The sequence below is a fragment of the Cryptomeria japonica genome, chromosome 6, assembly GCF_030272615.1.
Source record: "Cryptomeria japonica chromosome 6, Sugi_1.0, whole genome shotgun sequence".
Taxonomy (NCBI): Eukaryota; Viridiplantae; Streptophyta; class Pinopsida; order Cupressales; family Cupressaceae; genus Cryptomeria; species Cryptomeria japonica.
Window position 1 is genome coordinate 11,224,098 of NC_081410.1, and position 72,089 is coordinate 11,296,186.

The following is a 72,089-nucleotide window of genomic DNA, read 5'->3' on the forward strand; positions in this document are numbered from 1 at the left end:
TGAGAGGAGCTATTCTATCTATGACAGGGAGATGTTGGCCATAATGCATGCATTGGCCAAATTCCGATCATACTTAGTAGGTGGACGGTTTGTGATCAAAACTGATCACAATAGCATAAAATATTTCATGAGCCAGCGTGATCTTAATGACCGGCAACAGAAATGGGTTACTAAATTGCAGGCTTATGACTTTGACATAGAGTTTGTCAAAGGTAAGAAAAACATGGTGGCTGATGCCTTATCTCGGAGACCTCACTTATGTGCTCTGGCAGAGATTTCAGGAGATTGGAGAGATCAGATTATAGCAGAGTATGTCGGAGATGCTTGGGCTTCTGGATTGATTTCAGGTACTATGAGGTGATAGATGGATTGATTAGAGTTCAGGACAGGGTTTATTTGATTCTGTCATCACATTTGAGAGAGGTGATACTAAAGGCATTTCATGATGCACCCACAGCTGGGCATCCGGGGATCTTCAAGACCTACAGGCAGATCCGAGAGCGGTTCTCATGGAGAGGGCTCAAGGATGATGTTCAGAGGTATGTCAGGGAGTGTGCGGTTTGTCAACAGAATAAGGGAGAGCACACATTTCCTGCAAGTTTATTACAGCCCTTGCCCATTCCTGATAGGAAATGGGAAAGTATTTCGATGGACTTCATCACTGGGTTACCACGAGTGCAGGGAAGGGATTGCATCTATGTGGTGGTGGACTGCTTGACGAAGTTCGCTCACTTCTTTGCTATTCCGTCCATTTACACAGCAGCACAGGTGGCAGATCTTTTCTTTAGAGAGATATTCAGGTTACATGGGTTGCCCAGATTCATTGTCAGTGATCGGGATAGTAAGTTTATGAGTGTTTTTTGGCAGGAGTTGTTTAGGTTGTGTGGTACAGATCTTACACCTAGCACTAGTTATCATCCGCAGACAGATGGGCAAACAGAGATTGTAAATAAATGGGTGAAGGGATATTTGAGGAACTATGTAATTGCACAACAAAAAGCTTGGGTCAGGTGGTTGCATATGGGAGAGTATTGTTATAACACCACTTATCATATGTCCATCAGGATGACTCCTTTCATGGCACTCTATGGTTATGATGCACCTAGCTTCATGGATTTAGTTTTGGGGGACAGCAGAGTGCCCAAAGCCAAAAACTTATTGCAGGATAGTCAGGACATGCTGAAAGTGCTCAAGGAGAATATACAGCAGGCCCAGAATCAACAGAAATTGTACGCTGATCAGCACCGAATAGAGCGCAGTTTCGAGGTAGGGGATATGGTTTACTTGAGGCTACAACCATATAGACAGTCATCACTCAAGAAGAGCGGAGCTGAAAAGTTGAAGCCTAGATTTTATGGTCCCTACAGGGTGATTCGCAGAGTGGGCGAAGTCGCCTATGAGCTTGAGCTTCCAGAGGGCAGTCGGGTGCACAATGTATTTCATGTGTCTAGGCTTAAGAAAGCTATTGGTCAGAGTGTAGTACCTTCTGCAGATTTACCTCCTTTGGATGAGGAGGGGAAGCTCGTGTTAGTACCTGAGGCTATTCTGGACACCAGAGAGAGGAAACTCAGAAACAGGATAGTGAAGAAGTATTTGGTCAGATGGAGAGACCTGCCGGAGGAAGATGCTACATGGGAGAATGAGCAGGTGATACAGCAGGCTGGACTGAGATTGCTTGAGGACAAGCAATTTCAAGGGGGGCGGACTGTAATGTCCCCGCTCTAGCAGATTGACCAAGTATATGTGCGTTAGCCTAGCTCTACATGGTCCCAAGGGCTAACGAAGGGTTTAAAGGGATCCTGGAGTGTTTTGGCCTAGTCATTTCCAGTTTGGGCCAAAACAAAGTTGATTTACTTGGTTTCAGGCATACTTACTATTTTTAGTAAGTCAGGAGGACACAACGGGGGCTAGTTTTGGTGATTGGATTTGATACTCCTTGGCGAGAGCTTTCCGACGAGCTATCACTCACGCTATTCGGAGTCCGATTGCTAATATATTTTAATGCCTAAAGTTTTATTAAAGTAACATTTAATTTAATTGTAAAATATTAAAGTGTTACTTTAATATTTATTTTATGGAGATATGTGTAAATCAAAGGGGCAACCAAGGGAGACATAAGTGAATATTTTAATATGTTTTATATTGAACATGTTTTATCCCACATTGCTTGAGTGAGTTGGGTCGCCCCTTGGAGAAAGAATAAAAGGGAGCTTTTGTGGCTTCATTGGGTATGTGGAATGTGAGAAGAATTTGGTGTGTGAGTTGCAGATCCGTTCTTGGCATTAGAGGACGTCTATCTTCTCTTGTGACATTCTAGACGTCATTCCCTTGGGGTTTGGCCTTTGGAATCTTTTGCTATCAGCTTCATTTACAGGCAGATTGGGTGCTTTTTCAGCTACAAACAACAGCATTATTTGGTTGCATTTCCAGCTACAGGCCGCGACACTATTCATGCGGGTACTATTCACGTGACACTATTCACGCGGGTACTATTCACGCGACACTATTCACGCGGGTACTATTCACCTGGCACTATTCATGCGGCACTATTCATGCAGCACTATTCATGTTACTGTAGCAGCAGAATTAGAAACTTTGGTTGGAACATTATGTCAAAATGCTGGAGTATTTAGTGAGTTGAAAATAACCTGCTATGTATTTGTTTTTTGTTAATTCTGGAAATAATATTATAACAGCAGTAGTTCAATTTCTAGCTTGCCTATTATTGTAAATTCTTTTTAGTTCATGTTATGTGGTTTCATACCTGTGCAAAGACTTAAAAACAAAAAAAAACATTGAAACATTAAACGGAGGAATAAGGAGTTGGCTGCAAACTGTTTGACTAAATTCCTATTAGTAGTGGGGTTAGTTTTTGGGCATTCTAGGGTGTCCACTACATCTGTACAGCTGTAAAATGCGTACCAGGTGATTTGTCTCTATTACCGGTAAATTTGATGCATTAACCTTTCCATAGGCTCGCCTTGTATGCCCTGGAAGTAGGCCTTGACAGCATATCAAAATACATGTTCAGAGGTAAGGAACTGTCAAACAGTGACAAATTTATGAGAAAATTACATGCCTCAGTGCCAACGAGCTTTTTAATGCTAGAAAGTTAGAAACTATAAATAAGTAGCATATTCACAAGTACATAAGATGCACATAACTGTATATCTTTTAATTTCTCAACCTACTTTGACCTTCTTATTCCCACGATATCCAATGACTCACTAAACTACATATCAAAAATCCAAACATATGATTAATTATCTCAGTATTCTGCATAATTAATCATATCAGAGAAGCCTCGGTCCATTGCTGTTAGTACCACCACTGTCACAGTTGTACTTACCAACACAATCCATATCTGCATCTGATGCCAAAATAACTGTCACATCTCTTGGCAATCTCTGTGCAGACATGTCCAGGTGCATGCTCAAATGATGCTACATTTCCTTGATCTTATTCTTCTGTCCGGGAGGCCAGTAGAATTGAAGTTCTACTAAGACACTTCTTTTCTGAATGCATGGACTTTTCACAGTTGTAAGACCTTGTTTCTTTTCAATCTTTTGTTTACCATTTCCTGTCCTTTCTCTTGTGTTGCAAACTTTGCTACTTTGCATTATTCATCTTGTCCATTGATCTAACATTCTAGCATCACTAACCTTACTAATGTTTTAAAGGCCTTGTCATTTATTATTGCTATCATATTCTGGGGTTCTGAGGTTCCAGAATAAAGAGTATCAGGGCAGCACATCATTTTTTCAGATACACTTTACTTGGATATATGCTTATGCTACTAGCAATTTGAGTCATTCCTTTCCAAACAGGAGCTATCAAGTGCTATTTATTGTTCAAGAGCACATCCTGATTTGAGTAATATATGTCATAGAATCTCTACAAATGAAGTATTTGTGACACTTCTCATTTCTTGACATTAAAAGCAGTTCTACCTCATCTCATTGCTCATGTCGGCATCTGATGGAAGGTTCTTTTCTACTTAGTTAATCAAGGGTTGGGAGCAACCTAGTAATCAGATAGCCATTGATTCTCCAAGATATAGATAAGAATACTGCAAATAGAGCTATTGCAATACCCATAAAAGGAATATTTTTCCCATGCAGGAGCGACTTTACCAGATCCCGTGTTAAGTGATTTTAAATGCTTTCCTTGTTTGGTTCTTAGATTCCATGCTTTGTCACATCCTTTCTTCTTTTCCTCCTTTGTCTCCTTGGTTCCTTCCTTGCTTTATTCCGATCCTGGTTCCATTTGTTTTGTTTTCTTCACATCCTTGGTTTGGTTGGTTGTTTACAAGGCTCATTCCTTTGATTTGGTTGTCACCGGTTGATATATGGAAGATCCACACAGTTATCTCCTTGGTCCTAGAGTGAGGAACCTTCCACACCAGAGAGCTGTATACTGTATACAGAACCTTCATCATCAGATAGATTTACATTGAGTTTAGTCATAAGTCACATGAATAAATAACCAACGATATCACTTCAGTGGTCTCACAAACATATATAGAGAATAGCAAGTGGTACTGGTCACATAAGCTCTCTCAACTCTTAGGTGCTTGGCAGGTTTGACCAAAGAAAGGCCAAAGAAAGGAACGAATCTGGACTGCTCCAAACGCCTTTAATAGACTGTTCATACAATGTAGTTGGTATGATCTCTGTATTATCATTCTCACAAATTGCTGCCATCTGATCCCATAACTCTATTAGCATAATTAAGGAGTTTGATAGCTTTAATCTCTAAGTTGATTAGCTGCTTTTACATGTACATTGCACTCGTCAAGTTTGTTGTCTTGCACAATGTTGTCAACATTGGCCAAACCTGCATACATGGAATGACATATAGGCTGGCTGAAAGTCATCAATATTTCCTACTGCAGCTCCATACACTAAGATTATCCTCAATTTTGTTGTAACTTGAAGGCTATAATTTCTCTTATTAAGCTTATGGCAACAAGGCAGATTCAACTTCTGATAACATGCCATACTTTTGACTTATAAACAAAAACACATGTCATGTAAACGTACCCATTGTATACATCACACAACAAAGCATCTAAAGTATGGTATTTTTTTTAAAGAAAATCTTCACTTATTTACCCTTAAAAGAGTCCTCATATCCAGGTATTTAAACTATTTGAATTTCCTAACACAATAATATGGCCAACATTAAAAATTTAAACATGGGCTTGAAGTATAATAGTTTTTTTTATCAAATACACTCTTTTAGGCAGACACACTCTACAAATAACACCATGTATCATACCATATATTTAGAAATACCATGGAATGAAGTGGCCAAATTTATAACATAGTTACATAATTCTCTTTTTAACTCCACTATAGCATGTGATCAATGTAAAATAATATCATATATGCAAGGAGAGGCAGATTTTTTAATTACTTACAATTTGGGTTAATTAATATAATTCAATTACTTTTATCATCCACTTAAAACACTCCACCTTAAACACCAACCAAACTGAGAATGCTCAATGCCCTCTGATTTTCAGTTCAATGTTTACATTAATGGAACAATGACAACCTCCACATTCAGATTCTCACGCCAAGTTTCAATAACCTATATAACATATTTTCTATAGAAAATCTGTCATGATGATCAACTGGAAGATCTTACTTGTACAGGATTAATGTCCCACACTATTTGTAAACTTTTCCTTTGTAGTATTTGGTTTCAACTACTGAAAATGTCTTAGCGCTCTTCGGTCCACTGTTCCAGTAAGCTTCTTGTACAATAATTTTACGTTTCCATTCTTGGATACACAGCCTCAAAGTAAATGTTACAGTCTCACAGGGTTTGCCCTCATACATTGAAGACCATAGCTTTAAATCTGAGTTATTTGATCAGTTCATAACAATTTTCTGCCTTTGGAAAAAATATGCTGACCACATAGGAATTAAGTTTATGCATTGATTTTGTCTTTCCTCTTCCTCTATCTTATTATGCCAAGATATTGCTGGAAATGTGTTAGCAGCTATTTTCAATGGTATTGACTGGTGTTCTTTGAATGTGTCAATATATATTTTGTTGATAATCATCATAGCCAGAAAGGAAGAACTATAAACAAAAGGTTTGTAATTGTGATGTGTACATAAAGAAATCAGGGGTATTTCGTTCACTTCTATAGACAAAGGTCATTTGAATTCTTGAAAATATTATATGCAATAAGATGTGGAATACAGTTGTTGCGATATTAAAATCTGTTAGATATGATATATTGTTATTAATTGCAAGTAAATTGCTGGTTATACCAAAACCTTTTTTATAATAAAAAAGCAGTTGTACAACCTTTAATTACAAACAATAAACGTTATCTTTAATTATACATTGCACTTATTTGCTTACATATCTGTTGTATGTATTTTACAATGGATTTTTAACTAATGATTTCATGTTCTGAAGCTCATCTTCTTCTTCTGATATGTAATACATTGGCAATTTTGATTGCTCAAAACTTGCAGTTGGTTCAATTCACTTACTTCAGTGAGCAAGGCATATGGAACTTTGTGTCTTATGACTACAGCAGGTTATCATATGGGATTGGTTAATCCAAAGTTCCTTTATCTAGACTATGATCTAGTGGTAAAGCATCTACAGGTATGCATTCTCGTTATCCTTTGTAAATTTGTTTTATTTACCACTTTTTTCTTCTTACTCCTACTATCTATATTACTTTTTAGCTTTACGTTTTGAGATTCTTATTGGAAAGTAAGGCAGGTATAAAATTGTTTTCAAGATGCCCCTGTTTCTTGGAAAAAGAATTGATCATAAATTTAATAAGTAGTAAATTCATATTTTTTGGGGGGGCATTCATTATTTCCACGAATGCAGGATTTTCATTTTTAAGCAAGTCCCATACTGAATGGATTTTTTGTTATGTGGTTGTTGAGGGCTTAAATTCATTTATGTTTTTCAGTATTTTTCTTACTTTGTACCATTTGTCAGTCATATTATATAGTTGGTCATATGAATTTTCTGTAGTGCCCTAACTATAATAAATTCGGTAGGTAGGATAAATCATAATCATGTATCAGATGTTATTTGGATGTGTGGTTAGGCCATCTAGTGAAGTATTGTTGAGAAATTGCAGTGGAGAAGTGCCTCATCTTTATTGCAACATCTTCTGTTTTTGCTTCTGTTTTGTATCATTTTTAAATGTTGAGTTTCATTTTCAAAGAATGGACCCCTTTTTTATGTAGGATTTCATAGACCATGTACAAATTCTTTCAAATCACATTCACTGCCATAACCTTGAATACCCTCTTTAAAATCTGGCCGAGCTTATAGTTAAGCAAACAGATGTGTTAGACACTGTTCTATTGCTTGAGTGGCAACAGCTGTTTGTTAATCTAACACATGATTAATAAGAAAACATTGAGGCCTTATCAACCCTACACATAATGCTATATTTGCCACCCTAAGACCCTGCATTCAGAGAGCTGCCAACTTCACCTCCTCGCTGCATATTTCTGCTTACACTTTCTTCCTTTTGTTGAAATGGGATGCATGGGTAGATCTCTGACTTCTGAGCTGCCTTGCTCAGAATATTACCAGATAGTGGGGCAAAGAAAAACATGAGTTCAGCTGCAGCTTTCCTTTTCTGTGTGCAATTACCAGAGATTTAACCATTAATGCCAGGCCTGGTAGATGGATTTCCTTGTGAATACAGTGGCCATGCTTCATGGAAGAGTTCATCACTGTCACAGGGGAAAATACCACCAATGCTGCTGCCTGCTCTGCTCTTTTCTGGAAGCACTTGATCTATAAGCCATTCGTGAATGGCCTTTCCAGTCACCAAATTCTCTTGTTTAATGATAAAATCGGCAGCAATGATGCTCCTAGACAGAAATTGTCTGTAGTGCCTGTTGTGGGTGACTTTGTAGTTCAGCAAACAGATGTTTTAGATACTATTCTGTTGCTTGAGTGGCGACAACAATTTATTTTATAGCTTTATTGTAGCTAGTTATCTTACAAATGCATCTAATACATCAACCAATAAGCTATTCTACCAAGCATCTAACTCAAGATTAATGAGAAAACATTGAGGGCATATCAATTCTAAACATAATGTTATATTTGCCACCCCAAGAGAACCAGTCTTTGCAATACCATTGAACCTTGCACACAGATTGTTGTCAACTCCACTTCCTCCCTGTAAGAGTTGATCAACCCCACAAGAGCTAAAGATCACCTGCAACCAAAACAACCTTCCGCACGATAGAGAAACAATAGAAATGCTATGAAGCCAGAGTATACATTGGAGACATAAATGAAATTTGTGCAACATATAATGAGGAAACCCTTGTTATAAAGTCAAGGATGAAACCCTTAGACAATCTAAGATCATGACAAGTGTTGTAGTCCTATGATAAGAGATACAAAAAGTAAATGACCTAAGTAAGCTTAAGTATGTAAGTGAATATGACCTAATATGAAATTAGTTAGGTAATATACCATCTAACAACCCCCTTTTAGTGCAACTCAGAAAGAATGATAAAACATGCAAAGGGTGGGTCCTAACTACAAGGCCATGTGACGTACTCATGAACAAACAAATATCTGTCAAATAGAGTAAAGGAGAAGACCCATAGGAAAAAAATCCCTCTGAATAGATACAAGATGCAAACAAAAATGTACAATGGAGGAAAGGACTCAACTTGAACCCCCACAAACAATTTTTGTCACGAATATCCAATAGATGTTTCCCCCATAGGAGAGAAAGAGAGAGACTATGTAGGCCTCTTATAGTGTCTAGTCTTCTGTGGTGATGGTAGATGCTTGAGAAAGGATGACAATAAAGAACGTTGAACAAAATTTCAACCCAACAAAATAAAGTATAAATGCAGGATGTCCTCTCATGAAGGAAGAAAGATTATGATTTATGATGATGTCTTTGAACTTTGTATAAGTGTCACCATGTAAATATGAAAGTATGCCACAATCAAATCAGGTACAAACCCAGTCATTGAAGAAGGTGACAAACTAGGACCATGGTGCAAACCAATGAACAAGATCTAAAGACAATAATGGTTTAGCAACAACTATGATGGGATTGTCATCCAAGAGAAGATGGATTTCTTAAAGCATGTCCTCCATATCTACAAGATGGGACACACAATACAAACCTACAATATTTGTCAAGCAATCATCCTAATTTACCTGCTACAAAGAATCACTTGAAGCAACAAGTGATGGAATTATGTGCTCTCAATGCATATCATCCAATTATATTGGCCATCCTATGTTGATGTATCCACATAAGATTATTGAATATGAACACTAGAACATGTATCTCTTAACGCTGGAATCCATGAGGCCTCAACCTTAGGATAATGACTCAGTGATAAAGAAGATGAAACCTTTGAATTGAGGTTAGGAGTCACAGAAGCCAAAGAATAAATGGATGGCTCTATAAGAGGAGGAGCTTTAAGAGAAACCTCAATGTCATCACAACTATCAAAACTTGCCAAATAATCAAGATTCTCTTTTGTATCATCATCGTATGGTAGGTTATCACAATCATCAAGGGGCACAAGACTATCCATAATAGGATATTTGGGAATGGAGAATGATGTGGGTCTGCATAGATCTCCCAAATTCCAGTCTGAAAAATGCATAGACATTCAATATGTGAAATGATATCTGAGATCTCCGAAAAAGTGTCACCATCAAAGGTAGAACCAATCAATCCTTGGACATGATCATTCTTGATATCCCATGCCAGCTTCTAGTTAATATGTACCTTGTCTAGGGACAAGTCCATAGAGATGGGACAAGAGATGAAGCTGCTTGAGATGTTTCAAGATGGCATCTTTTGAAGACTTATGGTTCCCTTTATTTAGGGTAATTATAGAAGGATGAGTTGAAAAGCTGATGATTTTACAATGACAGACTCCTCATATATAGATTAGAGATCAAAACATGTGAAATTGGAACCCTTACAGCATAAAAATGACCTCATATTCTGCAAAATAACCAAATTACAAGTCAAAGTAGAAAAACTGATTTTAAATTGAAATAACAAGTGCTTGGGGCAAAATCAAGAAAAAACAAATAGATTGTTGCAAGGTACATGGAACCAAATTTCCAACCCCTATTTGTTTGCAAAAATCTGATACCGAATGCTCAAGTTATGCTTCTTGGAAAAAAATTCCTCCATGTTTTTTAAAAAGCACATAGTTACTATCAAGGCAAGGGTGGTACAGCTTGTTGGTATTAAGGCCTCTTAGGGTTGGTAATGTCTAGGGGCTCTATGCTTGGTAGGACCATGAGCTTCGGCCTCTCATGCGCAATAAAGAACCATTTGTTGACACAATAGTTGCAAACTTAGAGTTGGCAATAACTTGGCAGGCCCAAAATTTTTAAAAACTCTCCGACTTAGTGTAATGTCCCTACTTTGAAATATAATTTAATAGTAAATAATAATAAAATTAAAATACAAAAGAATAAATATAAAAAATAAAATTAAAATATAAAAGAGTATACTTAAATATAATGAAAATTTGATTAAAGTTAATGAAAGATCAAAAAGGCATGAAATGATAAGTTGCGACTCCCTCAAACGTGAGATATAAAAGGGAGAAGAGAAACTCATTTGAGGGGGGGAGAATTTGAAAAATGAGAAGTGCAGATCTGATTATGAAAGGTTGTGTCCCTTTCAAAGGGCAGAAATAATGAAGAGTTGCACTCTTTCAAAAGGTGTGAAAGGGTGTGTCTCTTGCCAAAGGGCAAGCATGATGAAGAGGTGTGACCTCTCCCTCACATTGAGAGATATAAAGGCATCCAATCACATCACCATGGATTAGATCAGAACTGTTATTAAGTTACAGACAGTAACATCTTTGACCTTGGAGGTATGCATGGGGATGAGCTGAGTATGTATGCTTAATATATGAAACCTGATTATGTTCTTATGCAGAATTAATAGTAATATTAATATGGACTGCAATATGTATGACAGCCATACTTAATTTCATATATATTCATAATGCATAATAAATTAGTATACTTATAGTCTACATCATGTTATTACTGTTAGTATTTAAGAAGATTGGAATGAGATGTTCCAAAGAGGGGCAGTCTAAATCCAAGCAATAGGTTAAGTCCCAAGATAGGGTGGGGATCAGCGACCCATAAGCCCCGATGGTGTAGACCCAAGATAGGTAAGGGCTTGGATCTGTAAACTTTGAGGGAACCTATTGTATTTGGTCTCTAAGCGCTTTGGTAACATACATGGACCCTTCTCCCTTAAAACTAAAGTAGTAGTAGGGTCTGATATCTATATTGAAAACTATGAACAATGAAATTAATCATCTAATGAGGAAAATAAATTAGAACTTGTTAATAACTAATTGAAGAATATCAATCAATTTTAGTATATTGAAATAGATCAAGTAGGGGACATTACACTCAGCAAAAACTTGGCTATAACTTGACAAATCTATCATACATTTGAAAAGATCTAATTTTTAAAAATTTTCTTCAAAAACACACATATATACTTGATTTGTATTCATTGAGCACTCCATATGCTTCAATAGTTTAAATCTTAAAATTTATTTAATGATGATTCATTATTGTAGGGTTGTTTTTGGGACTGACTAGCCTCAAACTAATGAGCCCATCCATTGTATCATAATCATGTCAACATGATTCAAGCTTACTATTTCTCTATAAGGCTAAGACACCTACTGTTGACCGTTATTTGATCAAGAACTGGTATTGGCAATGAGTAATTTGACTAGCCAATGCAGGTCAGGTTGCTTGAAACTCGACACCAACCAGGATCTAATTACCTATAGCTACATTGCTCTTCTCTAAACTCTTTTAAAATTTTAAATACTGGAATTTGAAAATAAAAAAAAGCACGGAAGTTTTTGACTAATCATGGGCTAATTGCTCACAGGTAGAAGGCTAAGAAAACCCTCTAATATTGCACTTCTTGTTTCATCATGTCCCACCGCGCCCTAGTTGCGTGCCATCATCTTTTCTTGTCCCTAAAACATGCAGAAAACCCTTAAAATTTTTTGCTTTTTGTCTAAAATCATTTTACATTGAACAGGGACAAGTTTTTCATGAGTGACAAGTAATAAACTGCAGGTTTTTGTGATTTTTCCATTAAAAATCACTGTGAGTTTTTGCATAACTCAGGGGTGAGTTTTTGATAAGTAATTGGCCACCTTTTTTTGACCTGCAAGTACTTGTGAGTTGTGAGTTCTGCGAGTGCTTGCAGAGTTTTTCAAGTTTGATTGACCTAGACCCGCAACCCCTGTGTGACCACCAATCAACCAATTTGAAATTCTACAATTGTATGGATGACAGTCGATGATATAGTTGAACATTCTCTGTGAAAATTTTAGGTTCAATAGCTGTGCAACAATGGTAGATGATGTCTGTATGAATCCAAATGATTGTCCTCACTAGTATGGATCTAATTTTTGTCAACCTCCAATTTTTTGTTTTTTTTGGAGCCAAATCCTATTGAGTTTTATATTGATATATAAGTTTTCTGGCCTTCTAAACACCAAGATGCACCAAACTTGGCAAAAACTATCCAAACAAGGGAAGGGAATTGTAGATCTTAAACTTTGGTACCTTGTAAGAATTGTTGATCAACCACACAGAAGCCAAGAATTACCTACAACTAAAACAATCTTCCACACAAGAGAGAAGCAATGGAAATGCTATGAAGCTAGTGAATTCATTAGATGCAAAATGAAGTTGTTACAATACATAATGAAGAAACTCCCTTGTTATAAAGACAAGGATGAAACTCTAGAACAATCTAAGAACATGCAAGTACCTTAATCATACACAAAAAGTAAATGATCTAAGTAAGCATAAATATGTAAGTATGAATAGGACCTAATATGAGATTGGTTAAGTATTATACCATGTTCACACCAACACTCCCTGCATAATTCTGCTCACTTTCTTCCTGCTGTTGAAATAGGATGCCTTGGTAGATCTTCGACTTCCTATTTGCTTTGCTTAGGATACCACCAGACAATGGGGGTTAAGAAAAACACAGATCCAGCGCGAGGTTTCCTTTTTGTGTGTAATTGCCAGAGATTCAAATACCAATGCCAGGTCTGTATAGAAATCAACCAAACCTTCCTTATGACAGTGGATGGTTTTAATCTCCATATGCAGGGAATGGAATTCCTGGTGAATAGGAGCCATTATTCATTCTTCATGGAAGAATCTACCACTGCTGCAGGGGAAAATGGTACCAATGCCAGCTGCCTGCTCTGCCTTTTCTGGAAGCCCTGACCAATAATCTATTAATGAATGACCTTTTCGGGCATCTATTCCTCTAGTTTAGTGATAAATCAGCAGCAATAATGCTCCTAGACAGAATTTGCCTGTATTTGCACTACCCATGGAATCTAGAATCACTTGATCATTCTTAGAGTAGCTACATTTGGGCAATTACGCCCTAAGTCTGCAGTCTGACACTGCCTCTCAGTAAAAAGGATCTCTCTGCCTTCCAGCAACCTGTTGCTTCACTATCCTTTGCCTTTTAACGCAGACACCCAGCACTACCTGAAATGAAACCCTGCAAAAAAACAGAAAATCCAGCTACAAAAGAAAAACAGTACACATCCCTTCAAACAGAGGTGAAATCAAAACTTTGCACACACCACCAAAAGAAATCATCCTTGGACCATTACCTTCTCATCAAAGTTTAAAAAATCGCATAAAAATTGCTAGAATTGCAAGTACTTGCGAGCCCTAATTGGCCGCGAGTTTTTGCCGATAAACTTGCAAATGAGTTTTAGAATGGCTCTCAGTGTTTAAAACTGGTAAAAATTGCTAAAAATCACACAATTTTAAAAAAACTTGGTGCTACCAAAGAAAATTAAAACTTGGGTTTCGTTTTTCTTCCTTATGTGTAAAAATGACCACAGTATCTGTGGAAAAACTCACAAATGCAGCCAATCTCTGTCTTTATTCCTGGTTATTTAAAAATTAAAAATGATTCCCAGCGACAAATTCTTCTTCTGCTATGAATCCACGACCATGGAAATGAGTTGTTTGGCATCCAAATGAAATTCACCCCTTTTCTCTAGTCTTCACGCCTTCAAATAATCTCCACCCAGGTGTTTTAGTAGCAAGAAGTCTATATGCCCAAATAAAATCAGAGCAATAACTTTAAAGACCCTCGACCATCCAAGTATATTCATGCCAATTTTATAACTCACTATATTCAATACTAAAAGATTTTATTGCATACACTATTCCACATCAAATGAAACTGTTAATTTATAATGTATTTATTCTATTCATTCTTTTAATTCTTTGTATGTATAAATAAATATTTTGTAATATATTCAATTTGTAAATTATAATTAATATATTTACTTTATTATATATATTAATTTATAATTAATATATGTAATTTTTAATATGTTTATTGATATATATTTAATTTATAATTTATATTTATATTTAGAAATCAGTAATATGTTCTACAAATTTGGTGTATATATATGTTTTTTAAGAATATTTTAAGAAATTATATATTTTTAAATGTTTGATAAATTTGTCGAGTTATTGTCGATTTTTTTCTGAGTTTTTTGGCTAGTCCCAAGTTTTTTAAATTTTTGGTCCAGCCGAATCATTGCTCAGTCCGAGTTTTTCAATTATAAAGACTCCCAGTAACCTGCCCAAGAACAAACTACTATAAAATAGACTTTTTAAGTTGATGATAGATTGTTGCTTAGTTCCAAAGGTTTCTCTATTAATGTTAATCACTAGTAAAAGGATTGCTTTAATTAGAAAATTCATTACACAGGCAGCACTGAGATATACAAATGACTTACAGACTGGGATTATTTTAATTTTTTTCTATCGTTGTCAGAACCATAGGTTTAGCCAACAGATTTGTCATCCCAGACGCATAGTTGAAACAAATCTGTTAGCTCAGACATGTATCCAGATATGCCATGTGGATGTATGCTGATCTGATGCACATGAGGCATATCCATACCCGTATCTGTATCTAAAATGGTTGATATGCTATGTGGCTATTATTTGAATAACATCTTTCTATTTGTTTAGTTAATGGTCATCTTAGGTAGTTTCTATTTTCGTCTCCTCTTTAATGTTTGTTTCTTTTAGAAACAACGTCTTTGTAATTTCTATTTAAGCGTTCGCTTCTTGTTTAATAGAATATCCATTATTTGTAATATGGTATCAGAGCGGGTCTGAGCCCGTCTCCCTCACAGGAGGGCTCAAGGTTTTGTGAAGGGTTTCTCTGATTCGCAGAATTCGAGGGTGTTTTTTAAAATCAAAGGGTTTTGCAAATTTTTCGTGGGTTTTCTTCTCAAAAAATCGCGAGCTAGAGTTTTGAACAGATTCCGTAATTTCGTGGAAGTTTTTTCATGTGGGATTCCTTCTTTGGTTTTCGCGCACTTGTGTGTGGGTTTTTTGAAGCTACGGTTTTTTTTTTGGCTTGAGGATTTTTTGAAGTTGAAAAGTCGCGACTTGCTTCTTTTTCTCCGAGGGTTCCATGACGACGGATTTTCAAGGGCATGTTTTTGCGCCCATTTTTCTGCAAAATTCGTGAGTTTATGGTGTGTTTTCAAAGTGCAATCTACATTTTTTCCACGCGATTTTTTGCTTGGTGGCGACATTTCGCGATTTTCTTGCATGGGTGTCGAGTGTTTTTTGTTGCAAGGTCACGTTAACTTGTGCGACGGATTTTTTTTTCTTCGTGCGATTCGGCCTTGCGTCGCCCAAAGTTTCTTTTCGGCCAGTGTCTAATATTTTCGGCGGTGGGCGTTTTTCTTTTTTTGCGTGTTTTGAGCGACGTGTTTTCCTTTGTCTCGCGTGATTTTTTCCATGTTTGAATCTTTTCCGTGGCAGATTTTACCTGTGCGATTTCTGCCTTGATTTTTGCGCCTAGGGTTTAATCTGAACCCTCAATGATTCTTTCTGCGGCTAGGGTTTCCTAATTCTTGGTTTTTGTGATGAAGGGTTTTATAATTTGTTTTCCACAAAAAATTATTTTGGTGGGTTTATATTTTTATCCTTGAAAAATATCTGTAGGTTTTATAATGTCTTGAAAAAAATTATTATTTGGTTGGGTTTATAATTTTTCCCCATTTAAAAATCATTGTGGGTATTGTGCTATTTTTTGCCTCAAAAATCGTTTCGTTATAGGGTTTTACAATTTTTCCTCAAAAACGAAGTTTTGTATTTTGATCCGTGACTCGGATTTTGTGTCGGGTTTTGATCAATTTTTCACCTCAAAAATTGTGTTTGGTCATTTGTTATTCGCGATGTTCTCATGGGATTCTGGGTTTTGCTTGATTTTATCCACAAAAATCATGGGTTTGTCTTAGGGTTTTTACTCTTTTTCCAAAAAAAACGATGCTATGTAATCTTCCATTTCTGGGTTTGGCAATTTTTTCCTCAAAAATCATGGCTTCTTGCAGTCTGCTTTGGGGCATCGTGCTCATCTGCAAAAGTTTGTTGAGGGTTTGCCGATTTTTCCTCAAAATCGTGGTTTTGGTTTATGTGGCTGTTCTCGGTGTCTTTGGCTACAGGGAGGGACAACTTTGTTACCCAACGTCAAGTTGGATGTTTTGTGACGATTTGTGGTGATATCCAAAAGTTCTGAAGTTTCTGGGAGGGTTGGTGGCAAACTCATCTCAAGTGGCAGAGTCAGTGGCAGGCTCTTGTCTTTTGTTGCAGCATTGTTTTGAGAAGAAGGGGGTAGCCTTCTTTGGGTAGGTAGAACGATGACCATTAAGGGAGGGTATTAGCATAATATCTTTCTATTTGTTTAGTTAATGGTCATCTTAGGTAGTTTCTATTTTCGTCTCTTGTTTAACATTTGTTTCTCTTAGAAACAACGTCTTTGTAATTTCTATTCAAGTGTTCGCTTCTTGTTTAATAGAATATCCATAGAATATCCATTATTTGTAATAGCTATACCCTTAGCTTTATTTTGTAATTTGCTTGGACACAAAAGATGTTAATATCCAAAAATATCTGAAAGGGATGGTTTTGTGTCATATATTTTGCACAACAATACTTGCCTTTTGTACCTTGCAAGTGCTTAATTCCCAGTTTTTGCAGTTAGCCAATGATTTATCAATGCTCATCAAAACTTATTTAACAAATATGGATTGAACAGTTAGCCAATGTAAGTGAGAAATATATGTTCTATTTAATGGTACAAAGGTTTCCGGTCACCCTCATTAACATCAGAATGCATTAAATGCCTGGGATTGCTGCTAGTTTCAACTGAAAAATACATCTTGACTTGGACAATCTGTTGGTTATTTTTGCAATAAACAGCTTAAAAAAATGAGCAAAGTAGCCTTTAGACATCTAGTAGATTAATTGGACGTGATAAAAAGTGATATTTTCTAAACGAGACTTGGTGTGAATAAGAACTTGCATTGTTTTATTGCTATGCTACTAGTAATTTTGGATTCTAAGATTCTCTGTCTTTTTATGCTGGGTCTGGCAAATAATTTTCTTAACTAGCATGTACCAAAGTCCATCAAAGTTTTATGTGAAAGTTAAAATTATGTTTATTTTTGTGCATTTCATCTATTAGTAACCTCTCTGGGCCATTTCTGCAGATATGGAGGCTTTTGACCAACTTCTTTTTTCTCGGTCCCTTTTCTATCAACTTTGCAATTCGTCTTTTAATAATGTATGTATGAAGGTTTCCTCACTTAGTGACAATTTAGGGTTTGATTTCAAGGAATAAGTGATGAAATGTTTGTTAGTGATATAAATCAAACATTATACTTGGTAATTTTGCCATATACATTCTTTGGCTTTTAGTGGTCCAAAAGTTTCAGTTCTTTGTTTTTCATGAACACAAATATAACACTGAAGTTTACAGAGCAAGGTGTGGTGTGCATTTAGAGCGTGGACCATTTGAGAGGCGGACAGGTGACTTTTTGTGGATGATGATCTTTGGGGCATTGTCTCTTCTTGTAAGTCTTAGCAAATTATTTTGGCTTACTATGTTATGTTGTTACTGTTTGGAACCGCTAAGAAAACATTTTGTTGAATGTTGTTTTTGTTTGTGCTTCCCAAATTTTAATGCCTTATCATGTCATGTGGGGTGGAGTGATGTTTATTGAAGATTTATCTTAACACAGTTAGGGCTTGAAAAGCCTCTCTAAATCGAAAATTCATGGAATCCTTCCTTGTGGATTGTGTAGGGATTTTCTCTTGTTCTGGCCTTAAACTCATATTACATGGGAAGGTCTCTTGTTTTCATGCTCCCATACATTTGGGCAAGGGAATTTCCCAATGCACAAGTCAACATCTCTGGCCTTGTTACATTGAAGGTATGGATTATTAGTAGGTTGCGGACAGGGTTGTGTTAATGCTCATAACTGACTACTTTGTTAATTCAAACAATCATGATACTCTTTCTGTTTTTACTGAACCATGACATGGTCTGTTCCAATAATATAAACATGCCATGACTAATGTGCTTTTGAGTGACATTATGAAGAGAAATTTTATCTGCACCTATAAACTATGCTTCAACATTTCATCTAATGCCTGTTATCTGCAGGGTTTCTACTTGCCCTGGGCAATGCTAGCCATGAATGTGATCTTTGGTTCACCTCTGATTCCAGATCTATTGGGCATCGTTGTTGGACACTTATATTACTTCCTAACAGCCATCCTCGTGCTGGGGAAAGAATATATTGAAGACTCCAATTTGGATGTATCCTTTACATTGCTTTCTTAATAGCAGAGTGTATTTGAATTGTAGTGCCCTGTCTAAATAATCAGTGTATATCCTAATTTAACTGGGGACTATAAAATGATCTTTGAGTTATTAAGTAAAGCATAAGCATTTTTTAAAATGGGGGAGGTTTAGAGAAAGATAATATATATCTATAATGTAGGTAATCACAATGATACAACCACTTACATGTCAGTCTACCATGGTTAATATCACCAACATTAGTATCAATGACTACATACCATAGTGGCATTACACTTAAAAAGCTCATGATTAATTTTGAGTAATCATGCCCTCCCGCATTTACCATGTCATTTCATAAACTAACTGCTCATGTTGTATATTTACTTAAGACTTTCCAAACAGAACATTCACCACACCTCATGGTCACAAGTTTAAGGGAGGAGGGTAGTACAGTTGGATGGAAGCAAATCATAACATAGAAGCTGAGATACAAACCATGGTCATGAAGGGACAATCAAATGAGCAAAAAAAACATTCACTGTTACAAAATAGTGAAGTAGGAGTGACTTAACCAATCACACAAGTGCATGTAAATTTTAGAATATAATTCATCCCATAAACTCTAGTGTGCTGTAACAAAATACCAAATTCATTTATTATTATTGTATACAAAATAATAAGTGAACAAAATAAGAAATTCCCACTTCTTGCATGCCGGAAATCCAGAGCTATGGTTGGACTTTTTATCTGCTCTATTTCCAGCATAATTTGACTTTATGATACAGAAAAATGGGTTGTTACTAGGTACTTTTTCCCATATAACACTTGCCAATGCTTGTGTTCTTTACCCCGCCCTTACACCCAGGAAGGTCTTGAAAAGACAAATTTTCTAATTCTTGCCAGACCAAGTTATTCGAATGTTGATCAAGGTTCAGTTTTTATCCTGTTTACCTCCAGGCTCATCCCCCGGGAGTATTCCAAAACATTTTCATTTCCTAACAGTTGTTCCCTTTGGTCAATTTTCACCATAAATTTCTAACTTTGCTTCTGAAGATGGCGCATGCTATAGTCTTGTTTGTTGTGGAGTGTCCATCCTGTGGTATGGTTTACAATGTACCTCCTATGGCTTTCTCTTCTTTGTTTTTCATCTGGCTTATCTGTATGAGGGTGGGATTATGTTAGGGTTTCAAGCAGATCCGAAGCAAATATGAACTAACAATTATATGCAGATTTAAATACAAAAGATAAAGAAATGAAACAGGACACAGATAACACAGAGATTTAACGTGGTTCACCCAGAATGGGTTACGTTCACCATACACAGCCGTCCAGTCTTTCTTATTATCTAGCAAAAACAGTACATCAACCTTACAATGCCTTAAGCATCCCAGCCACTTATAACATGCGTTTTTAGGGCAAAAACAAAGTCGACCTTTTTAGGGTTTTATTACAATGTTGGTTTTCATCAAAAAAATACACTAAAAAATTTTCCTTGAGGCCTCCCACCCTCGAACCCCCGCTTTTCTCGGGGGCTGCCGCCCCCAAACCCCTGCCCAAGGCCCCAAACCCTGGCGAGGATACGTGCTGAGTGTACAGTACTTTGCTGATCAGTCACCACATTTCAACAATCTCCCACTTGGAGACTGATCAGGCTCCACACCGAACAATCTCCCACTTGGAGACTGATACTACATGACACCACTGTACATGCAACATCCGCTGGATAAAACACTAGGACTCGACTGGTATAAATTCCACAATTATCAATCAAGAAGACCAACAGAAACTGATGAAGAAATCAACTTCTCTTGTGGAACTGCCTTCGTGAACATATCGGCAGGATTCTCACTTGTGTGAATCTTCTCAAGTCGTAATTGACCCTCCTCCAAAACAGTCCAGATGAAGTGGTACCTGAGTCGAATGTGCTTTGTCCTTGAATGAAAAGCAGAGTTCTTCGCAAGATGAATGGCACTCTGGCTATTAGTATACAATGGGCTATCCTCTTGTGTCTGACCCAATTCCTCCAGAAAACATTGCAACCAAATCATCTCCTTGCTGGCTTATGTAGCAGCAACATACTCAGCTTCAGTGGTTGAAAGTGCAACAACCTTTTGCAGCCTAGAAATCCAACTGACTGCAGTTCCCCCTATAGTAAAAACATACTTTGTAGTACTCCTCCGTGAATCAATATCACCCGCCAGATCAGAGTCAACAAATCCACTCAGAGCAGCATTAGATCCTTTGAAACATAATGCCTTCGTAGTAGTTCCTTTCAAATACCGAAGAATCCATTTCACAGCATTTCAATTTTCCATACCCGGATTACTCATAAACTTGCTCACAACTCCCACTGTATGTGCAATATCTAGCCTTGTGCATACCATTGCATACATCAGACTGCCAACAGCTGATGAATACGGGATGTTAGACATTTTATTAACCTCTTCCTGTGCCTTTGGGCACATATCCTTAATCAATTTGAAATGACTAGCCAAAGGTGTACTAACTGTTTTTGCATCCTGCATGTTAAATCTTTTCAACACCTTCTTTATATACTCACTTTGGGACAAATTCAAGGTTCTATTTTTCCTGTCCTGTGTAATCCTCATACTGAGAATTTGCTTAGCTGCACCCAAATCCTTCATAGCAAATGATTTGGCTAATTTCTGTTTAAGATCATTTATATGTTTCATGTTAGACCCAACAACAAGCATGTCATCAACATAAAGCAATGGGATAATATAACTGCCATTATCAAACCTCTTAAAATATACACAATGATCAGAATGACATCTATGATAACTGTGTTCAACCGTAAAACTATCAAATTTTAAATACCATTGTCGGGGTGCTTGCTTTAGGCCGTACAGACTTTTCTTCAACCTGCACACCAAGTTCCCTTTACCTTTGACCTCATATCCCTGTGGTTGCAACATGTAAATTTCCTCCTCCAAATCTCCATGGAGAAACGCTGTTTTGACATCTAATTGTTCAAGATGTAAATCATCTGCAACCACAAGACTAAGTACAGTTCTAATTGAAGTCATTTTTACAACTGGAGAAAATATTTCATCATAATCTATACCCTTTTTCTGTGCAAAACCTTTTACCACAAGTCTAGCCTTATATCTTTTTTGACCTCCTTCTTCCTCCTTCAGCCTATAAACCCATTTGTTAGGCAACGCTCTTTTTTCTGCAGGTAAAGGGACTAAGTCCCAAGTCTTATTTTTCATCAAGGAGTCCATCTCCTCTTTCATGCCTAGCTCCCATTGTTGTTTGGCAGCTACCTGCATTGCTTCTTCATATTCTTCTGATTCACCAGAATCCGTTAATAAAATAGAATACAAAGAAGGAGAAGATCTTTCAGGGGGTCTACTTGACCTCGTAGAACGTCTAACATTTGCAGGAGTTTGTGGGACAATCTGTTGTTGCTGAGCATCAGGTACCTGTGGCATTTCATTTTCAGGAATCTCATCCAACACCACATATTCTTGTTTGTCCTGTTCATGCTTCTTTTCCTGCATCTGTTCTTTATACATGACCTTCTCATTGAATATAACATCTCTATTTCTAATTATTTTCTTATTTTCAAAATCCCATAACCGATAGCCATATTCATCTATCCCATATCCAATGAAGGTACATTTATGAGATTTAGCATCAAGCTTGGTTCTGTTTTCTTTATCAACATGGACAAAAGCTTCACAACCAAAGGTTTTTGGTAAATAATAATTTACTTTTTTACCAGTCCATGCCTCCTCTGGAATACCACCATCCAAAGGGGTTGAAGGTCCTCTATTTATCAAATAGACAGCAGTATGTACAGCATTTGCCCAAAAATGTCAGGGCAATCCAGCATGCAATCTCATGCTCCTTGCGCGTTCCATGATAGTCCTATTCATTCTCTCTGACACACCATTTTCCTGAGGAGTTCCTGGAACTGCCTTTTGCTTTTGAATCCCATTTAAGGAGTAGTAATCTTCAAATGCTTTGCTGCAATACTCACCTCCATTATCCGATCTGAGACACTTCAACTTTTTCCCTGTTTCATTCTCAACCAAAGCTTTCCATTTCTTAAAAGTTTCAAAAACATCTGATTTTTGTTTTAGGAAATATACCCATGTTTTTCTAGTTGAGTCATCAATAAAAATAACATAATAACAAGAGCCACCAAGAGATGATACTTGAGCCGGTCCCCATACATCTGAATGTACAAGCTCTAACTTCTCACTCTTCTTCTCTTTCCCAACCTTGAGAAATCTGACTCTTTTCTGTTAACCATAAACACAGTTTTCATAGAACTCTAAATCAATCTTCTTTAGTCCTGGCAATAGATTTTTGGAGTGAAGGGTTTTCATCCCTTTCTCACTCATGTGCCCAAGCCTATGGTGCCACATTATCGAATCTGTTCTTGCAACATCTATTGTTGTTGTCCCTGCAGTAATTTTATCTGTAGCAGCTAGGGTAGAGTAAGTGTTACCTGTACACAGATATAATGTGCCTACCTTCGCACCTTTAGCTATTACTAATGATCCTTTACTGACCTTCCACATACTGTCTGAGAGGGTAACTATGCAACCTTCACTACCTAGTTGCCCAGCAGAAATTAAATTTCTTCTTAAATTAGGAACATGTCTTACCTTCTGCAGAAACCAGTCATTTCCATTCTGCAACTTGATCTTTATCTTTCCTTTTCCAACAATTTGACAGGGCTCATCATCACCCAAATATACCTGTCCAAAATCACCTTGAACATAATCTAGAAAATATTTTCTATGGGGTATAGCATGAAATGAAGCCCCAGAATCTATTACCCAGGAATCATTAACATTATCCAAACATAAGATTAAAGCATCTTGTAAAGTATTACTTGCAATATTAGCTTCCTTACTGTCATTTTCATTTTTGTCTCCTCCTTTGTTTTTCCGAGACCAATAGTTTTTCTTTAGATGACCAGGCTTTCCACAGTACCAGCAATCTTTCTTTCCTCTAGATTGAGAGTGTCCTTTCTTTGACTTCCCTCGTGACTTCTCATTCCCAGGGCCTTTTCCTCTTTCCTTTGATCTTCCTGTGTTCTCCACATTCAAAACACTACCCGATGATGTTGGAGTCTCACCTGTGCTTTTCCTTCGCATTTCCCCGCTCAGGATAACACCAACAATATCATCAAATACCAAAGTATTTTTACCAGAGATAGAGTTACTTATAGCCATAACCAAGCTATTCCAGCTTTCTGGCAAAGAACATAAAATCAAGAGTTCCCTAACCTCTTCTGCAAAGGTAATTTTTATCGAAGACAGTTGACTGGTAATTGTATTAAATTCATTTAAGTGCTTTGCTACAGATCCTCCCTCACTCGTTTTCAAATTAAACAAACGCTTCATAAGAAATACCTTATTCGAAGCCGAGGGTTTCTCATACAACTTTGCCAATGTCGCCATCAAATCTACAGTCGTTTTTGCTTTTGTTATATTGAATGCTATAGATGGTGCAAGGCACAATCGAATGGATCCCAATGCCTTTCTATCTAAAATGTCCCACTCTTCATCTGACATTGCGGTCACTTTCTTTGTCTTTCCTTCCAATGGCTGCCACAAATCCTTTTGATACAGGTAATCCTCCATCTGCATTTTCCATAATTGATAGTTCTGGCCGTTAAACTTTTCGACCTTGAATTTGGAGTCCTCCATTGCTACCACTCAAATCTAAGAGTCCTGCCAATTTATAGAAAACCTCGCTCTGATACCAATTGTTAGGGTTTCAAGCAGATCCGAAGCAAATATGAACTAACAATTATATGTAGATTTAAATACAAAAGATTAAGAAATAAAACAAGACACAGATAACACAGAGATTTAACGTGGTTCACCTAGAATGGGTTACGTCCACCATACACAGCTGTCCAATCTTTCTTATTATCTAGCAAAAATAGTACATCAACCTTACAATGTCTTAAGCATCCCAGCCGCTTATAACATGCGTTTTTAGGGCAAAAACAAAGTCGGCCTTTTTAGGGTTTTATTACAATGTCGGTTTTTATCAAAAAAATACCCAAATTTTTTTTCTTGAGGGCTCCCGCCCCCGAACCCCCGCATTTCTTAGGGGCTGCCACCCCCAAACCCCTCCCCGAGGCTCGGCCCGCCCCCGGACCCCGACGAGGATACGTGCTGAGTGTACAGTACTCTGCTGATCAGTTGCCACATTTCAATAGATTAAACACTATAGAATGAACTTTACTTATGGATGCCCTGCTAACAGGGGTGTAACAAGAATATTTGGATGTGTGAAGATTATCAAGAAGTGCAAGCCTATTGAAAGCACCAAATTGCTACAGAAAGATGCATTAATTTTGATGAGAATTCCATCAAAAAGTATTGAGGATACCACTCAGATGCTAAGAGCATTAGGTCTCAACTCCTTGCAGGCTGCTCCTAGGGGCTAAAATCTAACCTGAACTATAACACTGTTGGGATCCAAGATGTAGAGAAGCCCTTGAACCCTCTTGTTGCTGATGAAGATGCCACTCTGAACTAGCCTGGGATGGAGATCATCTTTTGATAGATGGTTGAAATGGAGAAGGCCATAGATTCTTTGTGCAAGTCATTAAAGGTAGAAGAATTCTTAATGGCTTCAGACAGTTTGTGTCTTTGGATTTGCGGCTTAATATCTCTGGTCCTCAGGTTAGAAACAATGATCCTAGTGTGGGGCATAATCTTGTAATTTGATGGTGTGGGAATCTTGAAGGGAAATCATCTTGACCTTTCCTCCAAGAATGCTCTTCTCAAAAGGAATATTGATAGGCATGATGGCAGTCCTGCTAATTGCATTTTAATTAGGGCTGGTGAGTAGTATCCCCGTCCATACTTTGTGTTGGATCCTTGAGGTAGAAAAAAATAGAAGGGGAGTACCCAAGAGAAGAATGTGGTGCCGAAGGATGTTTGTGCTTTTCATATGCTATTCATCATTTTCTTATGGCTGTAAACAAAGTAGTTGGAGTGGGTTGGCTTTCACAACAAATCAAATGGTCCTTGATCAATGACAAGAAGTCAAGGCTCTATACCTGCTTCCTAGGACTATTGCTGGAGGAGGTGTGACTGATCTACCAACAATGGTTTTGTGGTAATGCTTGGACCGTTCTCATGGCTTGCTGTAATTGTGAGAACACCTCGGTGGTCTATAGGACAACAAAACATCTCCCAAATGCTCATGGTAACATGACGATTACTCATCCATCTCCAACAAGTGTCGCATATAATCTAGTAGTGGTGCAAAGCACACTGTAGGAGATCAAACAATTTTATGGTAATTGTAGATGTGTTTTTACTTTTTGAGCACCTTGAACATAGAGTAGAATACGGAGTATCCTACATTCTCTTGAACAAGGAAATCGTGAATGCTAAGAAGTGTGATCAATCAAGATGACTTAAAGGTTTACAATGTGAATGATCGACTTTAAGGTTCTAGATATGCTTAGGTTACAAATGTTATAATGCTGGTTCATACAAAGGGACTGACACAGTTGTTCTAGGTTCTCAATCAATTCTTTTCCTCAAAATGACTTAATAGTTTGCAATGAAGCTCTTCTACTAATTTTACAGATACTCTTTGAAAATAAAATGCAAAAGAATTTAAGGTTTAGGAATTGAATCTATCTCTATCTATGGTAACAATGCAAGAATTATTGGTGACTTAGTGAAACCAGATCAAAGCTTCCCCACTAGGAACAACTACGCAAAGGTGATGCAATCTTCTAAGGGAATACAAATGATTTTCAAATTGCCAACACACATTAATATCAAAGATAATGCGAATCAGTGGGAGTAAAGCAATTGAAGTTAAGCTTTAACAGAGTTCAGTCTAACCATGCAGTGCAATTTGCAATCAACAAATAACAAATGGTATGAACAAGTAGGTTTCACCATAAATCAACAATAATGCCTTCCTTTCAACTAAGTACTTGATGCAAATAACTTTTATTCTAGCTATGATAAATAGGAACCATACTAACACCCAAAATAATACATAGGCTTACCAAGCTTCAATGACTTTGTATTTACTTTGGCAATATCTCGGCAACAATTTCACATAAGTCTCTTACTACAAATGAAATGAGCAAGTCTTGTATAGAGCTCTTATTACAAATGAAGGGCCCGGATTGATTTGAAATCAACGACCAAGATAATTCAAAACAACCTTAATTAGGGTTTGTTACAACTAACTACCTAATCACCAAACTTTTATTAAATGCCAGCCAATGGAAAATGAACAACTTCCTTGACACAAAATGCGAGGATTAAGAACAAATTGGAAAATTCTATGCCACCTAAGATTATAACAAACTACCATGTAGGAGAATGTTCCCCTTATCCTTTTCCTTGAGAGCAAATGCAATGAATCTGGATAGGACCATCTTGAGCTCCTCCATTCATACATTGGGCCTGATATCAAGCTTGAATTCGATGACCTCCAAACCCTTAGCATAGGTAGCAAAGATCTGTTCCCATTCCAACTCTTGTTTTTGAAAATTCTCCATGAAAGGGTTTAGTTTTTAAATCAGACTGATAGCAATGAACAAAAAATAATGCAATAAACACATAGAACCATAGTTCCAAAACTCGCCGTGAGTTGTGCGAGTTATCCGAGTTGCCAAGCTGAGCAGACCTCGCTAAGTTTTTATGACTCGGCCCGAGTCATGGAATATGATATATAATTTCATATATATATATTTGTAAAAGTATACGATTTCAAGATTTTGCCGAGTCATTGCCATGTCCTTGCCGAGTCGTTGCCGAGTTGTAGCCGAGTCACGAGTTGAGTTGGCTTTGCCGAGTCCGAGCCGAGTCCGAGTTTGGGAACTTTGCATAGAACACAAAACTACCTTGGGAAAACCTCCCTCTTGGAGGTGAAAAACCCAGCAATCAAAATCTCAGTTGTATTAGATTAAAACATTATGTATCTTACAAGTTTTGCTTCAACACTTGAAGCAATATATCAGCATAGTATAATTCCAAAACTAGGGCATGAACATCAGTAAACAAATCTGCACTTAGGGCAACTTATCTGCACGATCCTTTTTGCAGGTGATTCACCAATCAGATGTAGGCCATTTGCTTGATAAGGAGACACTTCGCTTGGGCTGAGAATGATTTGCTGGCCTTAGATCAGTTCACTTGCTGAAGGTATATATTCACTGCTTTGCTGAAGGAATTCACAGAGGTAATTCGCTAAACAATGATTGAGATTTGCTGCTCAGAACTGGTTCTCTATTCTTGGGAATGAATTCACTACTCTTAGAAATGAGTTCGCTGCTCTTGGAACATACTTGCTGATCAGAAGAAGTATTTCGCTGCTCTGCTGAAGGTGATTGATCACTGAATGAAGGAGTGAATGAATGTGTGTCCTTTGATGCATGAATGACTTGTATATATATATGTCAAGTCTGCCTAGATGCATCAGGTCGGCCTTAATAATATTATCTTATTTGGGTGCCCAAACATAGTGTCAGGCCAATAGCAATTACAAGTTACATGAGATAGGGTCTGCCCTATTTACATTACAAGTTACATTTGTGTATTACAAGTTTATCACCCATTATGGGGCCATCATAAATTGCAAGTTACATCGCCCCATTTAGGGCTAGACAAAAAATACACATTGCACATTGAGTTTGCCTAATAATGTGGCTAAGGCCAATAGGCCAATTAGCCACCCACATGTGCTAGGTCGGCCCTAGAAGGAATCCGACCTAGCTACAACAACAACACTCCCTCTTAGCTAGGGAGGAGTCCTTCTCAACATATGAGTCACATAGTGACATCCACCATGGCTACTCTTAAGGGTGGGTCCATCATGGCTACACCCATGAATGGAAAGAAAACAAATGATCACAAGTGCTCATCACGGAATCCTCAATGTGATGTCGTCATCTCATCATGACGTTCACCATAGCTATTCCCAGAGGGTGAATAAACACAAGTGCTAAGACATGGAGTCTCTCACATGACATCCACTACCTACTCACAAAGGGTGGAACAAGGGCTTTCACCTCAAGCTTCTCTCGCAGAGAAGAATGCACTAACAAGGGCTTGCACCTCAAACTTCTCTCGTAGAGAAGAATGCATTAACAAGGGCTTGCACTTCAAACTTCTCACACAAAGAAGAGTGCATTATCAAGGGCTTGCACCTCAAACTTCTCTCACAGAGAAGAATGCATTAACAAGGGCTTGCACCTCAAATTTCTCTCGCAGAGAAGAGTGCATTATCAAGGGCTTGCACCTCAAACTTCTCTCGCAGAGAAGAATGCATTAACAAGGGCTTGCACCTCAAACTTCCCTCGCAGAGAAGAATGCATTAATCAAATCTTCAAGATGATGAGGCTCCCTCTAAACCTGAAATGTCAGGCTCCCTCTGAAACCGAAATGTTATTTCCTCCTTTTAGAATAAGAACCCTTTTGAATTAACATTAGACCTTGGCTCCTCTTGAGGTGTCCGTTTGTCAATTTCCGCAGAAGAAGCTAGATGAGTAGACCTGAATTTGCAATCTCGAGCATTGTGGCCATACTTGTCACACCTAAAACATTGAATGTGAGATAAATCCTTCTTTTTCGGTTCTGAAACAAAATCTGGTTCTCTATCTTTATCCCTCTTTCTTCTTTTTCCTCTTTCCATTGAAGTATGAGTAGCAAGGACTTGATTTTCCACATCATAATGGTTACGCCCAATTCCTCTTGTTACCAACCTTGACTCTTTTTGAATACAATCAGCTTGAAGGCGATCAAACTTGGGTAACCTGGATCTCCCATTGATGCTTTGAATGAAGAGTTCCAAGGTTTGAGGGAGACCATTAAGTGCCATCATAACAAGATCTCTGCTAGCAATATTGTCCCCAATAGTGCTCAATTGATTTCTCAAATCAGTAATCTTCATAAAGAATGAGATGACTGATTCATCTTTATCCATTTTTACATTGTGAAGTCGTTGCCTTAAGGCGAGAGCTCTGCTGGTGTTGTTGATCTCATACATGCCTTCCAAGGTTCTGAACATATCTTTGGCTGAAGACATCTTGGAAATGATAGGTACAAGGTGATTCTTCACGGAGTCAATCAAGATCTTCTTTGCGTTGACAGCATTCTTCTTGAATTGGAGTTTCTCTTCTTGATCTTCCACAAAGTGAAATTCGAAGCTCCATCAAGTTTGTCTTCAACCTTCAAACCGTACACCATTGTCACTGCTAGAAATTGCTTGTTGAAGATGAAGTAGGAGGAAGAGCTTCGCTGCTATCAGACAATCTGATCACGATCGATTCAAACCCGCTCTGATACCATGTTAGTTTTTAAATCAGACTGATAGCAATGAACAGAAAATAATGCAATGAACACATAGAACACATAACTACTCTGGGAAAACCTCCCTCTTGGAGGTGAATCACCCAACAATCAAAATCTTAGTTGTATTAGATTAAAACAGTATGTATCTTACAAGTTTTGCTTCAACACTTGAAGCAATATATCAGCACTGTATAATTCCAAAACTAGGGCATGAACAACAGTAAACAAATCTGCACTTAGGGCAACTTACCTGCACGATCCTTGCTGCAGGTGATTCACCAATCAGATGTAGGCCATTTGCTTGATAAGGAGACACTTCGCTTGGTCTGAGAATGATTCGCTGGCCTTAGATCAGTTCACTTGCTGAAGGTATATATTCGCTGCTTTGCTGAAGGAATTCACAGAGGTAATTCGCTAAACAATGATTGAGATTCGCTGCTCAGAACTGGTTTGCTGTTCTTGGGAATGAATTCACTGCTCTTAGAAATGAGTTCACTGCTCTTGGAATATACTTGCTGATCAGAAGAAGTATTTCACTGCTCTGCTGAAGGTGATTGATCGCTGAATGAAGGTGTGAATGAATGTGTGTCCTTTGATGCATGAATGCCTTGTATATATATGTGTCAAGTTCGCCTAGACACCTTAGGTCGGCCTTAATAATATTATCTTATTTTGGCACCCAAGCATAGGGTCAGACCAATAGCAATTACAAGTTACATGAGATAGGGTCTACCCTATTTACATTACAAGTTACATTTGTGTATTACAAGTTTATCGCCCATTATGGGGCCAGCATAAATTGCAAGTTACATCACCCATTTAGGGCCAGACAAAAAATACATGTTGCACATTGAGTTTGCCTAATAATGTGCCTAAGGCCGATAGGCCAATTAGCCACCCACATGTGCTAGGTTGGCCCTAGAAGGAATCCAACCTAGCTACAACATCAACAAAAGGCCATGAATGAAACAATATTATTCAAATGGCTTGTCGAAATAGAACTTGTAGCTTGAAAGTTTTTCTCACTTTATCTTGCAAGTTATCAACACTCATACCATCACTATCAAGGATCTCTTGTTCATATTACCTCCTTAATCAGCACAAGGAATGTAATGCCCCCACTTTGAAATACAATTTAATGATAAATGATAATAATAAAATTAAAATCAAAATATAAAAGAATGCAATTAAATATAATTAAATTTTAATTAAGTTAATGAATGGTCAAAGACATGAAATGAAAAGTTGTGACTCCCTCAAACATGAGATATGAAAGGGAGAAGAGAACCTCATTTGAGGGGATAATTTGGGGATCCAGAAATGCAGATCTGAATGTGAAAGGTTGTGTTTTTTTCAAAAGGCAAAAATAATGAAGAGTTGCACTCTTTCAAAGGGTGCTAATGGTGGAAAGGGTGTGTCTCTCGCAAAAGGGTGTGTGACCTCTCCCTCACATTGGAGGATATAAAAAGGAGAAAGTCTCATTTGAGGAGGACATCCAAGGGAGATCAATTTGAAGAACAATTTATTATTCTCAAAGGGCAGCAATGAAGAGTGATGACTCATTTCTTATGAAGAGGTGTACAAATGAAGATATAAAGAGGAGATTAATTCAATTGATAAGGGGGAATTGGAGGAACCATCCATAAGATTGTAATGTTCCTTGACCATACTGGCGAGGGAGGCAAAGGCGTATGGTGGTGTTGGACTAGGGCCGTACGGTGGTGTGGTCGTACGGGTGTTGAGTAGAGGTCATACGGTGAATATGAGACTGGGCGTACGGTTGTCAAGAGAGGACCATACGGTATTGTTAAGAGGTCGTACGGTGGTGCCAAAACAGCCCGTACGGTGGTGCCAAGACAGGCTGTACGGTAATGTGAGATTGGGCCATACGGTTGTGTGGGAAGCAGGCTGTACGGTGGTGAGGAGAGAGTATAACCGTACAGTAAGGAGGGGGGGGGGGGGTAACGGTGGACTTCAACCTGTGAAGGGGTTAGTCTCCCGCAAGGTATCGAGTAATGAATTCTGAATATTAGGAATCCTTTATGCATGTAAATCAGGTTAACAAATATGCAACTGGAGAAAGTAACAATGATGCGATTCAAGATTTGCCAGATCCAGAACAAGTACACAAAATAGAATAGGGTGAGGGGTGAACCTCACTGAAACTGCAAATACCAAATAGGGAGGGTCTTTCACCTCCGAAATGACGGATACAAGAACTCCAACAGGAATTCACACAAGAGAGAAAAATACCAAAATTCGCATACTCATGACAAAGACTAACTCGGCCATATATATGGGCTTCGGGAAACTTCCAGAAGGGTTACAAATGAGCAAACATGACCAAACTAAGACTTACCTAATCTAATTAAATAAAGGGCCCAAAAGATTTGTTATTAAATTTGGGCCTTACAATAAAGTATTTAAATTTATTATTTAATTATATCGGGGACATCACATTCCTCCCGGGCCAAAAATTGCTTGTCCTCAAGCAATTGCAGACTTGGATGCTCCAAAATTTGCTCGCCTTCCCAGGTGGCATCCTCGATGGGTAGATTCTTCCAGCGCACAAGGAATTCCTTGACCTTGCATGATCTCAGCCTCTTTTCTCTGACATTGATGATCTCCGTCGGCTCTAGATTTAGTTTTCCTTCTTTGTCGATGGGTGGCAAATCCTTGGACACTGTGACGGGCTGCCTGACAGCCTTCTTGAGACATGACATGTGAAAAACATTGTAAATCCGACTCCCCTCAGGAAGCTCCAACTCGTAGGCAACTTCGCCCACCCTCCGAACCACCCTGTAGGGTCCATAGAAACGAGGCTTCAGCTTCTCCTTACCACTTGTCTTCAAGGAGGATTGTCTGTACGGTTGAAGTCAAAGGTATACCAGATCGCCCACCTCAAAATTTGTCGGTTGGCATACATCTTTTGCTTGTTCTGAGCCCTTTGCAGGTTATCTTTGAGAGATGTCAGGAAGTCTAAACTCTCCTGAAGCCAATCTTTGGCCCTCGATGCATGACCGTCTCCCAATGCCAGATCAACAAATGAAGAAGGTTCATAACCGTACAGTGCTTTGAAAGGTGGCATGCCTATCGACATGTGATAAGTGGTGTTGTAACAGTGTTCACCCAAATGTAATAGTGAACCCAAGCGTTCTGTTGAGTTGAGACGTAGTTCCTGAGATTACCCTCCAGCCATTTGTTCACAATCTCGATCTGTCCGTCTGTTTGCGGATGGTAGCTCGTGCTGGGCAACAACTCGGTTCCTGCCAACCGAAATAACTCCATCCAGAAGGTACTTAGAAAACGGCAATCCCTGTCACTGACTATGTTTCGCGGTAGACCATTTAAGCGGAATACCTCACGGAAGAACAACTCGACCACTTGAACTGCTTGGTATCCTGTGGGGATGGCAAAAAAATGAGCATACTTGGTCAAGCGGTCAACTACGACGATAATGCAATCCTTTCCTTGCACTCTGGGAAGCCCAGTAATGAAATCCATCCAGATGCTATCCCATTTCTGGTTAGGGATCGGCAGTGGTTGCAGCAGTCCGACCGGTAAGGTGTGCTCAGTTTTGTTCTACTGACAGGTGGAGCATTCCTGCACATGCTGCAGGACGTCATTCTTAAGTCCCTTCCAGGAAAACCTTTCTCGGATTTGTCTGTAGGTTTTCAAGTATCCCGGGTGTCCGACCAAGGGAGAGTCGTGCATTTCCTTCAGAATCTTTTCCTTCATCTTGGACTCGGATACCAGATAAATTTTGTCCTTGTAGTAAATGATGTCGTCAACCACCTTGTATCGGTCCTGCACTTGACCATCCAACAGTTCGCAGGCAAAAGTATTCTTGGAGTATTCAACCAATAGGTGTTACTTCCAATCCGCCGAAATCTGGGATAAAGAACATATGGTAGGCCTTCTGGATAGGGCATCGGCTACCACGTTATTGTTGCCCTTCACATGCTCAATGTCGAAATCAAATGCCTAGACTTTGCTTACCCACTTCTGTTGTCGTTCATTCAGATCCCTGTGCTCCAAGAAATATCGCAAGCTGTTGTGGTCTGTTTGTACAACAAACTTTGCCTCGACGAGGTACTGCCGAAACTTTGTTAGTGCATGCATGATGGCGAGCATCTCCTTGTCGTAGATGGAGTATAACCACTCAACTCCCAAGAGCTTCCGACTCTCGAACGCAATGGGGTGATGGTCTTGCATCAACACCGCTCCAATGCCTGCCTTCTCCCGAGGCATCGCACTCTAGGATGAAAGGGCGAGTGAAGTTTGGTAGTGCCAGAACCGGACACGTACTCATAACTTCTTTTAATTTGTCGAAGGTCTGTTGCGCCTGTGCACTCCAATGGAAGGATCCTTTCTTTGTCAGATCTGTCAGTGGTGCCCCAAGCTGTGAAAATCCTTTCACAAACCTTCTATAATAACCGCACAATCCAAAAAATCCACGCAGCTTCGAGAGTCTTGGGTGGAGGCCAATCCAAAATGGCCCGAATCTTCTCCTGGTGAACTTGTACCCCCTGGGCCCTGATGACATGACCCAAGTACAGGACCTCAGTCATTCCAAATTGACATTTGGACCTTTTGGCATACAATGATTGTGATTCCATAATCCCCAATACTTCATCCAAATGTCCCACATGTTCCTTCTAGGTTTTGCTGTAGATGAGTATGTCATCGAAGAATACCAGTAGGAACTTACGCAGTTGCTTGTTGAAGATGTGGTTCATGCAGGACTGAAAAGTGGCCGGAGCATTGGTTAATCCAAACGACATGACCAAGAACTCATAGTGTCCGTAATGGCAACGAAAGGTTGTCTTTTCCACATCTTGCTCCCTCATATGGATCTGATGGTAGCCGGAGCAGAGATCAATCTTGGAGAAATAGACTACGCCATGTAGTTCGTCCAACAGCTCATCGATCCTGGGAATGGGGTATCTATTCTTGATAGTCTTCTTGTTCAGTGCATGGTAGTTAACACACATTCTGAGAATTCCGTCCTTCTTCACCAGTACCAGCAAGGACGCAAAGGGGCTAGAGCTGGGCCGGATCCATCCTTTATCAAGGAGTTCCTGGATTGTTTTCTCTATCTCTTCTTTGAACTTCTTCGAGTGGCGATAGAGTGTGGTGATAAAAGGTTTTGCTCCTTCCTCCAACTTGATGGTGTGCTCAAACCCTCGGTGTGGGGGTATACCAGGTGGAATATCAGCGAAAACCAAACTATGCTTATCCAAAATCGACTGAAGTTCCTCATCCTGGTAGTAAGTCAGTTGCTCTTTCATAGGTTTTGTCGAGATCAAGCAATGTGCTGCCTAGACTACATCATGTCTGAAGATGGCTTCCATCCATTTGGCGGAAATCTCCCTCAGGCCGCCATTCAACATTCCCCTGAGAACCACCTTCTTGCCATCCACCTCGAATGAGAACTCCATCCTTTTGAAGCTCTGGGTGTACTAGTCGAGGGTCTCCATCCATTGAATGCCCAATATGACATCCGTGTCATCCAGATCTACTACAAAGAAGTCGTCAGTCACGGTGTAATTTCCCATGATGATGCTCAGTTGCGGAACCAAGTGAGTGCATGATAGGAGATTGCCTCCTGCCACCTTGACATTGAACCAGAGAAACGAAAATCGCCAGACTCGGCGAGTCCGAGTCCGAGACATGCTCGTCGAGTCTTTGGGACTCGGACTCGGACTCATCCGAGTCTGGCGAGGCTGAGTTGGCGAGTTTGGCAAAAACTTGCCAAACTCGGGGAGTCCAGTGCCTGAAACTCGACTACTGGCTGGGTTACGTAAAATGACAAAAAAAAACATTTCAAAATTTTTTTTTAAAATGAATGGTCTCGTCTTTGTTCACTACAACCTCCACCTGAGAATGAGAAAAATTAGAGTTGCAACATGTCAGCCAATAGAAAAATGCTGCCCCTTGACCCCACCTTGGGGGCGCTACCCCCAAACCCCCGTCGAAAAATATGGGGGGAAACTGCGTCGATAGAAGTAGGGAAAATTTAACCTTCGAGTCTAACACTGATTGGATCGACCAGGTAGATATAGAGCCTAAGACTGTAGCCATGGCAGAGGAGGAGCGAAGAGAACGAGCACAAATAGGAGATTTAGAAGCAGATAGTGACACAGATGTTCCTGATATTGGTGAGCATGGCATGGTGTCACGGGGAGCAGCTATGGCTGTCGAATCATCCGGGACCTACCTTAGACACCTTCGCAGGGGGTCGGGGCCGAAGGGTGCAGCCGTGCTGGCTCCTCAGAGCCATAGGCTTGTAGTTGTATTTACCTTTGGTATTTGTATGAAACATTTGATGATGATCATACGATGACGTGGATTTTTTATTCCATGAGTTTTGTAATATTGTATACATTTGACAATGTTTATATATCTATGTTTGTTATTTCCTTTAGCTACAATTTGCGCTTATGCTTATGTGATTGATGTATACTTTGTATGTAATCAAATGAGCCGATTTTGATGATGTTATTGTGTCTTTAAGGTGTATTCAATAAAGGGTGCCTGAAACAAGTTTTAAATCTTTAAAAATCTCTAAATTTCTTGAGTTTTTCACTTTCCCGAGTCCAGCCAAGTCCGATTCCGAGTTCCAAGTCCGATTCGGCCTTGCCGAGTCTAAGCCGAGTCCGAGTCCCGTTTCTTTGCATTGAACCCTTCATGCTCCTTTGTACGCAAACCCCTTCGGGTGACGAGTGATGAGTTTATGAAGTTGAGCGAGGCCCCACTATCGAGCATTACAAGGACTCGTTGCCCTTGGAGTGGACCACGTACCCTAAATACACTGCACCTCGGGGTACCCGCCAATGTGGCAATGACGCCTCCCCTCTGTACCAATGTGGAGATTCTCTCCGCTAGGCTGGTTTCTTCGACAGATTCTTCCCTTGGTGGTTCACTTTCCTCATGCTCCTCTTCTCCATCGGACATCACTTCAATATAGTGAATCTTTCCTTTGCCCAAACATTGGTGTCCTGGTTCCCATGGCTCCTTGCAGGTGAAACAAAGCTTCTTCCTTTTGAGTTCCTATCTTTTGGCTTCATCGAGCGATGACCTCTTCGGAAAGGGTTTATTATCCTTCTCCTTCGAAACGAAAGGTGGTTTGGTATGTGCAAAATTTCTGGAAGAGGAAGATGTTGCCATGTTATGAGCCTTTTTGATTGCTTTCGTGAGCGTGCTGGGGTTGAACCCTTTCACCTAACCTTTTAGTGGTTCCATCAATCTGTCAATGAACAAGATCACCAATCTCTGCTCCGAGATGTCTGTTACCAACACGGATAGTCTATGGAATTCTGTGATGTAACTGTCCACGGGTCCTGACTGTTTTAGTTGCGCCAACTCCTTGAAATTGAGTTTTGGATCCTTCCTGTCAAATCGATCTATGAGCTTCTCTGTGAAGTCGGCATAGGAAGTTATCTGGTCATGGCCGAGAGTGACCATCCCATGATGCCACCATTTGTGCTCGACTCCTTCCAGGTGAAGTGCTGCAAATTTGATAGCTTCATCTTTAGGCATTGGGTTGAGTTGGAAGTAAATATCTGCTTTTTGAACCCAAGCTCGTGTCGAGGTTGCTCTGGTCCCATCAAAGGATGACACGTTGATCTTGCCAACCTTCTGCTTGATATCATTGTTATAGTGACCATAGTGGCCCCAACTTCTGCCGCCTGAGTATTTCATCCGGAGCTCAGCATAATCCTTGAAGGATATGTCCCCCTCGAGATTTGCATCCCTCCAATCTTGGTTCAACTGTGCTTGAATCTCCTCAAAGGTGGGTTCTTGCTCCCCGCGTGGCGCTTCTAATTTTTGAGGAAAGGTCGACATCAGCGGCCGTGAATGTGAGCATTGGACATTTGACCTTCCAGTGATCGAATTGTCACCTTGCCCATTTTGTTCTCCATTCGTTTTTCCCAAGGCCAATTGTCGTAAGGTTTCCTCCATGATTTGTTGTCGTTGCTCCCCTTTGGCTATGGTGTCGTTGAGCTGAGCTTGGCTCCTGGATAGCTCCCTTAATAGTGCCATGACTTCTCTTGTAGGATCTTGTGGTTCCCCCATTCGGTCGGCCGAACAGTACCTCCTAGTGTACACTTGCATCCACTACCCGACAGGCTGGCAAGATCACCAGCTCTGATACCACTGTAATGTTCCTTGACCGTACTAACGAGGGAGGCAAAGGCGTACGGTGGTCTGGCCATACGGGTGTTGAGTAGAGGCCGTACGGTGAATATGAGATTGGGTGTACGGTTGTCAAGAGAGGACCGTATAGTAGTGTCAAGAGGCCGTACAGTGGTGCCAAGACAGGCCGTACGGTAATGTGAGACTGAGCCATACGATTGTGTGGGAAGCAGGCCGTACGATGGTGAGGAGAGAGTATAACCATATAGTGAAGGGGGGGGGGGTATGGTGGACTTCAACCTGTGAAGGGGTTAGTCTCCCGCAAGCGTATCGAGTAATGAATTCTGAATATTAGGAATCCTTTATGCATGTAAATCAGGTTAACAAATATGCAACTGGAGAAAGTAACAATGATGAGATTCAAGATTTGCTAGATCCAGAACAAGTACCCAGAACAGAATAGGGTGAGGGGTGAACCTCACCGAAACTGCAAATACCAAATAGGGAGGGTCTTTCACCTCCGAAATGGCGGATACCAGAACTCCAACAGGAATTCGCACAAAGAGAAAAATACCAAAATTTGCATACCTATGACAAAGACTAACTCGGCCATATATATGGGCTCCGGGAAACTTCCCGAAGGGTTACAAACGGGCCGACACGACCAAACTAAGACTTGCCTAATCTAATTAAATAAAGGGCCCGAAAGATTTGTTATTAAATTTGGGCCTTACAATAAAGTATTTAAATTTATTATTTAATTATATCGGGGACATCACAGATCAAAGAAGACAAGAAAGTCAATGGATCAATATCTAATATCAGAATTAATAAGGTGAAAATTAGCAGACTTTGATATTTACAAGGGCAAGATTCAGGGCAATCCCAAAAGGGGACATTACAAGGAACCTATCCTGAATTACCTTAATCGTTTCTTCTAATCGAATGCAATCATCTTTCATGTTTTCAAGAGTTTCTTTCTTTGTTACCAATGCACAATACCAATGGCTAAAATCATAGACCGCCTTTGCTTCCATTACACCTCCATTTATCAAAGTTTGTTTAGGAATCTCCTTCAATACACACTGATGGGGAATTGTCTTGTCTTGAACACCCTGGAAATCCTCCCACAATTACCTGAATTCATCACCTCTGAGCCGAGCATGAAATTAGAGTTTGCCCAAGTTGTAGAGGCTAGGAATATATCTAGCCTTTCGGATATAAACTTTTTGCTGCCCTCTGTGTGTTTGGTGTTCGACATCCCAAAGGTCAGATTCTTCCACAAACCTTTGAAAACTGATCATGTTTCAGGAGCTGCCAGTAATAACTTTATTCTTAAGAGTTACCTAATGGAGGATTGAATTACCTTCCAACAATACAGAAGTTGTGATAATTGGTAGAAAATATCAAGATATGTTTTTGCAACATGCCATGTGTCAGCAGATGATATTTGACTCTGATTGGCAAGTCTTCCAATTATTAGACAACAATTCAACAGCATTCCTTACCAGCAGAGATATCATGTTTGAGAGTATCTTTCTCTTGTCAAATCTTGAAATGCACCAATAATGCTACATTAATCATAACTGTTTAAATTTTATAATATTTAATTTTAATAGAAATATATTGAAATGTGGAAAGAACATCTTATTGGTTTGAGCTCTTTGTATCCATCAGAACTGAGTTGGAGATGGTAATTTATGGTAATTAAACATACTGTAAACATGATTATTTCCTTTCTTCACTTCATCTAATTTGCACGTAAGGGGGGGGGGGATGGCAATTTTTTTAATCATTTCTGGGAACAGCTCTTAAAATAATATATTGAATTGATATTTGAATTTTTAAAAATACAAATAAATAAAAAGACCCAAAAATAACATAAACAAACCAAAATTGCAATTTCTAAATAATAACAGTTCATTGATTCCATAGTCCATCTGATAGATCGATAATTATAGACATAATATGAGACATGATTTATATTGAGAAGTGCTGAAATAGAATTATTGCATCATGTATCATGCATAGGTATTGAGCAAAAAGCTTAGAAATTGGAGTTATCTTCTTAGCTATATCTTGGAAACTACTCTTTCCTCTTCTCCTTTGGTGAATGTGAAACAACAATGGACATTTTGTAAAAGTTCTTTTCAGTTGGGGGCATTGGTTGATGCCTCCAATGTAGAGTTTTATTTGTTTTAGAATATTAAAAAAAATGCTGTTATTTTGTGCATCATGTGGGTGGATACCCTGATGTCAAGGGATGTGAGAGAATTTTCAAAAAGACCAGAATGGGGGGATAGGGAGAGGATGTCCTCATCAAGTCTCTACGTGCCCAGAATGCCAGCAAAATCTGTAGGGGCGTGACCCAATGGAAGACTGGTTTTAGCTGAGATCATCTTCCAGAGTTATATGACTCTGCAATGCCCCCATGTCATATAAGATCTTAGTATTCTTTGCTGTTATTTTGTGCATCATGTGGGTGGATGCCCTGATGTCAAGGGATGTGAGAGAATTTTCAAAAAGACCAGAATGGGGGGAATAGGGAGAGGATGTCCTCATCAAGTCTCTACGTTCCCAGAATGCCAGCAAAATCTGTAGGGGCGTGACCCAATGGAAGACTGGTTTTAGCTGAGATCATCTTCCAGAGTTATATGACTGTGCAATGCCCCCATGTCATATAAGATCTTAGTATTCTTTCTCATCTTACAAACTACTGGACCTATCTTTTGAATTATCTCATATGTTATATGACAATGCATGGGTTCCAAGTTAAATTTTGGAACCTCCAAATACGATTCCACTAGCTTCTAAGATGAGATAAATTAGATAACCCCTTGAGGAGGCTACTATTTATTCTTCAATACAGGTCAAGTAACAAATCAGATTGACTATATGGTGAATCTGCGTCCTGGCCAAGCCTGAAAGTTTGATTTCAAAATCCTAGTTTGACTACCTGAAGGCCCTAATAAATGATTGGTCACAGGTTTTGTTTTAATCCATCACTTCTCACCTCAATCTGTATGATTTTTGAAGTATATATGTATTTTTATTATTTATGTTTATCTGAAAGAAAAATTAGCTTGTTTTCTTCCCCGGCTGGCATAATAAACCTTTTAGTATTTTAGCCAAACAATAATTTTGCTGCTTCTTTTGGTTGTAGTTTGTAAAAAGATTTCATCTGTATTTGCTCTTTTGAAAAGGCCTTGATAAACAATGCAGACACAAGTTAGTTGCACTTTGGAATGTAGGTCCTCAGGCAAGCAGTCCTGTTCAGTCTGAACCAACAACAGGCACTGTATTCAGAGGAAGAAGCTTCAGGCTTGGACGATAGCCCTTTGTAGAAGGCGGTGCTCAAAGGAAAATAGATTTTGTGATCTGAAAATTAGCATTTTGTACATTCTTGCTTCATTTTATGGCAATGCTGAAGCACTTGATTATATTTCTGTTACATCCAATTAAATTGGATGAATGAATAAGATATTGCATTGTGTTAAAGAGTGAACATCATTATGTAACTTCAACTTTTAAAAAAAAAAGAGGCATTCATTGGTAGTTCGATAAATATTTATATTATTTAGCTAGTATTAAATATACCTTTTTAGAGTTTTAAAAACGTGTTTTCAAAACATCCCTGTATTGTCAGCAGCGTGTTATGTGTTTTCACCATCTTTCTAGTTTTATTAAGCCATATACTTCAAATGCTAGTAATTAACTGTTTGAAGATGTTTATGCTGAATTTTAAATCAAAAGACCAAGTCATATTTCTTATGGCAATAATCCTACATAGTTAATATCACCGTTGATATGATTGCATTTTAAATTTCCTAATTATGTTTGAAATTTTGAATGAATCCTTTATTACAAAACTACCTTTTCATACATATTTTCTTGACCACTTGATATGGTTTTATGTCATTATAGCTGGTGTGTTTTGTGCATATGAAAATCCTGATGCTTTCTTGCAGTCTAGCAGTAATGTTGGATCCGTCCTGCACAATGACCTGGGTTCAAAACGTAGCAGGCATCCTTTAGAATACTGGCTTAAACCGTCAGTTGGAGATATTGATGGTGCATGCATTGTTCATGTTGATAGCAATTATGTCTTATTCTAATGTCAAGTACAGTTTAATTTTAATCCACGCGATGTTTATAAATGTAATCCAGAATTGGATGTTAAAATTGGATGTTAAAAAGTGGTTTTTAGAAATCTCTTTTGAAAGTCAATTTCTATTATCTGGCTATTAAAATAAATATCATATTTGAAAACTAGATTGAGTGGTAAGAATCAATCTTTAAGTGCTTCAAATTTTTATGTTAAGTGTGGCAAAATCTACAAATCAGGGAAAACACTTCCACTTTTTGACCATAAAGTGGACTTAACTTCCTACACTGACCGATAATGTGATCACATTATTGAAAAGTAACAATAATGTGACAATGGTATGGCTTGGTAAATATAAAGCCAACACATGGTCACGTTATTGAGAAGCAACAATAGCATGATCATGCTATGGCTTGGTAAATACTAAATCATAACATGACTTTGTTTTTTCTCTTTGAGACACACTCATGTTTTGTATAGCATAATATGTGATCACTTTTTGTTAACATAAAAATAAAACAAACCCTACTACTATTCACAATCGCAATTGAGGGAGGAAAATATGTCTTCTAAGAAAAACTCAATTGCGTTTTGCAAGATTCAACTCTATCCTCGGTTTTTAAGTAATGCCATGTCAAATAAGAGGTAAGTCAAGAAAAAAATCATGATTTTTGATCAAATCAAGTTCACATTTTTAAAATAATTAACTATTTTGAATGCATTTCTTATTTGTTACTTATTTTTATATTAGCTCATATAAATCCTAATTGTGAACTTAATATACACGAAATGTTTGAAGAGATTTTGCATCACCTTAATCTCCTCCTATACTTCCCCTAGACCCTAGGCAAAGCTAAGAGGAATTGTTAGGGCATTTGAAAAATTACAGTGCCAACAAAATTAGCTTAATCATTGAAGGCATCTATAGGAAACCCACACCATGCATTAGTTGCTTCATTATTGGAAGAAGTTATGAAGTATGTTGACTCAATCATGAGTCAAATTGATCAATGGAAAGCTCGTAGAGATTCTTCTCACCAATTTCATATGACAAAGTTATCTTACAAAGAAGTTAAGAATAAATATATAATGACAATATACACTTATGATCATTTTACTAATCCAAAAACTAGTTCACCCCTTTAATGACTTTGAAGAGATTAACAATTCATTGGTTCATCTTGATATGAATAATAATTTTTGGTATAAGTCTTGTAATAACCATGAGGTGCTATTACACTTTTTCATACAGGTAGTAGATGATCTTTGACCAGCCTCCTTGTAATATCCAATAGACTAGGAGTTTATTGGATAGAAAACCTTCAATGAAGAACCCTTCCTCAAAAATCTATACATCATATGATGATGTCACCAATCATCGAGGAGACTATGGAGTTCTAGACTCTATATGTTATTGCTAGCCTCACAAACACCCTTATATAATATGACACCTTTATGCCCTAACCTTTTCATTAAACAAATAATTGATAGAATGACCATCAAAGTGCTCTTTCCTCCCACCTATGCTATAACTTGTCATTTATGCTAGGATGAGACCATGATCCATAGAGCATAGACGGTGTCACCTCCCATGAGTACACTCACTATCATTATAGATGCATTGGGAGCATGGAGGGTGGTGAGCTAGATAGTATGATGATCAATGATGATCTATTACACAATTCATTTGGTGATCATGTATAGGGATGTTAGTATGAATTTATAAAGTATTTTATATTTAGAAGTTTAATTTAATTTGCAATTTTAGGATTGAATTAAAATTATGCATTCATTATATATTTCAAGGTCTAATGTCACAGGGTGGTACATAATGGATTATTCCTCTAGCAAGTTTTATGGTTTTATTTATTTTGAAGGTAAAATTCTAATATATCTTACTAAACCAATAGTTAGTTTATACTTAGAATAATGTTGTTCATATTTTGAAATGCAATAATTTTTTGAATTGGTGGACATCAATAGTACAACATACCTTTTCTTAGTGTTAGTTGTGTTAGTTGTGACACAAGTTTTTACCAAGGTACATTGTAGCATGTTTTGAGTTTTTATTTTGTAAAATCTAACATTATTGTTTGTGTATTTGAGTTTCTCAATTAAATCTATTATTACTTATTTAGTTGATGAGCTTAGTTATCACACCTATTGGTCTATGAGAAAAATTGGATGTCAGTGTTGCTATAGCAATTTTATCCTTACGTGTCTAACACAAGTATTTGTATGAATGTATACATTTAATTATCATTATTTTGTTTCAATAGGCAAAATAAAGTATTTGAGAATAATTGATGTATATATATTACTTTGTTATGTTATGGATTGATGTAGGCACTCTTATCCAAGGAGACAACTCTCTTAATAATACACAAAATAGTGAGGGGTGCAAGAGATTAAATTCACCCAAAACAACAATCAATTTATGAGATTGAGGTTCACTCTTTTGTTAGGAAAAGAGAGGTAGACTATTTCATAAGTTCTTAATACACACTCAAGAGTAATTTTGTATGCTTTATGTAATATTGATAACATTTTTTATTACTATAAACTATATAGGATAATAGACTTGAACCCCTCAAAGATAAATGATGCCTCCTATAGAATTCACTTGCCCCTCTTACATGTTGATGCAACAATTCAATTCCATGATATAGAACATAAAATATGGCTTTCAATGCAATTTTAGACAATTTGACAGAATGATTTGCTGTTGACATAGTCAAATGATTTCAAACTGAGAGATTATTATTAAAGGACTCAACATTCAACAAAAGGTTTGAATAAAAAATTCTTAGGTTTGGTCTTAAATCTCTTATAAGGCTTGGAACAATGTGACTTGAATGAATAACATTTTGTATCATAGATTTAAGGTCTACAAAAAATTTCTAATCTTTTGAAGGGAAAAGATTTTCTGTCAAAAAAACACCGTATCCATTCAAAACACATACGTTCCATTGGAATACCATATTTAATTTTTTAAATAATAAAAATAATAAAAAATAAAAAATAAAAAATTAAATCGTCAAGAAAAGACCATCAATTGTTTCCCAGGTCAAAAAATATGTCCAGGCAAAAATTTGAAATTTATTCTGCCCAACCTTTTAAGTATAACAAAATCCCGAAAAGCCAGAAAAAATTTGCAGGGATGGGAAAAATTCTCCAGCATCTAATTTTTCGTCCCAGGCAATAACTGCCCAATCCTAACGGAATAAAGAAAACTGATCCAACGGATCAAATTTAGCATATATTCAAACTCATTATTCGCCGTAGTTTAACAAACATCAAATGGTAACATATTAGCATTTACTCAACGCAAATTAAGGCGCTCAAAACCATGGCAGGCTGTCGAGTAAAATGAAATCAAAAATTTTCTTTTGTGTTGTGGGGTAGACTGAAATTATTTCCCTGGAAAATAGTTGAAATGGGAAGGAGATAATGTGAGAAGAAGAACACGAATCTTTGAAGGGTTTCCGTCAATTGACGCAAAGTCGTGATAGCTGTGACCGCTGTTGCTACAGGCCTTTCCACTATACGGATCAATGCTTTGTATGGAGAGCAGGTAAGCCATTTTTAAAAAAATAAAAAATGTTTTGCTCGTTGAAAGTAGCAAGCAGTAAACTCCTCCTATTTTGTGAAAAAAGAAGAAGCAACAAATGTTTAAACAGCAACTGCAGAAACTATTTTTGCCGGTAAATGAATGGATGGATTTTAAAATAATGTCTGTATTTCAGCAACTTTTATAGAATTTCATGGGACCAATTTTTCTTTAACTCCACTTATCCTAGGCAGCTTAAAAAAATAGGTATGGAGCTGCATGTGAATGCGTATTGGAATTGGGATTTTTTGAGGTTATGGACGAATTTAATTGTAACATTAAACATATATATATTTCGTTAAAAAGAATTATCAACGTCTTTTTGGGGATTTTTTTAATGTAATTTCTTTTGTTAACAGGTTACTTATATAAATACGCACAAACAATATTAATGAAATTTTGGTGGATTTTTGGAAAATTTGTTATATGGCTAAATTTTATTTTTTCTAATTTTTTGTGAAAAATCAGTTGATGATACAACCAAATTACCTCACAAACTGTATTTACAGTTGTCATATTCCCATTCAGCCTTTCCTTTGGCTTCATTATATGTGCCAGGTTCAAATACGTGCAAAGTAGTAGCATATCATAATCAACACCCTGTATGAGGTACAATATATTCTCTAGCATGCTAATGCATGAAGATTTGCTGTTCTGGGATCAACAATTTTGTGATATCCCTTTTTGTCAATTCCAATCCCAATCACTTTGTCATCATGGGAGACAGGATAATACATTTGTTGCCTTGTAAATTCAATGAATAACTAACAATAGTGGTCAATGCGACATGAACATTACCATGTCATTAAATATGTTGAATCCAATCATCACCTAACCAGATTGTGGAACCAACTTATTGCTCCTATGATGTAACAAATGCAAATCTTCTGTGACTTTGTCCTCATTAACATTTTCAGCAACATTAGCTTGCCTAGGTTTCCACTAGCATTAGCTTGCCTAGGTTTCCACTAGCCTTTCATGTCACTCTTTCTTCTTTGGTAATTTCTCTTAAAATGTCTAATCTTATTACAGTAAAAACATTGCATTTGGTACACGCATTGAATGCACTCTCCGTATTTTTTGTGGTTGATGCTTTTATCTGATACCACCTCTATCCATAGAAAGAAATTTGATAATCTAAGATTTGTAGTTCTATAAACCAAAAATGCAAAGATCAGAATACACCCACCAATTATTTTGATACACTAAAATAGCCAATTTGGCAAAATTCCACCTAAAATCTCTCACCAATCAGAAGTTATCAAATTAACTTTCTTGTAACCCCTCGAAAATGTTTTCAATCTCTTTATGTTTCTCTCAAACCTACACCATAGCATATCATTTTGAGGATCTCCTCAGCTTTCCAGAAAAAAAATTGCACAAGGCTTGATAAATTGACAAATAACTACAACCAAGTTTCTCCTTCGATTCAAACTAGCATATCTCATTATGGCTATGATGCCATATTGTCATTGAAAATAGAAACAAGCTGTGGCTTTACATTACATTATGCAGACATGTATAAGGAAGAAAGTTAGAAACCAAATAACCAAGCTTCTGTTTAGGTAATAATTTATCTATTAAGCAGACTCAAACAGACATATTGCCTATCTTGATAATCAGATTTTGCAGTAAAAAATGGTAAACCATAATTTAAATATATGTGTTAAATTTTATATTAATAAAGTTTATTCAATGCATTTCAGAAGTTTTGAAAACATGAAATACAATTCCATCACAAGAATGATTTTCTAAAACATAAAGTATACAGAAATAATTTTCTGTCGCCTAAAAAGATTTTCAAACATAAAATACAGAGAAATAAATTTACATCCTTTAAAAATTTTCACTGCAGTTAACAGTGGCTCAATAGAAACCACTTATATTTAGTCTAATATACACATATTTCTTGTTTAGCTGGAAATATTTGCCAAACATCCTATATGTAGAAATAAGTTCTCATTCCTTAAAAAATATGATAATTTTTGCTGCAGCTGATTGTGGCTCAGAAAGGAGCAATTGCCAAGGTGGGAGACGGAGAGTGCCCTGTTTTCGAGGACAATGTAGCGGCAGGAGCAACAATTTTATCAACATGCAATATTCTAGCAGACACCCGCTGCACAAGTGTAATTTCCCCACTGTTTCTTTCAATGTCCACGATGCGACCTTCTTAAGCTCCAAAGATGCCAACATTGGTGACATCCACTCTAATAATAACGAGGAAAGCAGAGAGGATTTTCAGTTGAATTCTTCAAAACTTTTGGCAGAGAGGGTGAAAGAAGGTTATCGTTTCCAAACAGCTTTTGCGCTTCAGACGAGTGCTACGGCAGCAATGGCAGAGGGTCTGCCAACCATATTTTCACCTTGCTTCATTATACAGATGGCAAGCCGCTTTTGGGTATGTTTCGTTTAATATATAAAACTTGAATTTTGTTGCAATAAATTCTTTTACTGCTCAGTGCTTCTCTCCTCTAGGATATTTGATGACTTTTAACATTATTTAGGCTTTTGTAGTGCCTATTAGTATAGATGTCTTATTATTATAAATATAAAAATATAGTCTCGGAGATCATTTTCTCTATGTTATATATAATTGAAAGCAAAAACAGTTTTTATAATGGTTTTGGATTTTGATAAAAACTCCTTAAAAAAAAAGGATAAATTTAGAAAAACTTTCTAACATCTCCATCATTTCTCTATTATCTTAATCATCACCTCTTGTATTTTAAACTACATATTATCTTCACCATCAGAATTTTTAAAAATAAGTATATTAAGCTAGGCAATCAATTGTTACCATACCCAAACTCTTGTTTCCAGAACTTTATGACCTTATCTCCTCATCCTATAGAAATCCCATTTTAAAGAGAGGTTGCTAAGGGCTGTTGACAATACTTTGCTTACCAAGAAAATATTGTTCAAGAAAGGTAATCTCCCTTTTTGCACCACAAGAGCAATGACTTTGTTCAAACCCTCTAGGAACTAGCTTGTTTGTATTAAGAAAAAATCATAGTGGGCACAAACAAGATCTCTAAGATAGCAACATCTTAAAACCTTTAGTTTATCAAATCTTCACTATTTTAATAACTATCATTGTTTGCTGATTGGGCTTTAGTTTAAGATTTGACCATAATTTTGCTTTGGAAGTGGTCACACTTTCTTCAATAATTTGGAATTGGCAAGATATTTGCTTCTTTGTTAATTTCTTTGAAAATAGTTTGAACAATGTATTATATAATGCCTTTTTGAAGAGTTTTTTAATTTTCTAGTTTTGTGCCTTTTTCTTTTTCCCAACAATCACTATTATTGTAGAATCACCTTGGATTTTTACTTCCCTTCCAAATGAGGGCTTGGACCTTGCTTCATTGTTTGTTCCCTTTTGTAATCTTCTTAAAGCTACTCCAATCATTTTACCTTCTCTCCAAAAGCTCCCAGGTTACTTTGAAGCTCCATAAGAATTTATCTTGGCCATAAGAATTATCTTATACCAACCTTTAGGGGTGGATTTCTATTGGACTTCTTTTCTTAATTTTGAAGAATCAGCCCCTTGGACTCCATTAACAAGGGGATGCTGAAGAATTATTTTATTTTATTTCATTATTTACTTTATTTGAAGAGTTATTTGACTTTTGTATGAGTTTTTAATTTTACTTTTTGTTTTGAATAGAAAATAGATTAAAAAAAAAGGATAATATCAATAACAACAACTAGTTTGTTTGAGTTACTAGCCAAAGATCCATGAGAAACTAGAATAAATCAAAGAATAAGGGCTAGTTTGTATAAGGGTTGCAACCCTTATGGAAACCATTCTTTAATATATTATTTATATATAACTATTAAATTTTTTTACCTCAGTTTTTAATCTCATATTTATTTTTTATTTTTTATTTTTTACCAAAGTTTGGGACCCATTAACAGGTCAACAATCACATACTGAATTTTATTCGTCTCTATCGTGTGAGCAAAGAAGCATATTGAAGGTGTTTGTCATTTGAGCAAAGAAGCATATTGAACAACACCTTGTATGATTAACATAAATAGTATTCGCCCATGTAAGGCAGTGATTATCTTCACAAAACAACTAAGTTGCCGGTTCAGATTCTGGTTCGAGATTCGGGTTTGCAAATTCGTTCATTTTTTTGGCGGGGTGGGTTCGGGTTCGCTTTGGGTTCGTCCATACAAAAACATATAGAAATAAAAAAATAAAAAATATATACATATATGCAGCAGCAAATAAATAGCAAAATACACCACCATATATATTAATGTTGTAGACTTTTAGTCCAAACGACAAATAACATAGCAAAATGCCAAAATACACCACCATATCAATGTTTATGTTCAAAAATAATAATGTCAACATTAACAATCAGCCATCACTAAACAAATGAGATAGGTTTTACCTATTTGACCTTTTTAGTGGTCTAATTTAGGGTTGGAGGGTCGAATAGACTAAATTAGGCAAAAAGAAAACTTTAAAAAAGTTTTAAAAAATGTCTTTTTCACCCAGATTCTTCCCGAGTTCTGCCGCTAGCCCTGAAATTCGTCCAAAAAACGTCAAAATTCGGCCAGGGTTCCTCTGAAGAGAATTTCCTGGGCCAAAATCGAACCCTGACAAAATTTGGGGAGAATTTGTAACGGACCAGTATTTGGTGCAAACCGAACCAGGACTCGTGGGATTTTTTGCAGAATCTAGCAACTTAGCAAAACAAAGATGAGAAGGCAACAATCTTAAGTCAACATTGATGCAGATTTGTGTGATTAGACAGTTATAAAGAGATGCCACTTTGGGGAGGGTCGTGAACATGGAAAGGATATATATATATATATATATAGAGAGAGAGAGAGAGAGAGAGAGAGAGAGAGAGAGAGAGAGAGAGAGAGAGAGAGAGAGAGAGAGAGAGAGGGAACAAATTATATTAATTGATTGGTAGATCATATTATTATTGGCAATCATCATTGGGACAATAGATTTTTATGCTGTAACTTATTTATGAACTGAATACTTATTTATTGTAATGTTATATTTGAACTCTATTAAGCATATGGGGGCAAATGTCTGCTACTAATCCAATCAGATTTATATTTGTTAATGTAATGGTGTAAATTGGAATTAGGGTTTCACCAATTAAGATAATAAAACCATTAACTAACAAAAATACAGTTACATTAAAAGGAGAATGAACTCAATAGATCCAACCTCAATTCTATTAAGAAGAGGTTTGAATGCAAATTGGAGTCCAATTTCCCCCTTGTTTGAGTTGAAAATGGATTTGAATTGTATAGTTGATTCTAGGTCTAACAATGAGAATTTGAAGTGAAATGATGAAAATAGAATGTTGCAGAAGTCAAACAGAGTTGTAAGCTGAGATATGGGTAGAAGAAGAGGATCGAAACCTGTACCTAAAAATTTGGGAAAAGTTGTTGGGACCAGGTAGTGGGTTGCCTTGGTCCTTCAACTGCAAATGTAGGCAAGATGGGTCTTTCCGAGAATGGCAAGACCCTTCGAGTCCACTGGTGAAATATCCAGGAAAATTCTTGGGCCCTAGTCCAGAGAGGTTTTTGGAACTTCTGCAAAAGCTAGTTTTTTTTGTTTTTGTCTTCTCTATCCTTTTCACTTTCATAGCTCTTGAATCTATCACTTGCACACCCAAATAAAGGAAAGTGTGTTGTGGATAGGGGTTTGCCTTAGGTCGAACCTTAGATTTGGAATTAACCCTAATCGAAATAGAAATAGAACTTGAATTGAATTGAAAAAGTTTGCTTTTGAGGGCAAAACTAAAATGCTTGAATATAGATGATTATACTTTTAATAGTTGATGCAATGCTCTTAGGATAAGTCCTCCATGTGTTGATGTAATACCACGATGAATCACATAAAATCCATCATGAAATCATAATTGAAACATAATATGAACATGCCTTGATATAGTTTGTTGCTCTTTGAATCGGATCTACTCTTGAGGAAGAAGCATTGCTCTTGAATTGATGATAATATTAGCATAATATGTCATGTGAAAATGAATTGAGAAGGTTGCTATATATAGGGATTTCATAATTAAAATCACCATTAGGCCAACTTAGAATTGATATATTTTCACATGGAGTGGGATTTGAATTAGATAGGACCACCAAATTATCCTCCCAGAATTCAGAGAAAAAAGTTCAAGACTAGGTAGCCCGACGAAGTTCAAGACTAGGTAGCCCGACGACCTGGTCCTATCAATTTTTTTCCAAATTTCTAGGTATGCGAGATAATGGAATTATAACACCGATTTCAGCTCAGTGGATCAAACCATAATGTATTGGTATGCAAAATATGCTTTTGTAATGTCCCCTACTCAGATTTGGTCTAGTTTAACCATAATTAATCTATATTCAAAGTACTTATGACCTAAACTAACTTGATTAAGAGTCAAGTCTACCTCACATGAATCAAATCTGTGTAGTACTTGCTAACTTCCATATTAAATAATTAATCTTATTCTGATTCATTTATAAATCATTCATGTATTTATTAATTACTAATTGTATGAATTATTATGTATTATTACAGAGCAATTTCTAAATGTATTATATCAATCATAATTATTATATTAATATCTATTAGTATCAATATCTATATTTACGACCCTTATATTATTCCTTATTCTGAATATATATATATATATATATATATATATATATATAAAGAAATGAATTAAAGTATATAATCAATTATTTATGTATCTACTAATTACTTATTATATAAGTTATTAATATACTGTTGCTTAAAACATTAATCATCACTATATTCAGTGGTTGTAAGGGCAGACAGATCTGGTCTGCCACTGTATATGTAACTAAGTATGACTGTCATACATATTGCAGTCTATACTGATATTACTATTAAATTCTGCATAATAACATTATCAGGCTCATATGTTAAGCATACGTATTAAGCACATCCCCTATGCATACCAGTATATCACAATATTTACTATGTCCAGATAAGGTTGTATTCTAAATTGCAGATCTATTTACTCAATTCTAACTTTCTTTTTTTTCCTTCCTTTTCCCCTTTCTCCCTGTGATTGAAATTGCTCTTATATCTCAAAAGCCAAAAGGTTGGTATCGCTTGAGATTTGATGAATCGTGGCTTTCCTTCATCGATACTTCCATAACAATTATTGATTAAACTTCGTTAACCGATGCCTTAATAGTCGGTATCTATTAGATATGTTTGATTATAATTGTTGATGACTGGTCATTATTGCCTTCGTACAATGATACCAATTAGTTTATAATTGATAGTTTAGCATGTCTATCATAAACGATATATTTTAGTTGCAGAACATGATATCGTAATCATAGGAACCACAACCAATATGATTAATGCTTGTTATTATTCCTAGATCATATCTCTCCAAATAATAAATATATTAATAATGGATAATAATTCTTCTTCTTAATTAAATAATAATTATTAATAGTGTATTTATATTTTTGGAATTAATTTATTATTTTAAATATATAAATTGTGTGTACAATTAAGAATTAAGTTAATTATGTTTTATTTGAATATATTAATTATTCGTTGTTAATTTAATAATAATAATTGTGTCATTTAGGATATATATATATATATATATATATATATATATATATATATATATATATATATATATATAATGATCAAGGAGGGGATATGGCAGCTTTAAGAGTTGGATTAGGGTAATATTAAGGGTAAATCAAGATAAAATATTAAAGGGCACACCTAGAATTAAGGGTCCAAATAAGAGTGTGATGATGTAATAAAGTGGAATAAGACCAATAATATTGAATTAAATATTAATTAATTGCAATAATGGTTCTATAATGCATAGAAGAAAGAGAAATACTAAAATTGGTGCTAGGAGAGTGTGAAATTGGACACACTAATAAAAGTGTACAATTTACTGTTGGCATTATAACAGACAAGGGAGATTGTTGGCATTTCAATAAGGATATTGAGAAGGTTGTTGATGACTATGGATATAACTGATTAAGAATGTTCACTGTCTTAATATTATTATTTTGTCATTGATGTCAAGAAATTGATTTTCTAATTCAATATGATGTTGCCATATCTTAAGAAGTATGTTTTGAAAAGAGTTAAGATGTCGGTAAAAGACACAGAAAGAATGTGATGAATAAGGGGAGGCATAAGTTATTCAATGAGCAACTATTACCGAGTTAGACAATGATGAGATCATGATGTTTAGATTGTTATGATATCCTACATATGCTATTGTTTGTAAGGTTAATACTATACTATGTTACCGAGCAAAAAACCTAGTCGATAAACCCTAAGGTTATCGCTATCGGTTAATGAAGGCAGAATGTCTACCGAGTGAAGTTTAGTATTTACCAAGTTGTAACCGAGTAATAACAAAATGCATTGAATGAATAAAAGCATTATTTAATGAAGGAAGCTGATGAGCTGGAGTTGATTAAATGATTGGTAAGCCGTGCATAAAGTTTGTTAAAGATCTATGGCAATGAAAGATCGATAGGAAGATCTACATCTCAGATTGAATCGCAATACCTTAGCACAAGTTCCAAGAAATGTATGCAAGTTCCAAGGTGGGGTAAAACGTTTTCAGATCGAAGGATACATTGAACTTGGTCAAGATTGAAGATCTGATGGCTATGATTGATCATGGGAAATGTGATCAAGGAGATTAAGCGGTTGGCCAATTGTTTATAAATAAGGAATTGTTGATAAACAATGCATGCGGGCAAGTGTAAGTACAGGGATGCTACATAGTGATTACCAAGCACAGAAGCTTGAAGACCTGTTTTGATAACAGAGTATAGAGCCCAGCAGAGGGACAAGATAAGTCCTATGACTAGATTGTATTGAGCAAATAAGAATCTGCTTTAGCATTTTTAGATGTGAAGTTGCATATATATTTTATTACTATTATTTTGTGAAGTGACAGAAAATCTCTTAACCGAGTGGACTTAACAGTCTTATTTGTAAAACCCTCTAGCAAGGTGATATTCAGATTGAGTGTTTGAAATCCTTTAACAAGGTCACTTCTAACAAGGTGAAGATCCTAATAGATCTGAGGGAAATCCCTTAACCGGGTCACATCTAGCAATGTGTTTGTAATCTTTAACAAGATTTTCTTTTAACCGAGCATACTCTAGAAGAGTATATTTCTTAGTGGGTCCGAAATCCCATAGTGGTTTTTTCCTATTTGGGTTTCCACGTTAAATCCGGTGTTATATGTTCTGTTTATGAGTTTGCATGCATTACTATTTTTCTGATAAATTTACCGAGGTTGAATCTATTGATTTTATGGAAGATTAAGTTTGTATGATTCACCCCCCCCCTCATCTTGTTAGCTTGGCATCTGTACTAAACATATTAGTATCAGAACTATCAATTGGTATCAGAGCTTTGGACTCAGGAGGAAAAGTTTAAAGGTACTTGAGGCAAAGATCCAAAGATGTATAAGAGGGATGCATCGAAGCTGAACAAGTCAAGTTTCTCTACATGGCAGAAAAAGATGAAGCTGCAATTATCAGGAGTTGGAGAATATGTTGTATATTATCTGGAGAATGATTTCATCACACCGAGCACCTATCCATTGACAATGGAAGAGATAAAGGCAAAGCAAAAACAAATCCAAGCAATGATTGAAATAACATCTGCATTGACCGACTAAGAGTTTAATGATCTAGAAGGCTACAATGATGCAAAGGCAATGTGGGATAAGCTCATATCTGTGTATGGTGGAGATGAACATGTTCAAAGAGCAAAAGTGGATAGTCTAAAAGGACAAATTGAATCTATGAGGATGAATGACGGTGAGAACATAACCCAGTACAGTACAAGACTAAAGGAGATTGTCAATCAAATCAAAGGAGCAGGAGGACCTATTGAAGAGAAGGATGTAACAAGTAAGTTTTTAAGAACCCTTCTACCAGCCTATTCAATTCGAATCTCTACAATCAATGAATTGAGGTCTGTAACCAATATGCCAGTTTCTTTAGATGCTACTATTGGTAAGCTACATGCATTTGAGTTAAGTAACTTTGATAATAGTGGGTCATCTGTAAATAAAGTTGAGTCTGCATTTAGTTCTTTTCATCTTGATGAATCTGATGATTACAATGATAGAAAGTATAAGTATTCTGAAGGGAATCACAGTGGAGCAAGTGAAATATTTCGCAAAAACATGGTGGAGGTACACAAACTGTATGAGGAAATCAGGAAGCAAGAAGAAATTTGAAGCACTATTAGCCAGAAGGCTATCGAGAGGAAAAGGTAAGTACAAAGGAAAGTTGCCTTTGAAATGTTTTAACTGTGATAGAATTGAACATATGGCTTCTAACTGTCCTGACAAAGAATCTAGTGAAAAGAGAGATTACTGAGATGACAGACAGAAAGATGATCATTACAGAGGACACCGAGACTTCAGGAGAAGAGATAAAAAGACATGCCTAATAGCTGATGAGGAATCTAATGATGATAAATCAGATGAAACTGATACAGAGGAAGTTGTTTATGTGGCTATCAAAGATGGATCAGATGAAGAAAGGTATGAAGAAAAAGCTTTAATATCTCATATAAATACTAATGATTCTTGGATCATAGATAGTGGATGCTCACATCACATGACAGGTGATAAACACAAGTTTGTTATATTAGAAGATTATGATGGAGGCTATGTGAGATTTGGTAATGATGCACCATGTCCGGTAAGAGGTAAAGGATCCATAACACTTCTTGACAATGCAAAATGCAATGATGTTTATTGAGTTGAAGGTTTGAAATACAATTTGTTGAGTGTAGCACAACTAAACAACATAGGTTACCAAATAGAGTTTCAAAAAGGAATTGTCAAAGTTCATGACAAGCATGGAATGTTAGCTGCTACCGGGACACAAACAAAAGGTAACACATTTCACCTTGACTCAACTCGGAATAAGTGTCTTTATGCAAAGATAGATGATACCTAGTTATGGTATAAAAGGTTTTGTCATGTAAATTTTGATAATTTGATCAAAATAAGTAAGAAGCACTGAGTCTTGAAAAACCTAAGAATGCTATGTGCCGAGGATGTCAGATGGGAAAGATGACAAGATCAAGCTTTACAAGTAAGTTCTACTCTTCTAAGGGAATTTTAGATCTTGTGCATACTGATCTTTGTGGTCCTATGAAAGTTCAGAGTTATTATGGTGATAAATATTTCATATTATTTGTGGATGATTACTCAAGGATGATGTCAGTAATGTTTTTAAAAGAAAAATCAAAAGCTTTTCAAATGTTTAAATGGTACAAGGTAAGAGTTGAAAATGAAACAGGAAGACAATTGAAATGTCTTAGATCAGATAGAGGAGGAGAGTTCACATCTGATGAGTTCAACTTATTCTGCAACGATCATGGTATAAAAAGACAAGTCTCTGCACCGAGAACTCCACAGCAAAATGGGATAGTTGAGAGAAGAAACATATCTATTGTGGATTGTGCCAAAACCCTGATGATTGAAAAGAATGTGCCACAAACATTTTGGAGAGAAGCAATAAGCACAACAGTTTACACCCTGAACCGAGTACAACTGAAGAAAGGAACTTTGAAGACACCTTATGAAATCTGGTATGACAAGAAACCTAATGTAAGTAATTTTAAAATCTTTGGAAGTAGATGCTATGTACACAAAGATGATAGAAATGGTAAGTTTGATCAGAAAAGTGAAGAAGGAACATTTCTAGGTTATTCTTCTAGAAGCAAAGCATTTAAATGTCTGATCAAATCATCTAACAAAATAGTAGAAAGTGCAAATGTGAAAATTGATGAATTTGCAGACAGAAATGATGAAGGAAACTCCAAAGAACCAGAAGATTATGAAGGATTTGTCTATGTTCAATCGAGAAGTCCTACCGAGAAGACTGCCGAAGGAAATGAAGAGAATATACAGTTACTGAGTGATGAAGAAGATCATGCAGAGCCTATCGAGCCTATATTAGCCAAGTATGTCAGAAGGAATCATGCATCACGTCAGATTATAGGAGATAAGAATGATCCAGTAATGACAAGGAACAAACTGAGATAGAACACATGTCTGATATCTAAATTTGAACCGAGGATAGTGAAAGAGGCATTTAATAGTGAATATTGGATAAATGCTATGATAGAAGAGATTGATCAAATCAAGAAGAATGACACATGGACACTAGTCCCAAGATCGAAGGACAAAAATGTAATCGGTACAAAGTGGATTTTCAGAAACAAGCTAAATGAAAAAGGTGAGGTCATTTGAAATAAAGCAAGACTAGTTTGCAAAGGTTATGCTCAAGAAGAAGGAATTGATTATGGTGAGACTTTTGCACCTGTGGCAAGACTTGAAGGAGTAAGAACATTGTTGGCATATGCTGCTTACAAGAATTTCAAGGTATATCAAATGGATGACACACTTTTGATCCAAAGTGAAGGATTTGTTATAATAGACATACATTGCCAATTGTAGAAGAGGTTGTAGACAAGGATACACACCTCTTGCATAAGAGAGAATATTAGAGAAAACAAATAACTTCATACAAGGAATGCCATCGTATCGTAAGTAAACACAACGCAAGAAATGAAAAGTGGATCCTTAGAAAGGATAGGAAAGATCAATTCCCCCCAAGCTTAGTGACAATGAGAAGGATTACACAACCTCCAAGGAGAGATTTATTCATAAGAGATGTACCATTTTAAGCAAGGAATAGTTCCTAACCAAGGAACACACATGTACTCACATGGAGGATAATTCTATTCAAGAAAGGACATCATATCATGAAAAATGCAACACAAAAGAAGAGGTAATCTTCAAAAGGAGAAATAGGAAAGAAGGATGCATTAGCCTTGCCCCCCAAGCAAGGAAACAAGGATAACCATGATGACATATCACACGTCCTTTGAGGAGAGATTATTCATAAGAGACATACCATTTCAAACAAGGAATAGGTCCTAACCAAGAAACACATATGTATTCACATGAAGGAGATTTCCATGCACGAAAGGACATCATGTTATGAAAAATACAACTCATAAAGGAAAAAGTGAATCCTTAGAGGAGGGGATGTTGACAAAGGAAGAGATTGGAAACCTAGCTTTTCATTAGAAAAGTGTGATTTCTCATGATTTTCAAGACTTTGTTGCACACATCCTAAAACTTGTCCATTGTATCCATGTGTAGGATTAGGAGAGGGTTCTCTTAGGTGGAACTAGATTAAAGTTTAAAGAGGACCAATCAATATCTAAAATTTTCTCCAAAAAAAGGTTTGAAATCTAGTGACCCCCAATCATCCTCCCAAGAGTTCTTCTTTAGGAACATCTTTAGTAGAAGAGAGTGTATTTGTCCAAATTGGAGAGAGGATTGTAGGAACTACCAAAGTATAGCGTGCTTCAATTTGAATGTTCTTGTCAACTTCTAAAGTAAACACTTCATTATTATATGTGTAAGTGGCTGCATCATAATCAGGTTGACGGTTCACTCCATCCCTTACAATGATTTTTGGTTTTTGGTGAGGTTGACAGACATCTTGATCCTAGGCTTCATAGCAACATTAACAACATTGATTTGATTCTGTAGTTAGACTCTTCATCTTTAGGAGAGAGGGCATTGGAAATGGTATTATCCTCTTGCTCTAAAGTATCTTCATGACAAACCTTAGGAAAGGGACATACATATCTCATTGATGCTTCATCTCTAGGGGGAAGATTATTAAAATGAATAGAAGGTGAGGTATTATTAAAGGAATTGTCAATCATATCACCCTCTTTTACCATATTATCATCCTCTTTCACCAAGGTACTCTCATGGGGGAGGGACATATTAAGAGAATAATCAACATCATTCTCCAATGGTTCGTCCCAAAGATGAAGATCATTGAGATAAGTGCTAAAAATATCTTCTTGCATCAATATGTCCTCTTTAGGGAGAGAAAATTTGGGAGAGGAATCATTGAAAGGTTCATAAAGGGGACTGTCATATATCTTAAATCCTTGTAACTTAAGAGCACCCTCTTGCACGAAATTATCTTTGTAAGGGAGATTATTGATAGTATTCTCTTGTATTAGCATGGCATAATGAGTAGGATAAAAATCAAGGTCATAGGTACCAAATGGCTCATCAAAGTTAGTAAAGTCTTCCTCTAGGATATCCTTGTGGGAGAGGCATATTTTAGGAGAAAGATCAACATCACTCATCAAAACTTCATTCTTAGAAGGGAGAGTTTTGAAAGAAGAGTTAATGGTCTTTTTTTGCACTAAAATGTCCTCATAGGTAGGAGGATCCTTGAAGAGGGATAGAGTGAAATAAGGGAGGCTAAGCCATTAGCACATTTATCACATCTATGAAATAAATTGATCATGAAACTCACTAAATGAAAACAAAATGACAACAATTTGCTTTTTCAAATGATAACATATACAAAGTGCATGATAAAAGGAGATAACAGTGTGCAATTTTTATGATTTTTCACTAATGCAAGTACATAAACAATGATTAAATGCACTTAATCTGAAAATTGCATGTCATAATAATCAGATATGAAAAGACAATTGAAAAATTATGCAACCCACAAGTCAATTTTATAACAATAAATTAGGGTTTGTACGAAATTAACCACTAAATTTATGTAATGCAATTGCAAATATGATTTATGAGTGCAAAATTTATTGTCTAAATGCTTACAAATTAGATTTGAGACCGTAAATAAGAAATAAGCAAGCAAGGAGTAGGATTCACCAAAATGTAATGACCTGTAATTTGAAATTAAAGTTTCACCAATTAAGATAATAAAACCACTAATTAACCAAAATAAATTACATTAAAAGGAGGATGAACTCAATAGATCCAACCTCAAATCTATTAAGAAGAGGGTTGAATGCAAATTGGAGTCCAATTTCCCTTTTGCTTAGGTTGAAAATGGATTTGAATTGTATAGTTGACTTTAGGTCTAACAATGAGAATTTGAAGTGAAATGATGAAAGCTTAATGTTGCAAAAGTCAAATATAGTTGTAAACTGAGATCTGGGTAGAAGAAGAGGATCATAACCCGCACCTAAAAATTTGAGAAAAATTGTCAAGACTAGGTAGTGGGGTGCCTTGGTCCTTCAACTACAAACATAGGCAAGTTGGGTCTTTTCAAGAATGGCAAGACCCTTCAAGTCCACTGGTGAAATATCTAGGAAAATTCTTGGGACTAGGGCAAAATTCGCCCTGGTCCTTCTATAGCGCCCTTGTTCTGAGAGGTCTTTGGAAATTTTGCAAAAGCTAGTTTCGTCTATTTTTGTCTTCTCTATCCTTTTCTGCTTTCACAACTCTTGAATTTGTCACCTGGACACCAAAAGAAGGGAAATTGTGTTGTGGATAGGGATTTACCTTAGGTCAAACCCTGGGTTTAGAATTAATCCTATTTGAAATAGAAATTGAACTTGAACTGAATTGGAAAAGTTTGCCTTTTGAGAGCAAGGCTAAAATGCTTGAATGTAGATGATTATACCATTAATAGGTGATGCAATGCTCTTAGGATAAGTCCTCCATGTGTTGATGCAATGACAGGATAAATCACATAAAATTCATTGTGAGATCATAATTGAAACATAAGTAGTTGGTTGCTCCTTGAATCAGATCTGCTCTTGAGGAAGAAGATTTTCTCATGAATTGATGATAATGTTAGCATAAGATGTCATGTTGAAAATGAATCGAGAAGGATGCCTTATATAAGGATTTCATAATTAAAATAACCATTAGGCCGACTTAGAATCGATATATTTTGCATGGAGCAGGATTTGAATTAGATAGGACTACAAAATTATCCTCCCGAAATTCAAGGAAAAAAGTTTTGGACCAGTAGCTTAGTAATCTAGTTCTATCAACTTTTTTCAATTTTTCTAGGGATGCAAGATAACGAGATTCTAATGCCAATTCCAACTCGATGGCTCAAATCATAATGCATAGGTATGTGAAATATGCTTTTAAGAGTTGAGATTAGTGTAATATTGAGGATGAATTAGGATAAAATTATAAAGGGCACACCTAGAATTAAGGGCCCAAACAAGAGTGTGGTGATGTAATAAAGTGGAATAAGATCCATAATTTTGAATTAAATATCAATTAATTACAATAAAGGTCCTATAATGCAAAGGAAGAGAAATACTACCAACAATTGCACCTTGGTGTTCAATGGGTACACCAAAAAGGTGTGAAAGGTCAGTTAAGGAAAATGTTGGTCTATTGATTGTATATATTTGTGCAGTACATGATGTCAATTGTTAGATGATTAGAAAATGATGTTGTTTGTGCAACAAATCTCACAATGGAGAAGTGATATATTTAAATCAACTATGCATCCACTTAAGGGAATTCAAATAGGATAGAAACAAAACCTCTGAATCAACAAAAATAATTAGGCTCTATTCTCAACATGGTCATGTTGTGTTTGCAATATGGAGATAAAGAGATTGATAGGGATAGAAAGAGGGAATGATAAGGAGATATAGATATGGGATAAAGATGGAGAGGAAGATAGAGATAGATATGGAGATGGAGATGGAGAATGTTAATGTGAGGATCTGGTTAACACTGAGAGGCAGGGGGGGGGGGTGAACCAGTGATAACAATAAACTAGAAATTTTCACCAATCTGCACAATACTTCACAAAACAGTTCATAACCAGTACTGGTAGTTGAACAAACAATCACTTAATGCAGATTTACCAAAACATTACCGGTAACCAGTACCGGTAGCTGATCAAACAATCACTTAATACAGATTTACCAAAACATTACCAGTAGCAACTTAAGTGTTCATCATTAAGCAAATATAGTAAAGACATCAAATGAACAACTTAACAATCCATCCACAACATGAACACAAGGATTTTTCACGTGAAAACTTAAATGTGAAAAACCACGGTGGGAATTGGTAACCACAAAATATTTGACTCTTTCAGAATGCGCTCTGTTAGGAGCCTAGCCCGGTTAGGAGCTTTACAACAATGCCCGGTTAAGAGAAGACCCTGTTAGGAGTCACCCGGTCAAGGGATTTTACAACTTATCTCTCTTAGGAGCTTTATCCTGTTAGGAGTAACCTCGCTGGAGGATTTAAACTCAAGTTGTTGAGCTACCTGGTTAAGAGATTTATACAATCAAGCTTGTTAGGACCTACCCGGTTAAGGGATTTTAATGTTGTTGCAACTATTAGGAAACAATAGATAAATGATCTGGACTCAACACTTCATAGCTTGCTATAACAGATCCTTATCAACTCCAATCTACTTCACTCATGCAGACATCTCAATCTGGTTCGACACACACACTTCTTTGATCACCGACACACGCAACCTTGTCAAACTCGACCTAAATACATTTTACAATTAGGTCGGTTACAAAACCCTAACCTACAATGAATCTACATTATAGATCATATCAGATCATTACAAATCATTAGAGATCATCATACAGATCATTACAACAAATTACAAGACAATTACAGTTGTTGAATGATCATAACTCATCACTGCACATTGATATGATAAATTGTCAAACCCTTAACACATTCTGCTAAGCACTTCACTGCTTCCCAATAAATTTGATCCTTGTACGCGCCAAAAAAACATCTCTTCACATGGATTCTGACACATCATCATCAACTTATGAACATGAAAAGAATCACTGCCAAACCATAAATCATCACTAGTCAAGGATCTTGTTACCGGTTCTCAAACCCTAGCAGATTATACAACAGTCAATAACAAACATGACTTCCAGTTCTCCAAACATGATGTGGTTCAAGTCATAGACTCCTTATGATGTCATAAGCACACATTTCAGACCACAACACTTGATTCAACATGGATCACTATCGCAACCATCTCCTTCACTATTCCTTCTTACCGGTTCACTGTCACTAGGCAGTTTTGCGCTCAATCCAATTCAATCCATTATCGGTTAGACTTAACCAGTACACTTAGATGACATACCAAGCATAAACAAACATGAACAAATATGGTTGCCATCAATGACAACACAAATAACTGATCGTCAAACATCATATCATAATTATATCATCACCAACAGTCCTTTACCGGTACATCATCATCTCCATCAGTTATGCCAACATGCCAACAATGTCCCCCTTGGCATTGATGGCAACACCAAAAAATGCAACACCAAAATCACATCATGAAACCTGTTATATCACTGTCCGGTCATCAGTTCTTCTCCTTTTCTCTTTATTGCTCTTCTCCCCTTATCATATTTCTTCTCCCCACGACTGTTACATTTCTTCTCCCCCTTTGACAACAATGCCAAAGGTGCAAAGGCATCTTCTATCATCATCTCAGCTGCTCCCCCTGAGGAGTAGGCCACTTCTCATCAATCCATAGTGAAAGATATTCAATGAATCTACTGGATTGATGCTTCACCAACATCCTTAGTTGATCTTGGGTAGGGGTATAACCCCTAACTTACCTCTGAGATATTCAAAGGTAGCCTTAGGCAATGGCTTAGTGAATATATTTGCCAACTGCTCCTTACTAGATACATGCTCCAATCTCACTTTCTTTTCCTGTACCCTTTCTCTGAGAAAGTGATACTTCAACTCAATATGTTTAGTCCTTGCATGCAATACCGGATTCTTGGATATGTTTATAGCACTAGTGTTATCACAATGTATAATCACCGGTTATGTCATATCTTGCTTGAATCCTTCCAAGACATGTCTCATCCATATAGCTTGTGTACAATTCATGGATCCAGCCACATATTTCACTTCTGTTGTAGACTGAGATATATAAGTATGTTTCTTACTTGTCCAAGATATCAGTCTACCACCTAGAAAGAAAGCACCACTGGTTGTGCTCTTCCGGTCATCTACATTGCCTGCCCAATCAACATCACTGAATACCTGCAAAGAAAAATTACCTCTGTATGGATACCATAATCCATAATCAACTGTCCCTCTAAGATATCTGAATATCCTCTTCACTGTTGTCATGTGTGTCTCCTTAGGGCTCTTTTGAAATCTTGCTACTAAACCAACAACATGGGCAATAACCGGTCTACTATGAACAACATATTGCAATTTCTCAATCATGGACCTGTATTCCTTCTCATCCACAGAGGGTGAATCATCCTCTTTTGACAATCTGCAACCGGTAACCATAGGTGTTCCAACCAGTTTACAGTCTTCCATTCCAAAGGTCTTTAACACTTCCTTCACATACTTGGACTGACAGATAAAAATTCCACCTTTCAACTGTTGGACCTGCAATCCAATGAATTTTTTTATCTCACCTATAAGAGACATCTCAAATTCTTTCTTCATCTCATCTGCAAAAGTCATACTCATCATCATTTCCTCCAAATAGAATGTCACCAACAAATACTTCTGCAATTAACATCTTGTCTCCTTCAGTCTTCAAATAAATATTGTTGTGCTCACTGGTTCTCTGAAATCCTATCTTTATCAGATGTGCATGAAGTCTTTCAAACCATGCCCTTGGTGCTTTCTTCAATCCATATAATGCTTCATGCAGTTTGCATACCATATCCTTATCTTCTGTCAATGCAAACCCATCCGGTTGTTCAATATACACTTCTTCAAGAATACCATTTAGAAATGTTGACTTAATACAATTACATTTTTATCATTAGGTCTAGGAACAAGTGACCATGTATTGTTTTTCTCAATTTGATCAAGTTCTTCATTCATTTCATTTAACCAGTCATCATCCTTAAGAGCTTCTCTAACTGTCTTTGGTTCAACTGTAGAAATCAGACAAGAGCTTTCTCTGATTTTCTTTCTAGTCTGTACTCCAACATTCTTGTCTCCTATGATCTGGTCTTCAAAATGATTTAACCTTACATACCTAGGAATTACCTATTCCAGTGCAACAACCTCTTCTTGTTCTTCATCTTCTTCATCTTCTACCGGTTGAGCTTCTTCCACTGCACTGTTTTGTTCAACATCTTTCTGTACATCCGGTTCAATATGTTGATTTTATTGTAGCTATGGTTGGAATCCACTGGCCTACATAAATAACACAAAGCTTGTGATTATATTGATAATATAATTATAATTATTATATTATTAATTATGATAATATAATTATAGTTATAATTATTAATAATATATTAATATTATATTAATATATAATCATTAATGCTTAATTATTTAATATTATAATAAAGTATGGTGTCCCTTGGTGAAAGGGAACCTCTTGCATATATATTATGAGATGTGTGATCTCATTGGGGGAGGAAAGTAATTATAATAAAAAATAAAATACAACCAATACGTAGGACTTTAACTTGGTATCAGAGCAGGTTCTCTGAGCGGGTTCTCTACCAGGCCTGTGAGGTTTTAGAAATATTTTATTGGCTAGCATTCTAACGATTAACATTTGTGGTCTATCATATAGTAAATCAATATCCCCATTTGCCAAATATTATGTCATTGGGACTTATATATTATTGGGGAAATAAAGAATGGTTTGGTGTGCGTGAGATTTCTATGCACATTTTTTTTTTCTAGACGCAAGTTGTATAAATTTGTTCAGGACTTAACCAAGTCGTGAGTTCCTTCCTTGTTTTGAGAATGCTTTTGCAAAGCATAGTGACACATGACAAAATTATCATTCTACTGCTCGAGTATCTAACTCCATGTCGGGAGGTGCCTTACGCATTGGGAATGATTAGTATTGGATGTGAATCCTGAATAAGCCTGGGAAGTTCTGTTCAAGCTATTAAGGAGTGAGACTTATATGATTGGTGCTCTACCTGAATCGGCTCTAACATGGGCATTCTGACGTCAGTTGGTAATCAATATATTTTTGTGTTGTACGTGACTTCTCAAGACTTTTGAACAATGTTTAGTTGAGGGTGTTATTTTGTCGAGAGCCCTTCAATAATGTTTCAGTGATCATGGCGTGAGGATTTGTGAGCGGGTCGTGGATACCTTCCTGGCACATTGAAGCAGCGTATAGGTTTATATGAATAGTCGGGGTTGATTAAATCGAATAGTGGCCTATTCTTTTACATTTGTCTGGACAACTAAGGAGGGGATATTTGGTGTAAGTTAATTCCTTGGCATGAGCTCTCTATCTCCTGTCGTGAGCATGGGAATTCCCAATATTTGCTGAAGATTATATCTATCTGGTTTAGTTTCATCGTGGAAGTGTGGTAGAATTCTTATTTTCCCTTGGACATTGGGAAATTCACGACAGAGATGATTCATTTCACTTTAATTCTATGACCATAGTGTGGTGCTGAGCGTGTCTCATAATTCTGTGTGTATTCCTTAGAGTTTATATTTTAATATATCTATCTACATATTCAACGCTGAATACACGCGAGAGTTGTGTGAGGAGATCATCAGAAGGTTGTAGTATACATGGAGTTATCGTAAGATAATTAATGCCTGTATAGTTGAAGGCACTCATGCATTGAATTGAGGCATCATACATACCACCATTGGTAAACGTGGTCAAGAAATCCACATATATTCAAAGATCAACATGTCCAATCTAATCGAAATGTCAAAACACAAAAAAAAATGATCCAAAAAGAAAAAGAAAAATCCAAAAGGCCGCAAAGGACAATTTCTCTAAAAGAAAAGTCAAAATCTATATGGGTTCCTAAATCCCTTGTGCAAGCAATGCATTCCAAGGAACCACAAAATCATGAAAAATCAAAAACCATGTGTATCCCTAAGCGGCTCCTTGAAGCACATCAGTCTAAAGAAAAATCCAAATTGGCATAGAAAATTACTATTCCTCCATCCAAGACTTTCAAACCTATTCTTCCATCACCTCCTTCATCTATTTTGGGACCTTATGTCCCAAAATCCCAATATCCAAAATACACTTTTCCTCCATTATTCCACCACCCCTCAAGGTGTGTTCCAATGTTGATCTTGCCAACATTCCCATCCACTCAAGCCAAATTCTTCCAATACCCTATATATTATCCAACACCTCTTTTCCATCCTTTCATTTATCTTATCCAATCCTTGGCCTAAATCCTTAGTTTCATTTCATTTCCATGTCATTATCCTACCAACGTCTTTGAGCATACCTTCAATAGCCATGGTTCATTGCAACACAATTTTCATGGCTACTATTCAAAAAACAAGTTGCTTGAGTCCATCTTTCATCCCCTATCATGTGTCCATTTTTTTCCAGAATGTCAAATGTCAAAAATACAAAAAAGAAAGAAAATTTAAAAAAAGGAAAAAAAAAAAGAAGAAAAATAATTCATCCTCTAGTGAAAACCTGGTAAATAGGCACCTTGGGCAAGTACCATGATGAAAACCTAGCAAACAGGTGTCATGTGTAATCTATGAACTTCTTGCATACCACACTTGGGGGCAGGTTCTATTTATTTTATCCTATCATATCATATCATATCATCCTCCATTATCTTGTCATATCCTATCTTATCTTATCCTTATCATACCCTCCATTATCCTATCATCCTATCATCCTTCATATCCATATTCCTTTTTCCATCTTTGATCTTGACAAGTCTGAGGATCTTCATGAGCATCATGCATCATGTTCATAGCTTAGGGTCCTTGTTCATGCATCATGCATCATGCATCGACATTCTTCTTAGCATCAAAGACTCACCTCTCTCAGGGGCAACATGTTGAGAAGGTGAATTAACACTTTCATTATCTTCTTCTTGTACAAGTTGAGTCCTTCTTTCACCGCCTTGAGATAAAACCTTTCATCCATATTCCTTGGCTTATTGCAACCTTTTGTCACTATCCCTTAGCCTATAACAACCTTCAATCCATGTCCCTTATCCATTCTTGGTCTTGCTTATCCTATTTGTATCCTATCACCGTCCATACTCTCTTTTATGTCCCTTGATCTTGATCTTACATAAGGACGTAAAACTGAAAAACATGGTTTCAAAAACCTCTTGACATGTCCCTCATGCCATTGCTTTACATTGTCATATCAAGTATCTTATCCCATCATGTGATAGCCTTTGCAAATTGAATCCTCTTTGTCTCCATAATTTTATCCACCAACATTTTAGCAAGCTTATTTATCTATTTGTCATATCCCTTGCCTTGCAAGACACTGGGGGCAAATTAATGCTAACAATCTTGAAAAAACAACTAAAAATCAAATAACGTCCTGAAAAAAAAATTAAAAAAAATAAAAAATGTTTTTGAAATAAACTAAAAAAATCAAATACAATCCTTAAAAAAGAGAATTACAAATCGAAAAACGTCCTGAAATAAAACAAAAAATTTTGAAAAACGTCTTGAAATAATAAAAAACATCATAAAATGTCTTGAAAAAAGCACAAAAAAATTTAAAAAATTAAAAAAACCTTAAAATTCAAAAAATATAAAAAATAAAAAAACAATCGTTTTCATATCATTTCATCAATAAACTGTCCCTCTTGTACATAGACAGACATTTGAGTAGACGTCAGACAAACAAACATTAAACACTACACTTAACGAAATCAAGTATCAACAGATGAACTATTCAACCAAGCAAGCATTCACACTAATTGAAATTGTCGCATCAATCAAAACATTATTAACATCAATGGCCCTTGTCAACATTATCATGGGTCTCATGCAGGGTGTAGTCTACTCGAAACCAGAGTGCATGATCGTCCTATCATCACAACATCATCACTTTTGGCAATGAAGGTCAGAATGTTTGTTTGAATTTGTAAGTCTTACCTTTTATTGATTGATCTTTGATCATTTTCTTATTCTACTCGATGATGTCACTGAGTGATTTAGAGTGGCCAGGATGGTTGGTGGTCATTTTTGGTGTTGTCTTCTATTTGCGGAGTGTTTTGTAGCATTTTGGGGCAAGTATGTCTTGGGTGTCTGTGATAAGTAGGTTCGCTTTGTGAATGCCACACATACCTCGACCTTTGACACACGTCATGTCTTAGGATGTTTTGACTCACTCCTTGTCTGTGATGTGTCTGTCTTATGCAAAGGGATTGCATTATTGCCCTGGCTTTCATTGCCATGGTGCATCGCATTTGTTTTGCCAAATCAAATAAAGGTTTTCACCTACCATTGTGCATTTGTGAAAGCAACTTTTTTTATTTTTATTCACCACTAACTCTTCTTTGTATAATTTCCTCTTACTAAATTTTTATTCGTCAGTCCTCGCAATCAGTTTGGTCTAGTGCTTTGATATGCCAAAAACAATTTGCATCCTGCATTCATTAGTTAGTATATTTGCACATCATACGCATTTATTGCATCACAAACACAACAAAAAAAACAAAGCATGTGCACATCATTATCATTCATTAATTTGCATGAAAAAGTAAAAAATGAAACATTTACATGATATCATTATCCACCGCATCTCATAAGGAAATAGTAAAAGATCATAATCGCATATTTCATTTATTGCATCACATGAAATGTACATAAAGCATCCATACATGGCATCATATAGAAAGAAACATAAATGCATATCATAACATAGTTGCACATCATATCATATATATATCAAAAGTGTCAGAGCACAAAATCAAACTGTCTATCCTAGTATGGCCCGCAAGCTAAGTACGTAATAGCAAAAGATGTCTGAATCATAATGAGTGACTGTGTCTCTGTCACTGTGTACCCCCTTTGTCCTCCCCACCTTTGTCTTGTCTTAAGGACGAAGCTCCTCCTATCCATGGACCTAGATGTGGAGGCCTCCCTAGCCCAATCACTTCCATGCTTCTCTATGTCCTCTGAGAGCGTCATCTGCTCTTTGTCCTAGACCCTGACTGTCCATGATATGATGGTGCTATCTGCTCCGGTGGTACTACATTCTCATAGAGCTCTCCAATGTTGTATCTCATCTCCTGAATCAACTAGCATCTGTGCCATCTCTCATGTGTTGGCATCTCTGATAGAGTTGACGTACTCCCGCAAGTTCTCTAGATAGTCACAATTCTTTTTTTTTCCCTGAACATGCCCTGCAATGTCAAAAAACATGCAAAATTCACCAAAATTGAAACATGAATTTTTGAGGCACTTACCAGTTTTCCCACGTCATCAGGTCATTTGTATGTACGTACACATTCTCCAAGGTGATCCGCCACTGGAATGTTCGCCATCTCTCTTTAAGGCCCTTTGTCCAAAGCTCAAAAGCTTTCAAGCTAGCAAGTGTAAATTATCTTTTTTCACCTTTCCCATCTCCTTTTATAGGCTTTTCAAGTGCCTAGATGGACGTGCACCTTTCCCAGGTTGTATTGGTCACGGTCTTTTGTGCCTTGTCACGCTTGTATCTTGTGCATCCAATCTCCGATTTTCAATCTATTCGAACTAGTGGTTTTATGTCATCATTGTCGATCAATTGGCCTCTTTTTGGATTTTTTCAGCCAATTTCTCGAGGGGGCATACATCTATCCTTTTTTTTGTCTGGGGCATATATCTTGGTTGTTCTTTGAAACAACGCTCATAATCACATTGCCTCAAAGAGGGAAAAAATGTAGGCATCTAAATTTGGTCAATGCTTGCAGTCTTTAACATGTATGTGTGATCTTCTTTAGGGTTTACGCATCCTCTTGACATTTCCTCTATGTCGCACATTCAATCTTTATTGATTGTTGACATCATGTCATTCTCCTGCATTTCTTTCCTACCTGATTCTAATTCTCTCACTTTTGAATTAGGTCTTGTCAATGTCATTTCCGAATTGCAATCATTGGTCATGATAAATCTTGTCATATCAATTGGACATCATCAATCCTAATTTGTGTCAAATTAGGGTTTTGTCCTAGGTTTCAATCAGTTTTCAATATTTTTTAACCATTTTGGATCTTCTCTTTTAATTGTAAATTATTAGTCAATCTTGTCAATTTTTAATCGATTTGTCATCAGTCTTTGTCAACCTTCATCCAATCGACCTTTTATCAATCTTTGATAATCGATCTCTATCGATCATCAATTTTCTGTCAATTTCTGATCGATTAGTCATTGATCCTTTATCATTTGTCATCTATCATTTTGATCCTTTTGTTGATCAATTTTTCATTGATCTCTGTGAGTCAATCAATATCGGTTTCTTGTCATTATCAAATCTTTGTCAGTTTGTCCCTTCGATTGCAATCTTTATCATTTATTGGCTTTAATTTTGTCATGACCTAATTTCTCTGAGGTT

General features: G+C 36.8%; 1 long non-coding RNA gene and 1 pseudogene across 1 annotated transcript; one reads left to right on the forward strand and one right to left on the reverse strand.

Moving 5' to 3' along the window:
- Positions 1 to 2,228: 2,228 nt before the first annotated feature.
- On the forward strand, positions 2,229 to 41,815 carry LOC131069646 (derlin-1.1-like; annotated as a pseudogene).
- LOC131069654 (uncharacterized) lies at positions 7,273 to 14,242 on the reverse strand. The gene is made up of 2 exons (XR_009112183.2): positions 12,929 to 14,242; positions 7,273 to 8,227 (listed from the first exon to the last, which is right to left on the reverse strand). It is a non-coding gene; the product is annotated as an uncharacterized LOC131069654 (long non-coding RNA).
- Positions 41,816 to 72,089: the final 30,274 nt, after the last annotated feature.